We start from the raw sequence: 72089 nt of genomic DNA on the forward strand, positions 1-72089 counted from the left end.
GATGTGGTGCCGAACAAAAGGTGTAATCTGGATCCCTGGGGTGAAGGGTACGCCAAAGATTAGTCAGCCCATGAGCATGTACAAGGTCTTGGATGGCGGCCCTAGCCTTAACTATACGAGACTGAGCCACACAATTAGTAGTATTGATGACATAACTCATAATGACTCCTGGCAGCCCACATCCCTCAGCCCCCCCCCCCCTGCGCTGACCAAGCATGCCCGCAACTTAGGAATCACCCCTGACTCCTCCCTATCTATGACCCACTGGTAAACTCTGTCACCTCCTCCTGCTGGCACACGCTCCATAAACTCTGGAAAATCTTCAGATGGATCCCACCAGACTGTCGCAGGACTGTCACCCACACCTTAGTCACGAGCAAGCTAGACTATGAAACGCCCTCTACGCGGACACCTCAACTAGGAACATTAAAAAACTTAAACTCATCCAGAACGCCGCCGCCATACTCAGTCTGGACCTCCCTTGCCGAGAACACATCTCCCAAAACCTGAGGACCCTCCACTGGCTATCGGTCGAGAAGCGAATTACCTTCAAGCTTCTCACCCACTCGCACAAGGCCATTCATAACGCAGGACCAGCCTACCTCAACCATTGCATCTCCTTCCACACCCCGCCAGATCCCTCCACTCCACCCAGATGGCTTTGGCCACCGTCCCTCCCATCTGCAAAACCACTGCCGGAGGGCTATCTTTTACCTACACTGCAGTGAAGAGCTGGAACAACCTCCCCCTGCACCTCAGACAAAGCCCGTCGCTCACCATCTTCAAGAAGGACCTCAAGACATGACTCTTCGGATAAGGCTCCTCCCTCCCCCCTGCGCATGGAGACCCCTGGGTGAGTAGCCACGCTATATAAATACTGATTGATTAATTGATTGAAGCTAAGAAACAGGTGAGCTATTGCTCCAAGAACTACTTAAGATTAAAATTGATACAAATCTGAAAATCTGATAGATAATCTGATTGATAGGAGTCAGATAGGTATTGGGTGGTATACTGCACTGATTGAGAACTGTTGTCTCTCCTTAAAAATAACTATATTTCCAGTACTAGAGGGGATATTAAATAAGTTGAGATCAAGAAGGGACATTTTATGAACACAACTGTGGCAATTTTCTGGAAGCCTAGGTCAAAGAACAATACTAAACTCTTCTGGTCAGTAGTAAATAGTGATCATGTGATTTCGCACTCAAGTCTTGTGGCTCAAGTGACTAAATGTCAATGGGTGGAATTTATCTCTGATGTATATAATCCTGATTTTAAAAAATGATACACATATTGTCAATGACTGTTTGTGGAGGAATCACTTACATTTATTTCAGGGAGTGGAGATAATCTCTGAAATAATAAGCAATATGAATTTGTCTAGAACTGGTGGTCCCAACAATTTGCCTTCTATACTATTAAAGATCATCCTTTATGGTAGGCTTGTGTTCTTAGCCCATTCTTTAAGTGGGTTTCATTAAAAGGTTTAATTCCTGACTTTTAGAGGAAATTAGTTCTAGAGCCATCCGTAAGAAAGACTAAGGGGATGTGCCAGTGCATTAAAGACTGATTTCTCTCCTGGATATATCTTGTTGAAATATCTAGCATCTTGGACTTGTGGGTATGGAATTGTCCCAAAACAGGAGGAGGGCTTCCAGAAAAATTATTCCACAATCGATCACTGTTTCACCTTACAACGAGCAGCCCGGAGGGCAACACCAACAATGGGCGAGCTTTGCTTCTATATTGTCGACTTTTGAGATGCTTTTGCCCAGGTGGATCGGGTCATCCATTAGGAGAATTTACGTAGCTATGACACTCCACAAGAATTATTATCTATGCTATGTAAATTACACACAAATTAGACATATGAGTGTGTGCGAACCAAGCAGGTGGGCATGCTGTGAACCCCATCCTCATTTGCATCAACCTCAAATTGTGAACGTCAATTTAAGGCATTTAAACTTACTTTAATTTGTATTTCACACATGTACCCTGCAGATTGCTGTTCTTTCTATGGTTTTCCTCAGCGGGATGGAGTTTTGTCAAATGGAGCTCCTGTCAAGTGACTAAGTCAGAGGAAGGCTAGCCTGAGAAGAGGAGAAAAGCTTTGCAACTGCCTTGGTTTCTTAAAAGTGTTGTCCTTTATATGCTTTTGTGGTCCTTAAAGACATATAGGGGGTCATTACGACCCTGGCGGCCGGCGGTAAGTTGGCAGTAACACCGCCAACAGGCTGGCGGTGTTCCGCCAGCAATTATGACCGTGGCGGAAAAGCCACGGCCATACCGCCGGCCCCTCCACTTTCCCGCCAGGATTCCGCCTGGCGGTCAGAATCCCCATCTTAATCCATGCACGCACCGCTGCCCTGGGGATTATGAGTCCCCAACCGCCAGCCTGTCCGTGGCGGTACACACCGCCATTGAAAGGCTGGCGGTAAGGGGACTTGGGGTGCACTTGGCATGGGCAATGCAGGGGCCCCCAAGCATAGCCCCGTTGCGCATTTCACTGCCCGAATTTCGGGCAGTGAAATGCGCGACGGGTGCTACTGCACCCGCTGCACATCAGCATTGCCGCCGGCCCTATTATGAGCCGACAGCAATGTTGATGTGACATTTCCGCTGGGCCAGCGGACAGTAACACTTTTACCGTCCGCTGGCCCAGCGGAAATGTCATAATAGGGAGCCAGGAATACCACCGGCAATGGCGGTATTCTGTCTCCCGCGGCCTCGGCGGTCTTTTGAAAAGACCGCTGAGGTCGTAATGACCCCCATAGTGACGATTCTTACACTGACAAGCATATTAAAGCTCTTTTTTATTAGTGATTTCAGTAGGTTGACTCTTATTTGAAGGAATACTTAGTATTACTGCCTTCAATGTCCAATTTATATATACATCAAGACATTGCTAAAAACCCCTGTTGCATTATGTGAACAGTTGTCTGATCTCTGTCTTCAACTTCGCGAAGCAAGTTACAAATAAACACTTTTCGATCCATCAGTCATGAAAATATAGAAAACGTATATATCAATGTCTTTCTCTTCACCTACAGATCTGGTTGCTTGTTTGAATCTTCATGTTCCAATCATGATGGATTGTCAAGCTTTTGTGCTTGACAAATAATATTTTTGGACATATCAGTTTTGTAATTGTTTTCATTCTTTTCATAAAGTACCACGGTGCCCTATCTCCAGCGTGGATTGTACGTAGGTTGTCTCAATGATTCAATTAGTGTTTTCCTCCCTTAGGGTATATATATATATCTTGTTTGTCTTGTATGCTTTGTTTGTTGTTATATATGGGCCACTTACTCTATTCATTTCTTGTATACAGTTAAAATCATCTAAATTATTTTCTATAATTTCCTACTTCTTTTAATGATGGCAAATAGATATATTTTCAAATGTGCCTCTTTACATATGAAATGTCTTCGTTATCCATTGAAAAGACAAAAAATATTAGACTATTTACATAAACGTAAGTGGATATATGCTTCTTATAAGAAGCTCACATTGATAATCTTCTGGTCTATATATTTTCACCGCCTACAACAAGACATAAAAATGGTGTGGCTAAATTTTTCTTGCAAACATGATTCTGGTGGTCGATATGTGAATGCCCAAACATTCACTGACTGACAAATACCCCATTCATTTCTTTCATTTTTACGCTCCTACACAAGATGGTCCTATTTTAAAAAAAATAATTTCTTCATAACATCCGACTATTGGAAGTGTACCTCTTACTCTAGAAGTCAAATTTCATCCCCAAAAGTCATATGCCCTATTTATCTCATTCATAGCTAACACTAAGTTGATTGATCATTGGAGACCCACTTTTCCCACTGATAAGGATTTTATTTTCAATTCTATTACTCATTCTTCATATTCCCGTATTGACTATTTACTTTCTTCCAGGAACTTATGCCATTCAATTTCAAATCCAAACCCATAACTGTTTCAGACCATGCCTTACTTTCATTTTCTTCTACTCTTGATGATATTACCAAACATATGCCCAGTTGGAGCATGAATGTGCATATCGTACTGTCTGACACAAATTGACACAATTATTATATGCTATTTCTGATTACCTACATAATAATCAACTAGAGGATACCTCTAACATTACTCGTTGGGGCGCTTTTAGGGCTTATATTACAGCTGTTACTATAGCATGGCACAGGAGACTAAAACATTCAATTCAAATCTGAATAGTTTAGAACAACAAATTTCTCAAGCTGAAAAGCTGTTTATCTTCAGATATACAATTCAAAGCACCATTACAAAATCTAACATATGAATATAATACCTTACTTAGTAAAAAAGCAGGCCTTTTTGTTTGCAAGACAAAAATCTATTTCTAATTCAATGTAAACAAGCAGGATTGCACTTTTGCTAATTATTTACAAATCAAAAAAGATAAAAAAACAGATATTTGCTATAAGAAGTCCACATGTACATTTATTTTTCTCTGCTATGGTACTAGCAACACAATTTCAGAAACGTTAATCAAACTTTTGTAATGAACCTCAAGATACCATATTAGAAACATTTCTACTCAGTTTCAACTTACAGTTGTTATCAAATTCTGACAGTATTTTTCTTGATGCCCCTTTTACTAGGGAACAGATTTGCAATGCTAATAGATCCCTAAATGCTAACAAATCCCCAGGTCCTAATGGTATCCCAGCAGAATTGTATAAAGCTTTTACGACCTAAGTTTCTCTTCTCTCCTAGCAATGTTTCAGGAATTTGCAAATAAAGCTTTGGCAGAGGGATCTTCAAAGAAGCAATAATTATTTGTCTTCCTAAACTACATAAAAAAACCTACATTAATCTCTCATCATTGTTCCATCTCCCTCATTAATCAAGACTGCAAAATGTACGCTAAAATTCTAGCAACTAGACATTCTTCATTTCTGAACTCTATTATTCATCCTGATCAGTCTGGTTTTCTGAAAGATAGATTATCCTCACACAATACTAGATTACCATGTCATTCTATCGCCTCCCTGAAGAGGTTTAATTGACCCTTAGGCTTATGAGCTTTAGATGCTGAAAAAGCTTCTAATAAAGTCAACTGGAAACGTTTATTTAGAACTATGCAAAATAACAGTTTTGGTGCTACAGTTATGGTGAATGTATTGCATTGTTCACCCTCAGCAACATTTTTGTTAATGGCATGAATTCTTTCTGTTTTCAAATGTTTAGTGGCACTATACAGGGATGTCCTTTAACCTCCCCTACTTTTTATATTAGTCATTGACCCACTATTGCCTCTTATTAGTACGTCTATGGATACTCCTGCCATTACCATCAACAGTACAGTTCTGAATGTTTCTGTTTACGCAGACAATGTTTTGGTATATGTTGATGACCCTGTGCATACTATGTTGGTAATATTAAGTATTATTGTTTATTATGCATTATTATCTGGATATACTTTAAATATCCATTAAACTATTTTTTTCATTTAAAATTATTTTGTATTGTGCATATGTTACATGACACAGACATTAAATGGCATACCACTGGTCTTAAGTATCTCAGTATTCACTTTGGGGGGAATATGAGGCAATTAAAATGGTGATAGCTCCACAACTGATATATGTACTATCAATTTACTGGCTATATTTCATACATATTTGTTTACCATTATTAATAAACTCCTTTCTATTTGTTTTTTAAATAAGGCCCCACAGATTTAATATAGAACTTTACTAACTTCTATATTAAAAGGGTTTAGGTATTCCAGATGTTTAGAAATATAAGTTTGGCTTTTTAACTGTGCAAAGTGTTTTTGGTCTTCTAATTCAGATCCCCACTTTACACCTTCATGGGTTTTACTCAAGAAAAATATTGTAGTGCCTTTTCCTTTATACACAATCTTCCCTATGGATCTTAAAAAAGCAAAGTGTTCTTCTTCAGTCCTCCAAACTACTAACAATGTTATCTTAAATGTGGATACTAAACTTAGTAACAGAATTATATCTTCTAAGAAGGTATCTTTATGGGATATTCCCATGAATGAGATGAGAACTCTAATAGCTTATTGGGAAAATTTGATCCATGCAGATATTAACCACAGTCTGATTTACAAGTTAAATTACAGATTCCTGTTCTCGAATATCATAAATATGTTATAATATGTTACGATAGTTCTATCTCAGATGCTCAATCTTTGGCCATCAGATTATTCTTTGGTCTGAATAGTTTATTTGGCCTTACTGTTTCCAAAACATATTGTATTGTATTGTATTGTAATCGTATTTATATAGCGCTTACTACCCCTGACGAGGCGTCGAAGCCCTTTTCGGTGAGTAGCACGCTACTCTGGAACCCAACAAGAATTAGTGATGGATTATTATTGGGAAATAATGAGTACAGTTTTAGTATTATTATGAGTTAATTTGAGCAGCGGATATGATAGTTTGTTAGTTAGATTGACTGGAGTAATGGAGGGGTGGAGGAGGAAAGAAATCCAGAAGTGTTAATTGGGAGTATATCCTTAATTTACTCAACCCAAAGGCTTGGGATGAGTAAAGGGGGGTGGAGGAGGGAAGAGTATGTGGAAGGGTTAGGGAGAGCATAGTAGCAGGGTGAGATAAATGCGGGAGAATTTAGTAGGGTTGTGTGGGAGGTCACGGTAGTAGAGTGAGGTTTGGTGAGTTAGATGTGGAAGCAGAGGGAAGAGCTTAGGCAGAGTTATTAAGGAGATGAAAGTAGTAGAAAGGATTTGGGATGAGTCAGAGTGAGAATGGAGGATAGTTTGATAGAGACATGACATATGATGATGGGTAGATAAGTGTGATAAGATGAGAGCAGGAATTCATAGATATCTAGTATAAACAACCCACCCAGGAGCCATGCAATGACCCACGAACATGCCAAGCACAGAAACAACATATACACATACATATATATATATATATATATATATATATATATATATATATACACACACACACACACATGAATACACACACATATGCACATACAATACATAATTAGAACGATGGGTAAAATATACTTAGTCAAACAGGTTTAAAGAGTGTGTGTGTATTTTATATTAATCTAGGCGTTGAAAGTCAGTACCAACGATACTAACAGTATCTTATGTGAAGGTCTTAGAAGTGCAAGAGTTTAATCTGAAAATCCAAATGAATGTATGAAGTACAATCTCCAATTTGGGTGGGCCCAGAAATAAACTAGGGAGGGAACTAATCCTCGTCTCTGTGTCCTTAATGGAATTGAAACTTCCCGTTACCATAGCTAGGACATTTTTCATTCTATGGCAGGACCGGAGGCAAGGATTAGGCTGGTTTAAAGCTTTTACACCACCAGCGTTGCCAGATTTGGGAGTGGTTTAAAAAAAAATCTCTTAAAAGTAGAGTCTGAGGACCAGTCCGCTGCATTGAGGATATTCTCTAATCTGGCACCCAAACAAAAGGCCTTTAAAACCAGGGCCCCTCTCACCGAGTGAGCCCTGAACACTTAACTGTCAATTCAAGCCTCTTGCATGGTCCATCTAATCCACCTTGCAATAGTGGGAGAGGACACCGCCTTGTGAGGTTTAGTGACGGCAGTTAATAGCTGACGGTCCCCCACAGGGCAGCGATCCTCTCTCATATAACTTTGGTACAAAAGGGAACATCAAATGAGAAACGATCCAAGAGTTGCACTTTGTTTTTCTAGAGATGTTGAATGTTACCCTTTCCGGAGTAAATACTCTACCAGTTACGTCCAATGCTCGTACATCCGAAACTCTGCGACAAGACACCAAACACAAAAAGGTAGCCAGTTTTGCTGACAATTGCTTTTGTGACAAGTATTTGTTCGCAGGCCTTGATTTGAAAAAGTGCAGAACTTTATTCATGTCCCAAAGAGTAGCGTATTGGGGACCCGGGGGAAGAGACAGTCTGATACCTCTAAGAAGTTTTCATATGAGAGGGTTTTCCCCCACGGATATAAATAATTGATTTATGCAAAATCTATCAATTTACATAAATTTACAATTTACAAAGTGAATTCTGGAATCCCGTTTTCAATAATAAGATGCAAACCTGGAAAGAAATCTGGTTATGTAATATTTCCAATTGGCTTCCATCCTCTATACATCACACCAACTCTTTCATACTGACTAACTGTTATTGAGCTCCTGTTTTATAATTTAAAATTAATTGACAAACCAGATTGTGGGAATTGTGAATCTGAATTTAGCTTGTTAAAACATATGTTATTCCAATGTGCAGTCCTGTCTAAAGTTTGGTGTAAAATTGTTCATATTGATCATCCCATCACATATGGAATCATTATTTGTAAAGCTTTTCTTATTACATTTCCACTTTCAAATAAGGATGCCACATTTTTATTTATTTATTTCTTCTGCTAGCAAACCCCATTATTATGAATTATAAATCTGCTAATGACATAAAATTGAATGCTTGCTGATATTGGATATTGTAAATGGGAAATAGCATTGAATTCTCTTTTAATAAAAATTTGAAGTCGCTGGCTGTATGATATTGCTTTTTTCTTATGAGGGATGGGTAACACGGACAATGAAAGGATGGGGTGGGAGTGGAAGCAATACGCACAAAGGAGAGGAAGGGGGAAGAAAAAACACAAATAAGGGCGAGGTGGGAATGGGAAGAAGCAACACGGAGAAAAGGGTTGGGGTCAGAGGTGAAAACGCAACACGGACAACAGGGTTTAGAGTGGGAGAAGAAGAGGCAACATGGACAAGGGGAGAAGGAGGGGGATGAAGAAACACAGACAAAGGGGAGTTGGAGGTGGAAGAAGCAACACAGACAACAGGGTGTAGGGTAGGAGGAGAAGAAGCAACAAGGATAGTGGGAGAGTGGGAGTGGAAGAAGCAACACAGACAAGAGGGTGGGAATGAAAAGAAGCAATAAAAAGATGGAGGTGGGGAAAAAAAGCAACACTGACAAGGACGGCAGGGGAAGAAGGAAAAATACTAACAATAGTACCTCAATCAAAGCACAATTAGCTGAAGGACAGCAATCAAGAGGAAGTGAAGCCGGCACATGTTGGCCAATTAAGAGACAGCAAATAAAAGTAACAATGAAGCCAACAGATGGGAAGTTTTTGGTGGACTACAAGCCCCTTTTTGTATACAATATCTCATGCAAGTCAGAGCACATGCAGAGCATGCACTGTTCCAGGTGAGACCTGAAAACAAATGCAAATTTAAATAATCGGAGAGAAATGCACTCTTTTATGTTATGAAAAGTCAGTTGGGGTAATGCAATCATTGCAGAGGACTGTGTGAAATAAAATAGTAAATGAACTGAATCTTAGTAGGTATTCTGAGGAATAGTGATATGTGCATTTATAGTGCTGTGAAATCCCTGACTACCACTAAAAGCATTGTTAATATGCAAGTCATATTCAGAAAGAAATATGCAGTGTAAGAGAGGATGAAGCAAAATGTGCAGAGAGATTTAGGCCCTGATTACGAATTGGTCAGAATTTTCCGAAAGCTGCAATCCACTGTTTGCATAAGGATTGGCAATCTGAGTTGGGTCATATTTACTGCATCTGGTAATACCCAAGTCAGTTAAATATCTCACCCTTGGTTATATTACAGCAGGTCAAACCTGCTGGAATTGAAAAGGAGAAGAGTGTACGTATTTTACATACTATACAGATTTTGATGTAGTAGGCAACAAAATGTGCATGTTACTGCACAACAAACTCACAATAGAAGCTATTTATCACTCCCAATAAATAAAACACCACAAGGTATTGTTCCATGTCCGAACTTCGGGCAATGATTGGGGAAGCATTACATGCTCCCCTCTGCCAACCAACATTCTCCACTTCTTCCTTCACCCTTCCTACCACCTCCCATCATTTTTAACTTAGAACAGCCTTTTTACACTTTTGCAACCTGCTCGGAGCAGGTGGTGCATGTGTTTGTTAAAGCCCATAGAAAAGGGAATACCATGTGGAATCCCACCTGATAAATCAAGGTAATTCCTACTTCTGTGGGATTTAACTTGTAATAGCACAGTACTGGTGGGTTCTGCACAGCGCCATGTAATTAATTACTGGTGCAGAGTTTGCACCCCTCCAGCCCTGTTCAAATTGTAATCAGGTCATGGTGTGCTAGATAAAGTTCCTGTAAGTAGATCAATAGGGATGTAAGGACCTTTTATCAGAACCCTCTACATCTACAAATACACAGCAGGAGCATTTCACCACTCTTTAAGTTCAACAAAAGACAAAGAATTCAAGAATCCATTGGAATGTAATAGAAAGAGACTGTGATATTGTGTTGTATTGTATTATTATTTTGCTAACACTTTTTTAACCTTTGAGAAGCCCAAGGACAGATATTGCAAAAACATTGCTTTGTTTTATTTTCTTAATGCTTTGAACCCATTCATAACATCAGGCACTATTTGAACAGGAGCTGAAGAAAAGATGTATGTATATATTCTGTCATCAGGTTTTTATCATTGATTCTAATTCATGTTCCTACCCTCCAAAGCCTATTCTTTTTCAGGATCACGGATTTTGATCCTGACACATTACATCAAAAAACTCTCCATATAGGCTGAACAACATACACTGTATGATCCACAGCACTCTATGGAGTAGAGTGCTCCCACTCCACAAATACACTATACTGCCTCAAGCAATGTATAAATATAACTACAATACAAATCAATATACTGACACTTTACAGCCCTATGAAGCCATAATATTGCCAAAAGAGAGCTAGACAAATCTCTATTGACATAACCCATCCCTGCATTCTGTGACTTTTCTTACACCCCAAGTAGATGTGCTTTAAATTCTAATCCATGTGTAAATGGATTTTTGCACACGGGTTGGAAATCTGTGGTTGTGCACCAATTACGTCTATCAGGACATTTTTGCAACACATGCAGTAATCAGTGTGGTAAAAACTGAATATTGGTAGTTTAGCACAAAGCTGTTTTATAGTGTTTGTTTCACTTTATAAGTAACAATTCAAGATCATATAGTGCATGTATATGTTTTCATTATATTTAGTGGGTATCGTCAGGCACTAACTCAGGGCTGGTGGTAGAAGCGGAAATGATGGGTTGTGGTTCTTGCCCTTTAGTGATGGGCCATTTTTACATGAGGTATAGATCAGGTGTTTGGCGCCTGGATATATTAAGTAACCAATGCAAATGCATTGGAAAATGAAAACACTATGTTGCACACTTCTTGTTCCAGTGTTACAATGACAAACTGGTAATCAAGTGGTCTGCCTGTTGTCCTCTATTCAAGGCTCTCTCTTTCGCTACCTAGGCCTGGCTAATTGTTATAATTTGTATACACATTGTACATGTATACACTGTAAGGAGATAATTCTATCTTAGTGAATCAAATGCTTTTTCAGCATCTAAAAACTCAGCTATTACCTACAAATCAGACTGTAAATGATGCAGCAATGTGAAAATTGTTCTAAGATAACTCATCATCGAGTAGCCCAAGTGGATCCCGCTTACTCTGGCAGCATCGGCATGCAGAGAAGCAATCCAGCAGAAATGCTTATTAGGAATTGGGTCTTTAAGACTAGCAAATTGATGATGCATATTTAAATGGTTTAAACACTTTTACAACAATGGCTTCTTGAAGAGTTTCAGGGATTATACTTGTCGCCTGCTTTATCATTCATAGCAAGGAAGTGCAGAGCGAGGATCTCACTCTTTTTTTAAATAAAACTCTGATGTCAAGCCATTCACTTCTAGGGCATTGTCATTCGGCTTATGCGTTTTCAGCCAAGAAATAATAGCCCCATCAAGGATGGCCTTTATATCTTATTTAGAGCCTAGAGCCTGCGACTTGGACAGAGTACAGGTTTCAGAAGTATTCCTTAAAAGCCCGTAGGCTATCTAGGTTATAGTTACACATCTGTACTCCATTCATCAATATTTGCAACACCTAAGTAGCCATGCTAATATATGACCTAGCCACATCCGGCAGCAGCTTAGAATGTAAGCATCTGAGTTTGTGGTGCACCCCACCTTAGGTAATGACAGTATACACTTCATTGGTGGGAGGTCTGATATCACCTGTGACAAAATGGTCACCTTGGTCGTCCATGGCACCACAGCCTCAGAAGCTAGCCAGTAGTCAATGCGAGATGCTGCACCATGGAGAGCTGAATAAAAAGTGTAGTCCCTATTGTTGGCATGACATCACTTATAGACATCACTCAGGTTGTGTTTTTGAAGGATTCTAACTAGCGGTATAGCTGCTTATGTCTGCGTTTTCGGCATTGTGGATGATCTGTCTATTCAGATTTCAAGGACCTTGTTAGAGGCCCCCATATATTATCATACTGATGAAAGGTACCGTCAAAAATGGTGGGAGTCCAACTTGGGACCATTGCTTGTTCTCTTTTGTTTGGTACATGCAGTAAAGGGGAGAGGAACATGCTTTTTTTCTCCTCACTCTCTTGTGTTGTTGTGTGGCACATACATGAATATAAACCTAATCGCCGGGACAGAGAGAGTAGCAGGCCTCAGTCAGAAACTCCAGTAAGGTTGCTTGCACCTGAGAACAGAAACTGTAAACATTTAATAAGCTTTCTACAATATTAATATATATTTTTAAGCTTTGTTTAAAGCTTTTATAAATAAAAAGGGTAACAAAAAACAAACAATGAATAGCATAAGCATGATCATGACAATTCAACCATAGTCCATGAGATGCGTCGAAATAAAGAGAAATGAAGGATTGAAATACAAGAAGTGGGGAAAGGGAACCGGTTAGGGGACATTAAAGGAGAGGACAAAACATGACAAAATGGTGAATGAAAGGTACAGCAGGGGGCACAAGCATGTACCGAGAGGCAGGGTCACATACAGTTATGGAGGAGAAAATTCCTCAATATCATCAATTACAGGTGCAAGAGCTTGTGATAGGAGGCTGCCATATATCTTTATGTCGTGAAGATGCAGGTTGCAAGGAAGCATAGAGCTCGCTAGTGGTGTCGCAGTAGGTCAGGTCCCACAGCCCGATGCCACTGTAGGGTGTGTACTAATGCCAAAATGAAGGGCAATCTGTTGTTTGGCCAACAGTAGGGCTAGAGCAGCAAATCGTTGAGTACCCGCAAACAGGGGCTTAACCAACCCTAACAAGGCCAGCAGTGGATCAAGTGTAAGTTCCTGTTCTATCATGCGAGACAGTATAGGGTGAACATCCCCTCAGAATGTAGAAATAGCAGCACAGTTCCAGGCTAAGTGAACAAAGTCAGCATGTTTTGCAGTGCATTTGGGGCCGCAATGTGATCAAGTCGGTCTAGTTTACCAAGGGCATGGGGTATGGTGTAAACATGATGCAGATATTTATAATGCAATAGCGTGTGGCGGTGATCATTTGCAATCAGCTTAGTTTGTGCACAGCAGTTGTACCATGTGTTGTTGGGGAGGGAATGCACCAAGTCTCTCTCCCAGGCAGCCCTTGACTTTTCAGTCCCGCTAGATCTCAATTGGAGAGAGGTGTGTTACACTCAAGATAGTAGATGGGGGCAAGCAGGAGCAGTGATAATTAAAGAAAGAACTCCTCTGGTTCTTCAGGGTATATAGGCAGGGTAGAGGGCAGTGTGCTGTGTAACCAATGCAATATAAACCGGTCAATATGGGAGGTGTTGCATCTATACATTACATTTGAGACTTAGCGCACTGTGGAGTTGACAGACATGTCGCCAGTGATGTGGATTACATGTGTTGCAGGCGTTCGCTGAGTTAATCGCTCACATGTCAGTGGTAGCCAGGAGTTATTGGAGAGTGGGATGTGTGGAGAATATAGGATATCATAGCCCAAGTAGGAGAGTAGCTTGATCCAGGCCCAACATGCTGTTGGGTGTGTCTGAATTTCTGCTGGATTTCTATGTAAGCCTTGAGACCGTAGGGTAGAAAGGGTCGAATGAGAGGCTTTACAATATTAATAATTTAACTGTAAATACAACTTAGCAGTGGAAACTGCAAGTCAAAACTGGGATTTGAGAGGGGCATCATGAGTTAGCCCATGATTATTTAATTCAGACTCAATTTTGTCTTCTGAGAAAATTGTACTGAGAGACCATAATGCTAATGGTAGGGAATAGGACCATTTTAACTGGGTTTCTGAGCATATCTTAGCTATCTAAATGTACCATTGCTCCTTTCTATTTTACTCACAAACTCTGGGAGAAAAGCACAATGAAAATGCTATTATACTTCTAGGACCTCAAACACCACCTGCACTACTTATGTGAATTGTGTCCCGTGGTCACAACTAATTTGGTTTGGTACCCCGAACTCAGAGATAAAGTTTCTGAGTAACTGCTTAGCTACTGTAATGACATGTATACAGGCACGGGGGAACACTTCCACCCATCCTGAAAACATGCAAACAATGGCTAAGACGTATGTATAATTTGCACATCTGGGCATCTGGATGAAGTCCAAATGGATGTGCACAGTTGGGCCTTAAGTGGGAGGGTGTCAGCGGGCTGGGCCTTCATTCTTTTTTGTTTACATTGTGTGCCAGTCAGGTGGCACAGGATTGGCAATTATTCTTGGCAATGGAAGAATTCTATGATGAATATGACATATTACATGCGCTGTTAGAAGTGTTATACAGAGTTCAAAGTATTTATAGGATTCACCAAAAAGCTCCTCCAGTTCGTAGATTGGGGCAAGAGCTTCAACTTCATAATACACATGGCCACTGTAATTATGCAGTTGTGTTTTGCAAAAATGACAAAATAATAAAGTAATACCATCACAAAATGTACAGCATTACACCACATAACTTTATTTTTCTTGCTGCATAATTTACTCAACCCTGCCACATAATTTGGCCCTCCTCTATCATATAATTCCAGTGGCCCTGATAGTGCACTAGGAGTTGATCGTAAACCCTGAAACAGAATCTGGAGTAGACCTGATTTCAAAGAGGATTTATAAAGTCTGTGAATGAACACTGACTGAATACAGTACAAGTTCCAAACTAGTGTTCATGACTGAAGAAGGCTCACAGAAGGTTTTCATTTAGTGCCACCCGATGGCCTGATAAGAGGAGCAGAGAATATCATCTTAGCTTATGTTAAAAAAGACCCTCGAAGTTAACTGAAAAACTGGAAAAAACAAACATTAAAGTGACGTTACATTTTGGTGTTAAAATAAGGTAAAAACTAACGTTTAAAACTGGGAAAGAAACACTGAAACGGTTATAGTTTACTGACCTAAGGGTGGCGAAGCGGCAGTGATCTTATTAGATCTATCCACGGCCTTTGACACCGTGAACCACCTTATTTGAAAAGGCATATAGCGGAAATTGGTGCCGTGGGTACGGCTTAGAATCTTCTAAGCTCTTTCTTAGAGGATAGAGAACAGATTGTCGCCATGGAAAAGTTCTCTTCCAAACCTTTCACACTGACTTGCGGTGTACCACAAGGTTCATCCCTGAGTCCCAGATTATTTAACATATACATAATTCAAGTCCTTAATCTAATTAGATCCTTTGGCTTTTCAACCATACCCCATGCAAGTGACACGCAATTGTGGTACCTATCTCGGAGGATACTGAGGAGATAGCCTCGCGCTTTAGAAGCTGCATGATTGAAATCGTCAATTGGATGAGTACTCATTGCTTGAAATTAAACTCAGATAAAACAGGAATTCTCCTTTTTGGACGAAATACAAATTTTTGGAATGATTCTTGGTGACCTCAGTCATTGGGGGCTTTGCCTACTCCGGTAGCCAGAGCTAGAAAACTGGGAGTTCAAATGGATGTTAAGCTTAATTTTTCTTATCAGGCAAATCAGCTCGCATCCTCCTGCTGCTTCCTATTGAAGACCTTGCTCAAAGTCTTGCCATTTATCCCTCATGATTTAAAAAAAACTGTGGTCACTTTGTTAGTTTTGTCCAAACCAGACTATTGCAATGCCCTTTACATAGGGGCACTGCAGGGCGTCATGAAAAAGCTACAGAGACTACAAAATGCAGCAGTTAGGCTTCTGAAAAATATTAAGAAATTCAACACAGTCTCTAAGGCCAGAGAACTGCACTGGATACAGATTAAAAAAGAGTAGCTTTTAAGGCCCTCTGCATTGTACACAAGACTTTACACCAGGCGGGACCCAAACCCCTAGAAAAAAAGATTGCATGGTACATTCCTACTAAGTCCCTTCGATTCATGACAGCGAAGGTGATCATCCCAAAAATATGTAGTTATTTGGGATGGAAGTCGTTTTTCACATTCTACTTGCTTGCTTTGGAATCAATTACCTGGTTACTTAAGAAATCAGTCTAATCTTCTCATGTTCAGGAAACATCTTAAAACTTGGCTTTTTTTTGCCTAATTGTACTCAGACTAGCTGTAGCCTTTGTATTGTTACGGCAGCACCTAGACGCCCACGGCAATGGCATGCTTTATAAAATTAATAACATAACGTAACAATGGTTTAGCATAATCAGGGAGTCCTAGAGCAGATGCAGAAATCAATGCTTTTTTACATATGCATTTTGGGTTATACTAGACCATTACGTGGATATTGTTTCGAATATACTATTGCAAAGGCTTTGCCATTTTGCCATAGGCCAAAATTCAATACAGTACCCAGTCATTCCCAAAAAGTTATAGGAATGGGCATTTACAGATGGCTTCAACTCGCTCAGAAGACAGGTGTCACTTGTCAACACTGATCTCATGACCAAGATCTCTTACTTGTGGGAAGCAGAATTGTAATTTATCTTTTAAATTTGAATGTCCTTGTGACGGGCCGCTACAGCAACAAGCGGGCCCGTCAGGGTGCGACGACCCGGCTTCTGCTGCCACTTCCAACCCGGAAGTGCAGTATCCTTCAACCAATCCCCATCCACATCCTGGTCACAGTGAACAGAGTAGGAACTTTCGCGCCATGCCCCGGCTTCATAAGAGAGACGGTTTGGAAGAAAAGGGCACGGACGTGTGGCATCGAGGGAGCTGGAGACTCGCCGTGGAAAAAGAAGAAGACCAGGAAGACAGTGCTGCACGTAGGACTGAAGACCCGACAGGAAACCCTCCTGGCAGCGTGGATCCTCGAACCAGCAGCGCGGGAGGCGCCCAGCGCTGACTCCGGCCACACTTGAGGAAAAGCATGGCCTCTTCAGGTGAGTGCCTCTAAAAGGGAAGCGGGAAGGAGGTGGGGGCAGAAGAAAACACTGAAAGGGAAATAAAAAGGGTGAATAGTGAGAAAAGGGGGGGGCAAAGAAAGTATTGTTGAATGAATACTGGTATTATTCCATGACATAATCTTCAGGGTACATTTCTGTATTTGCCGTAATCCTGGTAGCCATATCAAGGGAGAGACAACCAGGAAGGTACATACTCAATACTATATAGACTCCAGTGGGGTTTAAGAGAGACACAGGAGCACAATAAGGTCATCCCATCTCGAATAAAGGGCGGAGACAGCTACAAGGCGAAGGAAACAGACGGAAGCGAAAGGGATAGAGAGATAGAGAGAGAGAGAATAAAAGATAAAGATAAAAAGAAAATGAAAAGGAGAAGAAAGGAGACAGTGAGTACAAGAATCTGAAGCACAGAAAAGAAGACAGGACCAGTGATAGGAGAAACAAAAGGGGGGCAGAAAGGGAAGAAAGGGAACTAAACAGAGAACAATTCACTTACCTGTGCCTTTTCACTCTTTCCCCGCATGTGCCTCCCGGGAGCCCTAAAAGAGAAGAAGAAGGAGAGAGTCTCAGAAGGACCGTCAACCAACCACAGAGGACAAACAAACTTTTGCTTAGCATTATTTTATATCAAAATAAAGGAACTTACCAACTTATCTGACCACGAGCTATCTGTCCTCATTGTGCCACCCTGTCACAAGTGGTGTCGGAAGTGGGATTTATCACCAGCAAAGCCCACAACAAGCAGGGACCACAATGGAAGAGAAACCTACCCTCGCCGACATGATAGCCCAGTTGGAAGAAGGTCAAAGACACCTCCAATTGGTATGGGAGGAGCAATTGAAAGAAGCCAAGGAGGAAAGAGAGGCTCTGCAGACCGCCCTGAAAAGCCAGGCCACAATCATGGCGAACAACCAACTGGTACATGAAACCGCGGTGGGCAAATTAACCGATACCATCGCACATACCAAGGTACACCCTAATGTTCTGAGTAGCGTTCTTCAGAAATATCAGGAAAATGAGGATCCTGACTAATTTTTTTACCAATTTTGAACGAGTGGCGAGTTCTGCTAATTGGCCCATGGACAAATGTGGACAATACATCGCCCCCCTTCTTACAGGCCATCTTCAGGCCACCTACCAGGCGGTGAACCTGGGAGAATAACTTCCTATAATTAAGTAAAGAAGGCTATTTTGGAATGAATTGGTTTAGATCAAGACAGCTACGGAGTAAAGTTTCAATAGACAAAAAGGATGTCGCAAGAAAACCCTCACACTTTATATTATCGTTTCTATCATGCAGGGGGCAAATGGCTCCACCCTACTGAAACAACCAAGGAAGACATGTTCGACGCCATTGTACTAGAACAATACTTGGAAGCCCTCCCAGCCACCACCCATAACTGGGTCAGACAGCATCCGGATCTGACCAAACGCACAGCAATAGATCTTGCATGTGCCTTCCATCGGGCGCCAGATTTCTGAGGGGCTCATGAGAAACCCACTCCCTCGCCCTCCCGGATGTCGGCAGGGAAACCCATACAGCCCCGCCATATGACTGGTCCAGGTCCTGAAAAGTTAGCCCCCATACATCCCTCGTCCACAAGGGAGGCCCTAACCGTGCCACATTGTTTCCATTGTTCGTAATGGGGACATATCGCCCGTCATTGCCCCTTTAAAAGGGAACCTGAAGAACCCATGGAAATAGGTATGACGAGGGGACGCGTCCTGTAGTCTGGATGCAATAAAACGAAGTACACTACAATCCTGAGACTTAATGGTAAAGAACTGAGGGTATTGATAGACTCTGGGTGTAGCCAAAGCGTGGTGAAACTGGATCATGTACGCCCAGAGCAATGGATTCCACACACTCAAGTCCTTATCACTTGTGTTCATAGAGACCAGAAACACTATCCCTTAGCCACAGTCTCCCTAAATTGGAGGGACCAAGAAGAATGCCTAACCGTGGGTGTTATCCCTAACCTGGGCGAAGACATGATTATTGGAACGGACTATGAGGGTTTTGCTCACCTGTTAGCTAATACAACTCGGGATCATGTAGCCGAGACCTGGTGGGAGGAGGCGCCCTTTGGTTCCATCGACATAGAGGAACCCCAGCTCAGGCAAAGACTCAGTAAAAAGAAAAGGAGAGAACAGAGGCAATACCATTGTAGCTACAGAAAAGAACCATTCCATCCTCCTGATGATACACCCACTGCGGTACTGACAGCAGCTGGTAGTTTTCAACAGGCCCAAAGGGAAGATCCAACCCTGAAGCATGCCTGGCAACATGCCTTAGATCCCACAGGGCCCTCGGTAGGTCCAACATTTGCCATGACCAATGACCTGTTGTATCAAATCTGTCTTAATACTCCTGGAAAAGCCCCTCAGTTAATAGTACCGCAATCATTTAGAGAACAAGCCTTCCACTTGGCCCACGGGGATACTGGGGAAGGGCACTTGGGAAGGGAAAAAATAGGGGCCGCAATACTAAAAAGGTTCTATTGGCCAGGAATATACGGGGACATAAGGAAACATTGTAAGGAGTGTCCGAAATGTCAATTCATAAGCCCATCCCCTCACCGATCGGTTCCCCTACCACCCCTGCCCATAATAGAAACACCGTTTACCCAGGTGGGACTAGATCTCGTCGGACCTTTGGCCCCTTCCAGCAAAGGCCACCAATATTTGTTGGTGTTAGTCGATTATGCTACAAGATATCCGGAGGCTATTCCTATCACCAGCATGAACAGCTAGTTCATTCCAACCTGGACGTGTTCTCTAAAATACCCAGCCGAACTTCATTAATTCAACACCCCATTCGAACGATAGGCGATAAAGTAGTTCGACAACGGCCATATAGGATTCCCGAAGCCAAATGACAGGTGGTAGAACAAGTGGTGAAAACCATGTTAGATGCAGGTATAATTGAGCCATCATCCAGTCCCTGGTGTTCTCCTGTCGTCTTAGTGCCAAAACCGGATGGGAGCACCAGATTCTGTATTGACTTTAGGCAAGTCAATGCAGTGTCCCACTTTGACTCCTATCCTATGCCTCGCATAGATGAACTCTTGGAACGGTTAGGCCAGGCCACATATATGTCCACCCTTGATTTGACAAAAGGGTATTGGCAAATTCCACTCAGAATGGAAGACCGGGAGAAGACAGCATTTTCCACTCCCTCTGGTCTTTATCAGTTTACCGTATTACCTTTTGGACTTCATGGGGCACCTGCCACCTTCCAGCGCCTCATTGATATGATCCTTAGGCCATTCCAAAATTATGCAGCTGCATATCTGGACGATATCGTGGTCTATAGCGCCTCTTGGGAGGAACATCTTGCGCACTTACATCACATGATACACGCATTACGGCACGCCAATCTCACTGCAAACCCCGAAAAATGTAAATTGGGTCATACTACCATCAAATATCTGGGCTATGTTATAGGGGAAGGGCGAGTTCGACCCCAAGTGGAGAAGCTCCAAGCTATCACCCACCTACCTCTTCCCCGTCATAAGAAAGACGTCCGAGCCTTCTTAGGCATGGTAGGGTATTACTGCAGATTTATTCCCCGGTTTTCCACACTCGCTGGACCCCTCACTGACTTATTAGGGAAATCCAAGCAAAACCGCTTGTCTAATCTCTCTCCTCAAGAAAAGCAGAGTTTCGAATTGCTCAAATCCCTCCTAATCTCAGAACCCGTGCTCTGTTGTCCGGACTTCAATAAACCTTTTTTGGTTCAAACTGATGCCTCTGATGTAGCCCTGGGGGCTGTGCTGTCGCAGGCAGATGAGGAGGGGTCCCTACATCCCATTGTGTACATCAGTCGTAAGCTATTACCCAGGGAACGCCACTATCCCACACTTGAGAAGGAGTGTTTGGCGATCAAGTGGGCTGTGGAGGCCCTGCGTTATTATTTGGATGGACAGCCTTTTATGTTAATCACGGACCATGCTCCTTTGACCTGGCTGGCCCATCATAAAGACACTAATGCAAGGGTCCTTCGGTGGTTCCTCTCACTGCAGTCTTTCTCCTTTCAGGTTCTTTATTCCCCGGGATCGCGCCTACTCAATGCTGATTACCTGTCCAGGTATACTGGTGACGCGTTGCTCCATCAGCCACTTCCTAGGGGGAGTGACTGTGACGGGCCACTACAGCAACAAGCGGGCCCATCAGGGTGCAACGACCCGGCTTCTGCTGCCACTTCTGACCCGGAGGTGCAGCGTCCTTCAACCAATCCCCATCCACATCTGGGTCACAGTGAACAGAGTAAGATTTTTTGCGCCATGCTCCGGCTTCATAAGAGGGACGGTTTGGAAGAAAAGGGCACGGACGTGTGGCATCGAGGGAGCTGGAGACTCGCGGTGGAGAAGAAGAAGACCAGGAAGACAGCGCTGCAAGTAGGACCAAAGACCCGACAGGAAACCCTCCCGGCAGCGTGGATCCTTGAACCAGCAGCGCGGGAGGCACCCAGCGCTGACTCCGGCCACGCTTGAAGAAAAGCGTGGCCTCTTCAGGTGCGTGCCTCTAAAAGGGAAGCGGGAAGGAGGGGGGGCGGAAGAAAACACCGAAAGGGAAATAAAAAGGGTGAATAGTGAGAAAAGGGAGGGGCGAGGAAAGTATTGGTGAATGAATACTGGTATTATTCCATGACATAATCTTCAGGGTACATTTCTGTATTTGCCGTAATCCTGGTAGCCTTGTCAGGGAAGAGACAACCACGAAGGTACATACTCAATACTATACAGACTCTGGTGGGATTTAAGAGAGACGCAGGAGCACAATAAGGTCATCCCATCCCGAGTAAAGGGCGGAGGCAGCTACAAGGCGAAGGAAACAGATGGAAGCGAAAGGGATGGAGAGATAGAGAGAGAGAATAAAAGATAAAGATAAAAAGAAAACGAAAAGGAGAAGGAGAAGAAAGGAGACAGCGAGTACAAGAATCTGAAGCACAGAAAAGAAGACAGGACCAGGGAGAGGAGAAAGAAAAGGGGGGGCAGAAAGGGAAGAAAGGAAACTAAACAGAGAACAATTCACTTGCCTGTGCCTTTTCACTCTTTCCCCGCATGTGCCTCCAGGGAGACCTAATTAGAAGACGAAGGAGAGAGTCTCTGACGGACCATCAACCAACCACAGAAGACAAATTTACTTTTGCTTAGCATTATTTCATACCAAAATAAAGGAACTTACCAACTTATCTGACCACTGGCTATCTGTCCTCATTGTGCAACCCTGTCACAGTCCCTAATTAGCCAATTGGGTGTGGAGATAGAGTGAGTCCTTCTTGCACGGATCTAGGGCAACAGACGGCAAGAATAGGTACATATTGTATTAGAGTAGAATCTTGAGGAAATACCATAGTGGCCAGATCCTACTTCAGGGCCTTTGAAATTATTGAGTGGGACTCTGTAAATGGGATGGAATCAAGTCTACAAAAGTGGAGGCCCTCAAAATGTGAATCTTCTCATGTACGGTGGTGGAGAAGAAACAGAACAAAGGACAGCCACAGTGAACCACTGGCCATTTTGCAGGGATAGAAGAAAGGATAGTGGCAGGCTTGGGGACGGGAACCATGGGGAAGCTTGGGAAAACCACATTATTAATAACTCCATGGCAAATATCTTGTTTTCTTGTGGTTGAGGTATACTTAAGAACACCTCTTCCTGGGTACAAAACACAGTGAAATTGAGCTGGCGGAAAACATCCCAGCCTAGAAACTTTATTAGGAAGGTTGGGAAAGCAAAAAGGTATGGTTATCACCGATAGATCCACAGACATAGGGGATCAGTAATATAGTGAGGAATTCATTTGTTGGGAATTACAATTGCTTCCATGGACATGCTCGAGAATAATAAAGAAGGAATTCAGAGGTTTTCAGAGCCGAGCGACTATCACCCAAGTCAATAAGACAAGTAGTATGTTTACCATCAAAGACAAAATTTACATAGGGGCGCTTCTGATGTACTGGAATTGGGGTATACATAAAGAACGTCTGAGGCTGTCCTAAAATTCAGGATAAGGATGTTGGACAACTCGATAGAAGCCAGACTGATCAGAGAGGCCTGGAGCGTTAAGAACAGTATTGGGACAGTCTAGGTTCCAATGCCCCAGCTGACCACAAACAAAACAAGAAACTCCTATTTTGGGGCATATCCTCATCCCACTCCTAACTTTCTCATCTCTCTGTCCCACCTTTCTGTTCCCCGTTGAGGTGCTCCAGCCCCATTTCCTTGCCAGACATCTGCGTATTTGTCAATTTTAAGGACATTAGTTCAAATTCCGTTTTTTTTTTCTTTTTCTCTTGTGAGCCATGCAATGATTGGTGACTGTTACTGGTTCAGCCAACTTTTTAGTTTGCCATCCAATAAAAATTGTCGTTAGCTAACTTCTCACATTTGTTAATAATCTCTGTACAAATGCAGCACATTCAGGTTTCTGAGTCAACTCGATTGCACGGGCTACGTGAATACCTTTCACACACATCCTTAAGCTTTTCTAAATATTCAGCTGGTGCCTCACCCATTTTGTTCACTCTCCAAGATCTTAGTCCAATCAGTTTTCACTGGGCACACATCTGCAACGGAATGCAACAACATATCCTCCACTGCGCTCAATTCTCCATAATTTTCAGGGGCCACGCTTGGCCAAAATGCTTCCTCCACCAGTCTCTCTCTCACTTCACTCTGCACCACCACTTGCATTAACTGATTCACGTCCTCCCAATTGGGTCTGAACACCTCATACACACTTTGTAGTTCTATTCAGAATGGAGTGGAGTGGAAAATTCCCATACATTGGGGAACTGTTTCTTGATACTAATCAAATTGGTCCATGGGACATGGACCATAATTCTACCCCCATCTGAAATGGTCCCTCTAAGGGAGAAGGGTAAAACAGAAAGGACCCTCATCTTTTGCATCACTTGTAAGAAGAGAAGGGGGATTCCTTCTAGACAGTCATTCTGCAGTCTGTCTCAAGCTTTCCAGTGTAATAGTGGGACTTCATCCTCGTCAGTCTCTACCTCTCAGGATGGAACATGTGAGCACTCTAGACCAATCCACAGTAGTTGTATCAGCCTCCCACCTCATCTCTGTACTGCTGGCCAATTGGATCACATTGCTGACTTGCACATTACCACCTTGTGCTCCAGCTGCCGTCAGTATCAAAGGAGCTGCTTCGTTTCTAGGTGCATCAATAGCAGCACCTCTACCCCCTTCGATGATAGAGGGAATATGTCCTACAGATCCTCCTCTTTTATGTCTCCGCTCTCTTTCTTCTTCTCTTGAGGTTCAGTGTTCAAAGTAAGTGGTCTAGTTGGGACACATTCCCTAACTCTGTACCTAAGGTGGCTAATTTGGTAAACCAATTTCTCCTGGGTATCTATCATAATTGGGACTTGGGATTCATGCCTACATTTGTGTACCTCCTCCTACCAGTGTATGAAGAGGGGTTAATGTTCAGCAGCTATCTTATATTTAGTATCCTATATTTAGTATATTTAGCTGTTTTTGTAAATTAGCTAATCTTTCTACATCCAAGGTACCATGCTAAGAAAAGTTCTTCTTGCCTTCCTCATTAGTCAGTCCCACTCACTCCTAAATATGTCTCAATGCATTTACCATATTGTTGGGACACAGTGTGGGCAGCAGTCCCTTTCTGTAGGGGCTCACTATATTTAGATTGTATAGCCTACATAACTGCTACTTAAAGTTCAATTACACCTGGATAACAGGGAAGGAGTCTGCAGTCCTTGTGCAGCTCATCCCGTGAAATGAGGTAGGGAAGTAAATGGAAAACTGGATAGGGTTTCCTTAGTTATGCTTCTTCTAACTGATTTCGTAGACGGGGTGGAAAAGGTATTGTGCACTCACGACCAAAGACCTCTTTGTGTTCGACAGACTTTCAGTCATAAACTGGAGGAGCTTAAGAAAAGGCCAGGGTGGCAAGATCAGAAGTTCTCTTTCCCTCACATGTTCATCCATCAAGGGTCTGTACTTCAGGTCCTGGCACTCTTGCCTATTTCCTCCCTTACTACAACATTTCTAGAACTCGTCCACTCTAGAGCATTCATTCATACTCATACTTAAATTATTTTCTCTGGACTTCTCCCTTTCTTACTTACACAACCAATTTATTTTTATTCTGAGTTGTCCCCTACGCGGATGATATTTAAGTGCACTGTTTTAAAAAAACATTAACCACAAAACACCATAGTCCATGCAAGCAAGTAACAAAAAAACAATAAGCACAGTTCACCAGGTCCAGCGCTGGGCTGTTCTCCACCCCAGTTTCCATGGAGAAACTTCTCCCTTACCTCTGGTGCCCGGAGTCACCATGTGGAGCTCAGTCCAGTACTTCGCTGTCTTCTTTCTGTTGAGGTGAATCACCACCTGTTAAAGCTAAAGCATGGCACATCTCAAAAGTCCAAAGCCTAACATGAGCTCAATGCACAATAGCCATCAGCTCAGCACAATAATTAAAAGATAACTGACACTTCAGCTGACAAGAGCTCTCACTAGTAAATGGTAAATAGTAAAAGGTCAGTAAATGGTCAGCTGGAGCATAATGTTAAAATACATATATTTTAGGACAGTTTATATGGGTTTTTTCTCATTACAAGTCTATGGAACACAATATTGTGACAGAAACGCATTACTTCCATAGAAAATGTACCTGATGAGCAGTTGCCTGGACTGGAAACATGGCTACACTATTGCAGAAATGTGCCACTGTACAATTATAAATACACTGCTTATGGGCCTATTTGAGCCATGAAATTTAGCGGGGATATTGGACATTAATTGATACGTCATCCCAATAAGAAGCATCATCTATATTTGTTTATAAAATGCATTGCTGCATACTTCATCATACATATATGTAAAACAACAATACTGTAATACATGAGAATATATATTTATGGTTTCATGCCTTCAACAGAGAAAGGAACCCCCAAATAAGGTATGTAGATGGAAGGGTACCACATATTTCATACTTACCTTTTGCACAGGAGGGAAAGGGCTTCAAATGGTTAGAGTAAGCTGCTCACCAACCCAGGAATAACGCCATGAATAGAGAGGCTAGCTGCACAGAAGTATCTCTACATTAATAAACACAAGCGAATACAGAGACAGCAGGACTCAAAAAATAAAAATAAAATATTCTTACCTTTCCCTGGGGCAGGCATCTAAGCATCCAGGAGCCTGTACTCTCTAGACGACAGAAACAAAATACCGTAAGTCTGCTTGAACTTTCTTAACCATCCCCTGGAGGGGTGGAACTAACATTTTTTATGTTTTGCAGTTTGGTCATTTTCACCGGCTTGGGAGAAGGACACCTTCAAAACTTTGGATTGGGACAATGAAGAAACACGAAGTGACAATGTTTTGGTACACCCTCTTTTTCCTCTGTTTCCAAATCCAGCAACTGTCATGTTCTGTATTGTACTGATACATATTTCACTGTTATTGATTTGTGCTTTGCTTTCTTCTCTAACTGCATGCACCTTGACAGTCAATTTGTATTTGTGTTCACATTTAAGAACTCCCAACTAATCTGGACAAGGATTTCTCAAGGATACACTGAGACATCTTCCATATTTTCGATGCCCTGAATCAAGACCTCAACTCTATCACCCATTTTCTAATATGTAGATGACCTGTTGATTGATCTGACACCTGGGGCCAAAGCAAACATGATTCTGTATATCTGCTTAATGAATTTTGTCTCCAAGCATGCACATTACCTAGGTCAAGCAGGTAAAAATAAATCTGTCCAATGAGTGAATTCAGGCATGTTTTAAGGTTCTATTACAGTTGCACAGATGTACACCCTCCTGTGTATGGCTGGTTATTGTTGGCAATGGATTTTATGATGTACAGATTTAGTCAAGCCCATGTAAGAGCTGACAAAAAGGATACCCCTAAACCTTTACCTTTATCCAAGAAAACATAGCAACCCCCTCCCATTTTTCAAGGCTTCTATGTCTTCTGCCCCTGTGCTGACATTGCCATACTATTTTAAGCATGTCTAATTATTCTAACATGAAGGGTGATCTGTGTTCTTTGGGTCCCAACCCAAGTACAGGATGATAAGGAGAAACAAAGTGCCTATTACTCCTCTCACCCCATCACAGCCAGACTTCACATATGTTCATGTTCTGTGGCTACTGACGTTTACTTGGTTCAAGTCTCTTAAAACAGTTTGTTGGGTTCACCTCTTATGGTGTCTTTCCTCAATCTGTGAACACAGTTTAACATGCAGGGTTCATGTTTAGGTTGTCTAACGTTCAAATCCGGTTGAAATTTGCCTTTCACATTACTATAACACAATGTCCAGTGTAAACTCTTGTTAGACCTAGCATCCTTGGTGTGGTTTCCCCTAACTTTTTGCCTTCAGACCTCTTGTTTCTGCTGACTTCGTGTTTGCTGGCATTAGAATTCTGTGCACTTTACCACTGGTGACCAGTGCTAAAGTGCTTGTGCTCTTTCCTTACAAAGGAATAACATTGGCTCATTCCCAACTGGTGTATTTATTTTACTTAAAGGTCCCTAGTAAAGTCCACAAAATGTGCCCAGGGCCTATACATTAAATGCTAGTAGTGGCCCTGCAGCACTGACTGTGCCACCCAATCAAGTAGCCCTTTAAACATTTCCCAGGCCTGTCATTGCAGAGCGTGTGTGTGCAGTCTTAAACTGCCATTTCAACCTGGCAAAGTAAATCTTTTTCCAGACCCAAACCTTCCTTTTAATACATATAAATCCCTAAGGTAGGCCCTGGGCATTCCTAAGGGCAGGGTGCAGTGTTTTTAAAATGTTGGACATGTACTTTTAAGTTTTCCATGTCCTGGTGGTGAAAAACTAATGCAAACTCTTAAATTCATTTTCACCACCACAAGGCCTATCTCTCCCATAGGTTAACACTGGGATTACCTTTTTACATTTTATAAGTGTAAATCACAATCTGGAAGAGATAGACTTTTCATGTTTGGTGTCCCTGGAATTTAAAATCCTAACTTATGGTGAAGTCGGATTTTAAATTGCAATTCTGAAAATGCCACTTTAAGAAAGTTGGCATTTTCTTACTTTAGCCATTTAGGCGGTCATTCTGACCCTGGCGGTCAAAGACCGCCAGGGCGGAGGACCGCGGGAGCACCGCCGACAGGCCGGCGGTGCTCCAATGGGGATTCCGACCGCGGCGGTAAAGCCGCGGTCGGACCGGCAACACTGGCGGTCTCCCGCCAGTGTACCGCCGCCCCATTGAATCCTCCAAGGCGGCGCAGCTTGCTGCGCCGCCGAGGGGATTCCGACCCCCCCTACCGCCATCCAGATCCCGGCGGTCCGACCGCCGGGAACCGGATGGCGGTAGGGGGGGTCGCGGGGCCCCTGGGGGCCCCTGCAGTGCCCATGCCACTGGCATGGGCATTGCAGGGGCCCCCGTAAGAGGGCCCCTACAAGTATTTCACTGTCTGCTTGGCAGACAGTGAAATACGCGACGGGTGCAACTGCACCCGTCGCACAGCTTCCACTCCGCCGGCTCGATTCCGAGCCGGCTTCATAGTGGAAGCCTCTTTCCCGCTGGGCTGGCGGGCGGCCTGAAGGCGGCCACCCGCCAGCCCAGCGGGAATGTCAGAATTACCGCCGCGGTCTTTCGACCGCGGAACGGTAACCTGACGGCGGGACTTTGGCGGGCGGCCTCCGCCGCCCGCCAAGGTCAGAATGAGGGCCTTAGTGCCTACTGCCTGTGTCTGATCATGTCTGGAGTGGGGTGACAGCTGGGCTTTGTGTGTACCTGTTAGACAGCCACACACAATGAGAGCTTAGGTGTGACCTGATAGGCCTTCATGAGCCATCCCTGGCAGGATGGGAGGGAGGAGCAGGGCACAGCCTCACTTAAACCTGAATAGAATGTGTCCTGTCCACACAAAAAGGGCTGCATAACCCCCTGTAGTAAGTCTGGAGCAAGGGCAGGAAGGGCGGAAGGCATGTCTTTGAAATCTCCCCCACTTCAAAGGTTCAACTGGGTATACGTACTGGACCTCTAACACAACCACAGCAGTATACTTCTGAACCCTTGGATAACCTGCCAGGAAAAAGGCCTGCTGTGCTGCTGAAGGCCTGCCACTGTGCTGGACGGCTGTTTGCTAAACTCCTACTTTGCTGTGCTGACTTATGCCTGCTGCCTACTTGCCTTGGAGCGACAAGGACTGAAGCTGAATATCTCCAACCCAGAGTGACTTCAAGGGCTAGTTGGCTGGCCTCCTGATCTGAAGTCTTACTGCCCTTCTCCTGCACCTGGACTGACACATTGCCTCGTCTGTCCAACACATCCTCGACTTAGATGAATTAGGAACTCGCACGGCAGCGTCACTGCATCTCGGAACCAATGTATTGCTGTTGTTGTGGAGAGAAAAGTGATGCATGCCCTCTACAGCGTGGTTCGGAACCAACGCATCGCTCTGTAACCCGGATTTAAGGTATTTTGGTTCAGCGGGCCCAACTGGGTCCCTGTTGCCGGCCTGCACTCCATCATGGTCAACTTGAACTTTTGACTTTGTCCTGATCCAACGCTACTAGATATCCCCGGTTGGCGCTTTTGACTTCCAATCGCTATTTTACAGTTTATTCTTTAAAATTCATAACTCAAGTTCTGCCTATTAGAATTATGTTGTTTTGGTCTTGTTTAATTTATTAAATTAAGTTATATTTTCCTAACATGGTGTGGGATCCTTTTTGTGTGGTGTTTTCTCTGTTTGAATTGCTGCACAAATACTTTACACATTGCCTTCAATCTAAGCCTGACGTCTATGTGCCAAGCTACCAGGGGGTGGGCACAGGTTAATTTGGGGTTTTCTTGTAACTTACTCTGACAAGAATGGTGGTTGCTGCTTGACCAGGGCTCACACCCCAGTCAACCAACAACCCAATATCTCACAACCCTGCTTCTTTATTCCCCAATCCAAGGGAGAAAAAAAAACGTAATTACTTGATAACTGCTGGTATCCTCACCAAGCCATGCGTTAATATAGTCCAATAGTAAACTTTTAACTGGTTTACTAAGCAGATGGGTTCTACATCAGTAATTGTGAAGGGAAACTGGTCGTAGTGTATACTGTTTGCTCTCAAACTAAGATGATGGGAAGCTCATATCTCTCCAAACATACTCTGTACAGGCAGTAGAACGTGTTGCACTCACTAGATCTAAAATTCTTGCCTTTATTGTCACCCATGATTTTGGCCAGTTGCTGCTTCAAGGAGGGTTCTCACATCAATAAGCACACCTATCAAAAATGGGTGCAATGTTAATAACCTGAATGCCTTTCAGCTTCCTGAAGTGGTTGCACTGGTCAATGCAACGTATCATACATTACTGGATAAGGTTCCAAAGGGTAACGCTTTAGCTGGATATGCAGAATTATGCTGCTCTATCCCGCACTTTCAGTGCTATCATGTATGTGTTCATTTCATCTGAATCCCTACATCTACACTATATGACTTGGCCATAATGCATGAACAACCTTATGAACTGGAGAAAGAAGCATAGAAAATGAAAGGATGCTCCTGTAGCAGGATAAACTGTGGCAGTCTGCACATCTGCCTGCCGTTTGATGGATCTTCACAAAACTTTCCTAACAAAGTCATACCTGCCTAAGCTCCTTCCTGGAAAGCTTGGGGGGATCAATCAAGCCTGGGAAAAACAGGGGAATCCAAAAACGCATTTTTCCCTTTCATTTTTCCACAAGAAAATTTGACAGCGATGCCGCAAAAACTGATGAACAGAATTACACCAAATTTGTCAGAAATCTAGATTTTGGTCGAGAAAGTGTGCTTTTGTGATGTTGTATAAATCTGTTCAGTAGTTTTTGATAAATGAAGGTTCAAAATGCATGTATATATAACATTGTGGAAGATCCGCAGATCAAACAGATCTAAAGATTTGCTATTGATTGGCTGCCACCACACAAACAACATATGGTGCCAGACATTTTAGGACCTAGGGACTCAGTCTTCTGTCCTGTCAAAAAAGGTTGTGGGAAGAGAATAGACACTTTATTCCATACCCACACTCTCCAGGCAGAGAACACACTTGCCTGGGTGGGAATACAAAACAAAATGTTGCTCACCTACGGGTAGGAGAAAAGTGAAAGAGCCGGCCCCGCCAGCACCACAATGGGTTTTGTCTTGGGAGCCGGCTAGGGCTGTGGTGGCCATGTGGGTTCCCCGAGGCCCCTAACAATTTACAACACCCTCACCATGCACTGCCTCACATACTAGGTCACTTTTGACATGTTCTAATTGATAACAGAACTGCAACATCTAAAATGACATAATTAATTACAACTTTGTGCCTGGAGGGAATGTGAGTTATATTTCCTTTAGGGTATGTTTTGCAATCACTTGAGATAAGTACAACTGGTCAGTGGTTTTGTTAGTTTAAAATGGTATGCTTAACTGAAATTTTCACCTATGACTTCCCTTTAACGTTTTTTTTTTTGTATGTATAAATATACATATAAATAAATATATATATATATATTTATTTTTTTTGCCAAACAAACTCATTTGGAAATGATAACTCGGAGTGCGAGCTTTTTGTGTCATAGCAAAGAGACATATTAACATTTGGATTTGTGTATGAACACTTGGACCCGTGGCCCTGCACCGACCCCGCTTTGGTGGACGTGACCAGAATCTGCAAGTATCACACTTATAAATATGTGTGTATATATATATAAAACCAAAGGTTAAAGGCATGAAATTTATTTCGAGACAGAGCCCACAAAAGTGTAGGCAGTAAAATACTCCCCAACACCCCTTCCCCCAATAAAAACGTAAAAAGAATAGAAAATAAAAAATAAATTATGTTATAATAAACAGTTCTGAACGAAGGTGATAACAAAACCCCACCAGTGACCCCTATATATAAAATCACAAATAAAAAAAACTATCCATGAGCATTACTCATCAAACTCTTATATAAGACTTAGTAGGAGGGAAAAAGTATAATTTAATTTTTATAAAACATCTCTTTGAAATCTATGTGGACAACAAAACGCAAGAACGGGTAAACACCATTTGTCTTGTAGTATCAGTTTCAAATAACTTCATAACACAGGGCTTTTCATAGCTTTTGTGATCCTAACCGTTTAAGCCATTATTTGAACCATTTTGACGTAGGTTTAGCATAAACTGGACAAAAACACAAAAATTGCAATGTGATTTCCTACCTGTTCTTGACAATTATTGCAGTATTTTGATTGTAGAAAGAAACTCTTCTATTTGTACGTAAAATTATTAATTGGTATAAGTCCTAAGTTAAGTTTAAGGTATACATTTTTGACTGCAAGTGATACGATATCATATAGATAATATTCGTAGTTTAGTATGCAGGTCCCCCATTGGCACACCCAGTACAAGGCACTATAACCATCAAGTATTGATTAGCGGAATAGCGGGACCAGGGGACTAGATTCAACATTTTCCTACTTGAGTCTCCTGTAGTTATTGGCTACCAAGGGCAAACCTAACGTGTAAGCTTTTTAGGCTACTAATTTGCTGAAGGAAGACAATCAAAGGTTCATGGTCACTTTCCCTCCGACACTCCGACTTTCACAACTAGTACACTACCCCAAATGCTGAACATCAAAAAGTATAAAATCAACCATTCTCTTGTACAAACCATCGTTAAATGTAAAATGCCATGGACCAAGATTCCAGGACAGTAACAAATCTTTCCTTCATAGCAGCTGCCAGATTGTGTTTGCACTGATGAGTCCCATGAGGTTCCTTTATCCTTGACATATTTTCATGTCACTTCCCCTTCAGGCCCTTAACTTCACTTCTCCTGCTAGTTCAGAAACCTCTTTGCCGGGAAAAAATTTGAATGATTCATGAGTAGTCAGCATGATTTTACAGGACTGCTGATCATGAGGTATCTGTGTAGAACTTGTTGGTCTTTTGTGTCACATTACAGAAAAGTCTTTGTTTGAGTGTACCTATAAAAATCCCATCAGAAGCCCCAGGTAAATCAGTGTTGGTGCCCTTGGCGAGTTCACAAGACTGCTTTGATTGGCAGGATGTGATACCCTTGCGCAGGCTTAGTTTTAAATACGTTGGTGTCTGGGTATCCCTTCTTCCTGAGCTTGCGTGGGCCAAGAACCTGGCCCCGCTCTTGGCCTGCAGCAGGGCTGACTTGCAAAAGTGGCAATCATTGCCGATGAGCGTGATGGGCCGTGTAACCCCTGTACAAGATGATGGTTCTACCACAACTTTTATATGTATTTCAGAACTTTCCACTCGCATCCTGTGTTCGTGGTTCAGGGCTCGGGAGAACGCCACCACTTCATTCCTTTTGAGGGGGGCAAGACATCAGGTGGCAGTACAGCACTGCCGGAGGGGAGTATACAACAGAGGTTTGGGAGCGACGGATCCCTATTTATATTACCTGCCGACCCAGCTCCTGGTGATTCATGATTGGTTTACTGGGGGGTGGGCTGACCCAGCCTATCAGGTGGAATTGGAGATGTTGGGTTTCCCCCATATCCTTGATTTGCTTTATGGCGCGCCTCTCCCCCAAGACATGGAGTCAGTAACCAAAGTGGTCTTCCTGGCGTGGTGCGCTGCAGCATACCCAATGGAATGCTGTTGTCACCCATCAGACTCTGCTGTGGCAGGGGAGGTGGCTGAGTGAAATGGTGGCATTGGACGGGTTCGCTGAGTGGGATCTGCTGGGTATTTCACTAGTGGGAGAGGTATGGAAAGGTGATGCAATTAAATAATTTCAGGAATTACAGACTGATTTTCAACTGTCCCGGACGCAGTTCTTTAAGTACCTCCAGCTCTGGCATGCCCTGGGTGCTCACTTGACCACCGCTGGCCCTATGCCAGAATTCAGTCCACTTGAGGCCAAGCTGCTCATGGGCAATCTAGGGGGGAAGTGCATTTCCCAGATTGATAAAATGTTAGTTAACAATGCCCCGGGCAGCTTAGACTTGAATAGAAATAAATGGGAGTCATGGGTGGGAGCGTTTGAGGAGACAGAATGGAGGGAGGCACTGATGGCGCCTAAAGTGGTGGCGGTGTCGGTGAGGCTTCACGCGGTGCAATTTTTCTATTTCTATAGGGCATATCTAATGCCTAACAGGTTGAATCAGACGGGGCTCCCCCCACGGCTCAGTGTCCACGATGTGCAGGGGGACCGGCTGATTTTTTTTCATACGGTGTGGTCCTGTCCGATATTGCAGGTTTATTGGGGTAAGGTAATACGCAAACTGAATACGGTGCTGGAGCAGGAGCAGCAAATGTCCACCAAACTAGTGTTATTGGGTGTGATGGAAGAAATGAGGGGCTCGCGAGCGAGCCATGCCTTTGTGAGTACGGCCCTGTTGGTTGCATAAAGAGACATTGCAGCCGCTTGGAACTCATCTACGGGCCCGTCCCTCAAAAAATGGAGACAGGGAGTGGACTGGTGTGCAAACCAAGAAAAATCGGTGTATGAATCTAGGGGTTGTCCCCAGAAACATGAAAAGGTATGGGGAGGGTGGCTGGGGCTGCTGCTGTAGACCGGCAGGGGGGGTCGTGGCTCCCACTGTTATGTCAAGAAATGGATTGAAGTCTGTTGCATGGATTAGTTTATGTCAATTGTCAATGTAATTTGGACTTGGACCTCATCGTACTCACCTGTGCAAGCTGTTTTGAGCTTTCTTTCTCCACTTGTTTTCCCCTTCCCTTTTCTCTTTCAAAACAATAAACAATTGTTTATAAAAAAAAAATCACATCAGAAGCAAGTTGTCCCAGCTCATCTTACTCTACCTGCCCAGACCTCCTTCTCCCTCTGACAGCCTCCACACAAGCAACATTCCACATTTATATAATATGATTGCAAGTGCAGGAAATTGGGGTAATCCATCAGGATCCCTAATCCAGCAGCTATTACTGATCTGGAACCGGGGCACCCTGTTGAAATATGATGACCTTGACACAATGTAATTTGCCGACACCAGGATACGTTCAGCAGTGCCCGCATTTTGGAGGCTTTGCTTTCAGAGCAGCAACCTGCAAGGGATAAGAGGTTTCTTGTTTTCACCTACAGGTGGATCCAACATAAATGACTAACTTAAAGGGTCATCAACACTTATTTTGTTTGAACCTCATCCTGGCTGGGAGCTGTAGCTTCACACATTGATGCTAATGCCATGGATGGAAACAAATACACTCAGCTTATTATCACTCCACAAGTGCATAAGAGACAAACTATGATTTGGAGGTGGGGTTTCGACATTCCAACTCCCTGAAAGAGATATTTATGTCTGCACTGTATAAATGTCCCAAGTATCTGTCTGAGTTATTACACTAATAATTATTCTATAGCACTTACTTATTTACTTTTATTTAATTTCATTTGTAGTTCTACCCATCCCAATGTAGGCTCCAGAGGGCTTCACATCAGACAGATAATAAACAGGGGCAATGAATCATACATGTGTGCATGTCAATATACAAGACGTTATATAAGACAATGATGGTTATATGATGCTATGTAACATGATGATGGTGTGGAAATCACATATCATCTGGTAGGCATTATTTGTTAAGAATGTGTGGTCTGGACTCGCATGAATCTCCAACCTTTTCTGCAGTAACAGCTACTAAAGTTAAAAAATATCGTTCCAAGCTATTGTGATTTCATTGAGAACATTAAACAATTAACACTACTAGTCCAATAATCACAATATAATCAGTACAAATTTAAGAAGCATTTTAAAAAAGTTAAAAAATGTGATAGCAAAACAATTTGTTAGGGGGATCAATTAATAACTGTAAGGCTTACGAAGACAATCAAACTGACAATTTCAGGAAAATAGGCCTCAGCCATTTACAACGGTGCAATATAAGAGGAGGACAGATGAATAAGACATGATTTAAGTCCTGAACACCAATTTGGCAGTAATGGCAGACGTCAGAGTTTCCATACCATTTAGATGTTACACAGTTTAAAGACAACATATCCAGTCGCAGCAATGTCCAAAAACATCGAACCCCATGGCGCATATTCTATGTTATGCATGGTTGTGGTTTTCTCCTTATAATGGTGCCTTTTACGTTTTGATCGCCCCTTTTCTTACCACAAACCTTGCTGTCTAGATGAAAACTTGGGGCCTGCAAGGCTTGTTTTAACCAGACCTTTAAATGAGCGGGGGGGGCAGGGAGAAAAGGACTAGACTTTGGCATAGACCAAGTTGGTCTATGGCATGGTTGAAATGCCTATAAAATAAAGCCTTATCGTTCTCATCCATAAAGATTTTCTTTCTCATGTAATATTTGAGGGTATCCCTTTCATTCTTCTCTGGGTTAACACCCCACTGGACAATCCTTGCCAAGCCTTCAGCATATGCACTTTAATTCCCAATTCCAGCCTCATGCTACCACCAATATTGAGGTATTACAAGACGTCAGTCTTCTCAAACCAGCCCCTCAGTTTTTTTCAAAAAGCCCCATCTAGCGATGTCTATAAACTCCACTGCATTTAGCAGGGTAGCAGGAATACTGGCCATGTAAACAGCTAAAAGATGAGAGAAGTGTCTTCTACCTATGGCCCTATAAAATGCACCTGGACCCTTAGCCTGGGACTGAGCTTTAAATGTTTTCTTTAAAATATGATCACTGTCGCTAAAGTTACTGCACATTATCTTTCCCAAAAAAATAAAGGGAAACAGGCATTACAACCCTGGCGGTCGGTGTTAAAGAGGCGGTAAGACTGCCAACAGGCCGGCGGTAAACATTTTGCAATTACGACCGTGGCGGAAACCACCAACAAAGACAGCTACTTTGACACTCCGACCGCACGGCGGTACAAACAAACAGCGCACGGGGCAAAGGCTGAGGTGCTGCTGGGAGGGCGGTGATGGAAGGGGGGGTGGCGGCTGTACCTGTAGATGGGGGGGGGCTAAGATGTTGCCGCCGCCACAAGGGAGCTCCCATCAGAGGACGAGTCTGTGTCGCTGGTCTCAGCTCCTGTCCCCGCCGTGGAGCTCCCCTCGCCCTCCGTCCCACTGGTGAAGTCCGATTCCATAGTGTGGCCCTCCATGGCCATGTGGGATGCAGCCCCCTCGTGCTCCGGAGCCACTGCTCCTCTGCCTGATGATGCTAATGCACACATGAACAGGGACACCACAAAAAGGGGGGGGGACGACAGAAGAAAGACATGTTGAGTGCATGCATTACCGCTACGGACATGACAGACACACAAGCCCCCTGCACTACGCAGCGCTCTTGGCCTCCACTGTTCAATTCCTGGGAAATGGCCTAATGGACGACATCTGCACACATGTATGACACAGGGGCATGACTAGGTGTACTTGGCACTCTACAGAGGTGCGGTGGGGTGCCACATGGCCTGCATTACGGAGGGACCTTGCCTACGGAACACGCCCTGGCCTAGGGAAACCCACAGCCCACCTCCCCCACCCAGACCCCTCCATTGCGCGCAAAATCAGCAGAATGAGAGTGTACTCACCCCCTTGTGGCTCCTGTGATGCCCTCAAACGCCCATCCAACTCCAGGTACGCCACCGCCAGGATCCTGAACATCAGGGGGGTCATGGTGCGACGGGCACCCCCCCACGTTGGGAGGCCAGCCCCAGCTGAGCCTCCCCCGTCTTCTTGCTCCAGCGGCAAATGTCCTCCCATCTTTTCCGGCAGTGGGTGCTCCGTCTGTGGTAGACCCCCAGGGTCCGGACGTCCTTGGCGATGGCACGCCAAATATATTTTTTCTGGTGGGTGCTGACCTACATGATTTGTACAGGGGGAAGAGAAACTTATTACCAACTGCACCGTCACAGTCATTGGCCCCCATCCCTTCCCTTGCCATGTGGCACATGCACTCACCATCAGTTCATGCACGCCACACTCTCCCCCCTTCCTTCTTGCATCCACCCCTCTCCACACAGGCATATAGCCCATACAGCATTCTCCCAGTGTACTGACCTGTTTGTCTGGAGGACCGTAGAGTAGCGTGTACTGGGGGAGGACCCCATCCACGAGTTTCTCCAACTCCTCCGATGTGAAGGCAGGGGCCCTTTCCCCAGACACTCGAGCCATTGTCTCTTCCAGACCGAGGTCACAGCAGCACTTGCAGTGTAGGTCCTCTCCTGTCGAAGATCAGGTATCGAGTGATTGAACAGATAGAAAATGGCGGTCACGTCCGCGGCGGTGCGTACCGTCACCGCCGGCGTACAACGTCATTGGCTCCTGGGACCCATAGGGTCCAATGTTAACCAATGCAGCATTGCGCTGCGGTCTTCGACCGCCTACCGGGACGGTGTACGCCAGCGCAGTTACCGCACATCCCAATGTCCCACTTTGGAGGTCAGACAGCCGCCATTTCAGGGGCCCACATGGCTTCATTTTCAACTGCTTCACACATACCCAGGCCTAGACTCAACACACATACAGGCCACTTTTTAGATTATGATTGGTGTTCTGTGTAAGCTGTGGGTACATACCTCTGAGTTGTTTGACTCTGTGCTCGCTGTTGTCCTTCATAGGCACCGTCCGCTGGGACATGTGAGGAGATGGCGGCATCCTCCGGTGTACCGACCGTTGATGGACCTGTCGACAATGGAGGAAAGACATGTGATCATCACATACAAGCTTGACCGTGCCACAATCCAGGAACTGTGTACCCAGTTGGAGCCAGACCTGATGTCAGCTATCCGCCATCCCATAGGAATCCCCCCTCAAGTGAAGGTGCTGTCAGTGCTCCATTTCCTAGCATAGTGGGTCATTTCAAACAACAGTGGCCATAGCATCAGGGATGTCCCAGCCTATGTTTTCCAACGTGTTGTCCAGAGTGTTGTCTGCCCTTCTGAAACACATGCGGAGCTACATTGTTTTCCCTCAGGTGGAGGATTTGCCTACAGTGAAAGGTGATTTCTATGCCCTGGGACATATCCCCAACATCATAGGTGTCATTGATGGGACATATGTGGCTTTGGTCCCCCCCCACAGGAGTGAACAGGTGTACAGAAACCAGAAGAGTTATCATTCTATGAATGTACAGATGGTATGTTTGGCAGACCAGTACATCTCCCATGTGAATGCCAAGTTCCCTGGCTCTGTGCATGACGCCTACATCCTGCGGAATAGCAGCATCCCTTATGTGATGGGTCAACTCCAGGGGCACTGTGTGTGGCTATTAGGTGAGCACCTGGAAGCAAGTCAGTGGGAATGGTTGTGTGGGTCTCGGGATATCCCTACAAGTTAGTGTGTGTCTAACAGTTGTCCCTCGCCATTTGCAGGTGACTCTGGTTACCCCAACCTGTCATGGCTACTGACCCCAGTGAGTATTCCCAGGACAAGGGCAGAGGAACTCTACAATGAGGCCCATGGGCGAACTAGAAGGGTGATCGAGCGGACCTTCAGCCTCCTGAAGGCCAGGTTCAGGTGCCTCCACATGACAGGTGGATCCCTATTCTACTCACCAAAGAAGGTGTGCCAGATCATCGTGGCCTGCTGTATGCTTCACAACTTGGCTTTGCGATGACAGGTGCCTTTTCTGCAGGAGGATGGTCCAGATGGCGGTGTTGTTGCAGCTGTGAGCCTGTGGACAGTGAAGACGAGGAAGCAGATGAAGAAGACATGGACAACAGGGACTCAGTGATCCAGCAATATTTCCAGTAAAACACAGGTAAGAAGACAAACCTGCCTACTACATGTATTTAAACACTACTACCTCTCTACTGTCTGTCGTTTTCACCCAGTGTATGGTCACTGAGTTGTCACTTTCCCTTACGATTTCACAGATGTGGGTCCCACAGTGTGACATCTGCTTTGATTCCTCATGGACTATAGCTGTGTGACATAGGTATGTTGACATTACAATTGAAAGAGCTTTTTGCCACAGTGACTGCTAATACAGTATTCCGAAATCACAGACTGGCTCCAGATTGTTTTGTGCTTTAAGGGTGTTTATTTAAGTGCTCAATATTGGAGGGGGCAGTTGATGGTGGAGGAATGTCCATGGCAGAGTCCAGTCTATTAGTCACACAGGTGCATTGCCCTAATGGGCATAGGAAGTGGAGCTGGGGCAGTTTAAGGATGGACAGGGTGACAAAGTGGGACAGAAGGATGACAATCAGGGTGGTCTCATTTCTTGGCGGGGGTCTTGGCATCGTTCTCTGTCTTTGTCCTGGATCTCAGGGACTGTTTGCGAGGTGGTTCTCCCTCTGCAGGGGGTGGGGTGCTGGTGTGGTGGTCCTGTGGCGGTGCCTCCTGTCCACTAGCGCCAGCGGAGGTGGTGGGCAGTTCATCGTCCATGCTAGTGTCATGGGCCCCTTGTGTCCCTCCTAGTTTTGAGTACTTCCTTCAGCACCCCTACGATGGTGCCCAGGGTTGAATTGATGGCTCTGAGTTCCTCCCTGAAGCCCTAATACTGTTCCTCCTGCATGTGCTGGGTCTCCTGAAACTTGTCCAGTACCGTTGCCATCGTCTCCTGGGAGTGGTGGTAGGCTCCCATGATGTTGGAGAGGGCCTCGTGGAGAGTGGGTTCCCTGGGCCGGTCCGCCCCCTGTCACACAGCAGCCCTCTCAGTTCCCCTGTGTTCCTGGGCCTCTGTCCCCTGGACCGTGTGCCCACTACCACTGCCCCCAGGTCCCTGTTGTTATTGGGGTGGTGGATTATCATGGGTTCCCTGTAGTGGTGGACACACTGCTGATTGACGTATCCTGGGGAAGGAGGTATGGGCCCGCTGGGTGGGTGCTGTGCTGGTGTTTCCAGAGGGGGGAAGGTCTGTGGTGGCCTGTGACTGGGTGAGGGGAACCGACTGTCCCGAGATCCCCGATGGGCCGGGCTGGTCATCTAGATCCAGTTGGACAGAGGTGCTGTCATCACTGTGGGCCTCTTCTGTTGGTGGTGTGGACACGTGTGGACCCTCCTGTCCGCTGACGTTGGGTAGGGGTCCTGCAGGGGTATAAAAGTATGTTTATTACATCTGTGTGTGCTATGGTGTGCAATAGGTAGGTGACTGTGTACCCCAGTGCTTGCATTCCTGTGTGGGACCTTGTGTGATGGTGGTTTAGGGGGGTATGGGTATGTGCAGTGGCCATGCTTTGGTGATGGGTGTCCATGCTAAGAATCTAAAGCTATCTCTAGAACTTAATTCAAACTTTCACAAAACGTTTAAACTCTAAAAGAAATTCTAACAGGGACTAACACAAGGCCCTAGCAGGACTTTAAAAAATTTAGAAAAATAGCTCAAATTTAAAAAATCAGTTTCTAATGACAATTTTTGGAATTTAGTCATGTGATCAGATATTGGCTGAGTAGTCCAGCAAATGCAAAGTCTTGTACCCCACCACTGATCCACCAATGTAGGAAGTTGGCTCTGTATGCACTATTTCAAAGTAAGGAATAGTATGCACAGAGTCCAAGGGTTCCCCTTAGAGGTAAGATAGTGGCAAAAAGAGATAATACTAATGTTCTATTTTGTGGTAGTGTGGTCGAGCAGAAGGCTTATCAAAGGAGTAGTGTTAAGCGTTTGTTGTACATACACAAGCAATAATGAGGAACACACACTCAGAGACAATTCCAGGCCAATAGGTTTTTGTATAGAAAAATATATTTTCTTAGTTTATTTTAAGAACCACAGGTTCAAGATTTACATGTAATACTTCAAATGAAAGGTATTGCAGGTAGGTACTTTAGGAACTTTGAATTAGCAAAATAGCATATACACTTTTCACATAAATCACATATAGCTATTTTAAAACTAGACACTGCAATTTTCAACAGTTCCTGGGGGGAGTAAGAGTTTGTTAGTTTTTTCAGGTAAGTAAACCACCTACGGGGTTCAAGTTTGGGTCCAAGGTAGCCCACCGTTGGGGGTTCAGAGCAACCCCAAAGTTACCACACCAGCAGCTCAGGGCCGGTCAGGTGCAGTGGTCAAAGTGGTGCCCAAAACGCAGAGGCTTCAATAGAGAATCATGTATATGTGATATAATTTGATTTTTTATTCTAATTAATCTTACTTTAGAACAACGGGTGCCACAATTATTATTTTTTAGGGGTGTGTTTAGGTCTGGGAGGGCAGTAGCCAATGGCTACTAGCCCTGAGGGTGGCTATACCCTCTTTGTGCCTCCTCCCAAGGGGAGGGGGTCACATTCCTATCCCTATTGGGGGAATCCTCCATCTGCAAGATGGAGGATTTCTAAAAGTCAGAGTCACCTCAGCTCAGGTTGCCTTAGGGGCTGTCCTGACTGGCCAGTGACTCCTCCTTGTTTTTCTCATTATCTCCTCCGGCCTTGCCGCCAAAAGTGGGGCTGTGGCCGGAGGGGGCGGGCAACTCCACTAGCTGGAATGCCCTGGGGTGCTGTAACAAAGGGGTGAGCCTTTGAGGCTCACCGCCAGGTGTTACAGTTCCTGCAAGGGGGAGGTGATAAGCATCTCCACCCAGTACAGGCTTTGTTACCAGCCACAGAGTGACAAAGGCACTCTCCCCATGTGGCCAGCAACATGTCTCGAGTGTGGCAGGCTGCTAAAACCAGTCAGCCTACACGGGTAGTTGGTTAAGTTTTCAGGGGGCACCTCTAAGGTGCCCTCTGGGGTGTATGTTACAATAAAATGTACACTGGCATCAGTGTGCATTTATTGTGCTGAGAAGTTTGATACCAAACTTCACAGTTTTCAGTGTAGCCATTATGGTGCTGTGGAGTTCGTGCATGACAGACTCCCAGACCATATACTCTTATGGCTACCCTGCACTTACAATGTCTAAGGTTTTGCTTAGACACTGTAGGGGCACAGTGCTCATGCACTTGTGCCCTCACCTTTGGTATAGTGCACCCTGCCTTAGGGCTGTAAGGCCTGCTAGAGGGGTGACTTATCTATACTGCATAGGCAGTGTGAGGTTGGCATGGCACCCTGAGGGGAGTGCCATGTCGACTTACTCGTTTTGTCCTCACCATCACACACAAGCTGGCAAGCAGTGTGTCTGTGCTGAGTGAGGGGTCCCCAGGGTGGCATAAGACATGCTGCAGCCCTTAGAGACCTTCCCTGGCATCAGGGCCCTTGGTACCAGGGGTACCAGTTACAAGGGACTTACCTGGATGCCAGGGAGTGCCAATTGTGAAAGCAAAAGTACAGGTTAGGGAAAGAACACTGGTGCTGGGGCCTGGTTAGCAGGCCTCAGCACACTTTCAAATCAAAACTTAGCATCAGCAAAGGCAAAATGTCAGGTGGTAACCATGCCGAGGAGGCATTTCCTTACACCTGGCATGCCAAGGTCCAACAGCTTTTTCCACGGCATGGAACAGTCCGTCTTGTCAAAAGCCGCCGAGAAGTTTATAAACGTGGCAAATATCGAACAACCTCTGTCAACTACTTACTTTTCATTGATTAGTTGTAGAGCAGCTATATTATCTAGGGTTCCAGTGTTTTTCCTAAAATCTGTCTGCTCCAGCAGTATGATTTTATTGTCCTCCGTCCATGTGTTTAGCTGTGCCAACAGGCATTTGGCAAACACTTTACACACTGAATCTATTAAGGCAATCTGATGGTAGTTTTCAGGAGTATTAAGATCCCCCTTTTTATAAAGGGGGACGATAATGCTTCCAGTCCAGGGAATAGGGACTGTCCTATTTGCAGAGCAAAATTTTTAAACTGGGAACAGAAATGTGGCCCAAAGGGTAGCCTCCTGTTTTACTACAGAGATTGGGACTTCATCTGGAAACATAGCCATTGAGGATCGCATTCTTAAAACAACAGACTCAGGGGGTCATTCTAAGCAACCGCCAGGGCTAAAATGACGGAAGCACCGCCAACAGGCTGGCGGTGCTTCCTTGGCCATTCTGACCGCGGCGGTAAAGCTGCGGTCAGAAAAGGGCAACCGGCACTGCAGGGGCCCCCTAGCAGGGCCCCACTAAGATTTTCAGTGTCTGCAAAGCAGACACTGAAAATCGCGACGGGTGCCACTGCACCTGTCGCACCCCTTCGACTCCGCCGGCTCCATTCGGAGCCGGCATCCTCGTAGAAGGGGGTTTCCCGCTGGGCCGGTGAGCGTCCTTCTGGCGGTCGCCCGCCGACCCAGCGGGAAAGCCAGAATGGCCGCCGCGGTCTTTTGACCGCGGTGCGGTCATTCGGCGGTCGCCGCCCGCCAATGTAGGAATGACCCCCTCAGTCTCCTTTATAGAAGGTGGATTATAGAAAGATATACAAGGTTCTAGAGAGAGGAGCCTCTCTAACTCACCATTAGCCCCATATAATGTGGATATGAAATCAACTCAGCTGTCTTCTCCAATTTTGGGGAAGAGGTGGACCTAACCCTAGTCCCACAACCCTCTGCAACTATTTCCCAAACATTTCTCATGTGGTTCTTAGGGTGTGCCTTTCTTAGATCCACTTAAATACGATCAACAGCTTGCTTTTTTAGCATTACATTTATACAGCTTCTCATTTTTAAAAGAGAGATGTGATTATGTCTCTCATTAGAAAACAAAATAAATTGTTTCCTAACCAGTCTATTTATTTCCTTATTTAATTTGAGAACAGGGAGGGGTGATGAATTTAGTGGGACCTCAGGTAGTCTTAGGGTACAATTTCCTACAATTTATTTCATAAACTGATTGAAGGAATGCAGGACATCGACCTCCCAGAGAGCTGGGTCAGTAATCACCTTTTCTAATGTGTCGTTTAGGATTGTTATCATCTTCGAGTCCCACTGGGTTCTACCTGATTTCTAAACTTTTGTAGTAGCCACATCGAGTTTCGAGGAGTCAACAGGAGTTGTATATGCCTCTAGAGTAATGACCAAAAGTCGATGATCACTATGAATGTAATCAATTATGTTTGAATCACATAGTACATGGAAAGAAGTATGCCCAATAATAAGAAAGTCCAAAATAGCCTGACTCCATGGGGACTTATGAGTATATTGCGCGGGGGAGTCAGAGGTAAATCTCCTGTTGGCTATTAAACAATCATTTCTTCTCAGTTTGTCAAGGAGGATCTTCCCTCTCCGATCGGTTCTAGTTTTAGAGGGAAAGGATATGAGGAGAATAAGCAAGGCTTCCTCTTTTTCGGTCACTCTGAAAAAATTAAGAGCATGATTGGTGATTTTGAAGTTTAAATATCCAACCAGAATTACATGGCCACTCTCCTTATCTAGGGCATTTTAATAAAGGTAAAGAAGGCAACAGGTTGGATATAAGCATTCATCAATACAATAGGGGCTGGTGCATTCCCACCTCCAGGGACAGTGTTGTAGCTAAAAAGAAATTGGAAGTCTCCTTAAACAACACATATTTCCAATTAATTTTATTGGTAAAAAGGATTGCTAACGCCCCTTTTGTATGGTCCTGCTTAATTGGAACAGCTTTAGAATCTATACAGGAAAAGTCATCATACCGGAGCACACTAGTGCACCAGGCCTCTAAGTGGCAGATTAAATCAGCATCAAGGTTCCTCAAAAAGTGCAACTTCTCTTGGCTTTTCAATATTCCTGCCACATTTCAGGAGACCATGTTTAATTAATTGTTAATTGTAACTTTATATTGTGGGTTACATTAACAAGCACTTTTTAAAGGACTCGCCCAGTTCCATTTTTGAATTTCTTCATTTACACAATCAGCGTGAGCACTAATTGAATTCCCATAGGTCACACTTCTCCCATGAGTTCCTATATGAACTTACAACCCTCTCGGATACACCACAGATCCCACCTTAGGAGAACGAAGCTGCCCATCCCCAGAATGATTATACAATAAATCAGACCCCTTATCGTGACAATTAACTTCCTCAAACACAGGAATCACTTCAGTATCTCTACATTGGAGGTATTCACTCTTTTGAAGCACCATGTTCACAAAAAATTTAGACTAGAAAGTTATCCTTGTTTGAATCCCTGGCCCAATATGTAACAAGGCAACCAATGAGATATCACTGCTTTGGATTAAATTCAAGTTCTTCATGTCTGCAAAACATATAAGTAAAACTGCGCGATTCAGGATCAAATCAAAATTAAAAAGGGGAAGAAAGTTGAGCATGTGGGTATTAATAGAAGAGATGGAAGTGGGGGGACTTTTGGGTCAGAAGATATCAAAGTTGCTTTAACCTTACAAGGTTATACAAATGGAGCAGACGCTGGGTTGAGGGACGAGGAGCAAACAGTAGGGAAATGAGAGGGGTGCATGTTCACTGTGCCAAGATCGTTCCTTGCTACAAGAGGAGTAATAGTAGGGGTTGATGGGCCTTTATTAAACCTCTCCTGCTGAACACCTTCGTTGGATGCTTCAGACCTTTGCAAATTTTCTCCTCTTCTTGAAAGTGGAGTTTGTTAGGGTCTTTTTTTAGGTACGCCAATTGGATTTTTTCTTCCCTCTCCGTTTTTTTGTTTTGCCTTTGCTATTAGGCTGTATATTCACTAATTGGGCGACTACACTTAACTGGCTGAGTTTTAGTCTTAAAGATGGGAAAGACTTCAAAATCAAGTTTTGGAGAAGTCACATTTGATCTAGGAGCCACATAGTCCACCGAACAGGGATCAAAGATGTATCTTATCACAAGTGTAGTGCTTTCCACCTTACTCCCTGTTTTAAAGAAATTCCCAGGAGCCTTGACAAAGGGCTTTCCTGCTTGCAAGCATAAATCAAGTCTGGAAGCACGAGGGGCAGGAGTGTTAATCTCAACTACAGGGTTTGCCCTAAGTGGTACTCTTTGACAATGAACTCTCAGTTTGCCTTGATGAGCCTTTTCCCTATTTTCCTTGGTACTGGTTAGTACCTTCACAATCATTGTAACTGCGACTTGAATAGAATCCAATCCCACTACAACTTTTTTTGTGAGAGCTGAAATAGAGGATAAAATTCTCTCTAAACAGAGTAGTGGATATGAAACTTGTACCTCTTGGCCTAGAAGATCACATGATAGATCAGGCATCGCCTATATTTTAGGCATTACTGTAGAGTGCTCTGAAAGCATACTACTGGAAAGTTGCAGGACAGTTGTCAATGGAGGTGTAAATGGCATTTTTGGATTGCTATCCTTCTCTTGTGCCCTGCACCTGGTTAAGCTTCGGGTCTATGTCTGGAAGAGTACTATCCCCTTTCAAAGAGTAGGGCATTTCCTCTTGGATTACAGTCCCATACTCCCCTGCGTAGTGTTTGGAGGTCTAGAGGGAATAGAAAGATTTTCAACTGTTTGACCAGGTGGAGTACTCAAATTTACATTTTGATCATCTTGGGTTTGTTTTTCTTTGCCCCAAACAGAGAAGATCTAATTCTTACCCTTTAACACATTAATATGAGTCAATCTATTCCTCAAAGAGTTAGATTTGGTTTTAACACAGGCCCTTTATATAATCAGGCAGCCAGAGCGGTTTCCTTGCAGTCATTTTAGTCCTTCTTCCCCTAAGACCAAAAGGGGAACAATCAATCCTAATCATTCAACGATCCTTTGTTGTGCTTTCAGAATAGCACTCATGGGTAGCTCCCCTTGTAGTTTCCTTCACTTTTCCCAGCAGAGTGAAAATCGCAGTGCTCCTGCAAGGTTGCCTACCATCTCTGTAAAAGTCCATGCAAGGAAAAAAGAGGATGTGATGACTGGGGGACACAGGGCTGCAAACCTCACTGAGTCCTAGCTCTGCCTCCTCCGCTTCCCACACGCTCACCCCTCTTGACTGATGCTCACCCAGCGGAAGGCTCACGCTAAATAGAAAGATCTCCTCTCCTCCTCTCTTCTTTGCCGAGGGTTCCTCACCGCCGCAACCCATGAAGGCTTCAGTTGCTGAAAGAGTGCAGGAACAGGGCAGGACAGCCAATCTCGTGGGTACACAAACACTCCAATCGCTCCAGCCACAGGTCCAGGTAGTAGCATTAAAGCGGGTAGCAAGTGGGTGACAAGAAACAAGAGGTGGGGAGCAGGAGCAGAAGCCACTGCTTAGTCCGTTCAACCTGCCCCTGCACACCACGAACCTCGTTCAACAGAGTAAAAGCTTCTAATTTAGTGTGCTGGGTTGCTACTCCAGGGGTCACCAGGAGTAGCAGCTGTGACCCCTGGCTTGCCCCTCGCAATTTCTGGCACTGATTTCGCGACCCCTGGCCTCAGAGGTAGCATAATCGGTGTCAAGAAAGCAGAGACATCTTGACCTTTTGAGCATTGTGCTCCATCATCATTTATGTCTATTTTTTATTACAATTTTAGTGAATAAAAGCTTGTTATTTACTATTAGTGTGTGACGAAGACAACAGTATTGATGGGCTTTACCCTGGCCCTTCCCTTTCAGTACCCCAAGATGCACCAGTGCTTTTTTAGCAGACTACCTGGGACACCTGTTCCTTTAACCCCATTAGTGCACGTGTTGGCCAATGGACGTCACACCCACACACCCTCCCTGGTGCGTGCCACGACCACTGGCCGACAACAGAGAGGGGTTTTAAAAATACTCCTCCCCACCCCCACCCGCTCATCTGTGACTTCAGTAAACCGCAAGGCAGGCTGACGTCACAGTTTCTTTTCCTCACCAAGCAGGAAGCAGCAGGTAAGGCTGCTATCTACTCCAGTGGGGAAAACGGGCCCAAAAGGGCCTCCCCATCTTCCAGGAAGGCCTCGTTTGAAGGGGAGATTCTCCCCTTGCAAACAAGGCCTTCCCAGCCGTGGATCGCAACAGCACTGCACACTAGTGGGGTAGAGTTTTTATCGGGACAAGTTAAGGAACGCTGGGTGGTAAGCAGTTTGTGGATCCCTGCATATTCCTGTATTTTACATCACAGAAATGATAGTGCTTCTATTCAGCATTTTACCTTAGCAGGGCATTTTGGGGAAAAATCTTTGGGGAATCCTCACAAGTGATACCTCCCTGGACTCCCCTTGATGTCTACTTTTCAGAAATGTTTGATAGGTTTCCCTAAATGGTTCTCTATCCCAGAACTAATTAGTACACTCACTTTAGTTATCATCATTGCCACAGTACGTTTTGGGACCTTCCCTGTTGCGGGAACTTGACCTACTGTCAGCGATTGCCCAATCGCCGGGAGAACGAGCTCTCAATACGTCCCTCTTCTCCCCTGTAGGATGAATACCATCCCTTTAAGGGACGTTTACATTCCAAAGAGAAGGAGACGCTAGAGAATAACTTTCGGGTACTGACCCTGGCGTCAGGAAGAAAAGAGGGGCCAGACTTGGAGACAGCGTCTTCACAGTGGCAACCAGAGGCGGAGCCAGGAGAGAACAGTGCTAAGCGACCAGAAGAAGACCAGATGCTTGTACGTCTTCGCTGTGACCCAGAGGAGGAGACGACAGAAGGGAAGCAACCAGAAGCATACCAGTAGATGACTTAGGAGGCTGTTTGCCGTGGAGCTGCATCTTCCCAGCATGCTTCAGGAGGAGTGTAGGTCCGTCAGGTGTGTGGCTGGGTGCGGGGACTGGGAAAGACACTTGCCACTATCCGACCGCCCCAGTAGTTCTAACAAAGAGAAATCACGAGGTGGAGTGGGGGGGCTCTGTCTTGCATGTTGGGGAAGGGGGTGAGTATAAGTCTTGCTTCCCTATGGGGCAACATATACGTTTCTTTATATTCTTTTTTTCCTCCCATACCTAAAAGGGAAAGAAACCTTTATTTTCCCTCCATGCCACCCCTTTGAGTTTTCAGTGCACATTCATGATGGTATTAAACTAAGAAGGAGAATCAAATACTCATTAATACTTACTGTGCTCCTCTCGAGGTAACGAAGGACGGACCTCCTCCTTGGAACCTAGAAGAGAGAAGAAGAGGAACAAGTATTAATCTTCATATGATGTTTATGTTAAAATACCTTGATAAGAATAAATATAAAAAGTGCAATCCCTAATTAGAATGTGACTAATTCCTAAGAAGTGCTGCCAAAGCATCACAAGTGGTGGAGAATGCGGGCGTTTGCCATCTGATACAGGATAGAAAACATTGTACAACAGCTAAAGGAAGGATAGAGACGGGTGGAATGGGTGCTATAAAAGCACATGGCCCAAGCAGAAATAGACAGAATGGTCTTCACATATGCTATTCGTCCCCAAGGAGGAGAATATGACCAAGATTGCTGAGAGCCAAGGACAAATGATGTCGGGACTATCACAGGCTAGTGCAGGAACCATCCCTGATTCTATGGTGCCATTACACAAATTCATGTTCGGGGAAGACCCTATTGCTTTCTTCCTGAATTTCGAATGGGCTGCTAGGGTCAGTGCTTGGCCTATGGAGAAATTGCAGTTTTATCTGGCTCCATTCTTGACTTCCGATGCACAAGCAACTTATCAGGTCACCAATGCAGACGGGACATCTACTTATGCCGATATCAAGAAGGTTATATCTGACCGATTAGGTATGGACGATGAGACTTATAGATTAAAGTTCAGGAGAGAACGGGGACTACCAGGTGATTCCCCAAAAGTCCTTTTTTTTAAACTAAAGGATGCTGCCAACAGATGGCTTAAGCCCTATGAAGCTACTAAAGAGGAGATCATGAGAAAGATAAGCCTTACCCTATCCAACCCAAAAGTGGCTTAAACAACATCCTTGTCTCACGGCAGAACAAGCCGTGGATATGGCCACAACCTCTGTGCGGGTTCATTTCCGGGGTCCACCAACTGAATGGGAGAAAACAAACAAACTCGTGAGCTCCCTACAATCAAAAGCTATCCGAAAGACCTCAACCAAACCTATACCCGAAGTCCCAAAAATAAGAAGTACCAAGTTGGAACCACATAGCTAGAGTCTGTAAGAAGATGCTGGAAAAGAAAGAAGAAGAAGAACTAATGGATGTCAGTTATGCTCCCCGTTCCATCTTATATACCCAAGAAACCGGACATATGTACTATGTGAGTCTACTAGTCAATTATAAGTGGATTCCTTCCCTTTTAGACTCAGGGTGAAGGCAGTCTGTGATTAGAACAGACCTGGTCCTTCCCTCACAAATTCTTCCTACCCGAACAGTAGCCATACGCTGTATACATGGGGATACCAAAGCTTATCCAATGGCACGCCTAGACCTGACCAGCCCTACCAGGCAAACCCATAGGGTCGAGGTGGGGGTTATAGCCTCCCTACTTGAAGTCCTGATCCTAGGGACTGATAAAACTTGTTTCCTAGAACTATTGGAGCAAAGACTTGACCAGGCCAGAGAAAATCCAGAATGTATAGAAAGGAAACAGGCAGCCTATCTTCAACCAGAACCATGCGTCTTAGACGGTTCCACTTTATCCAATTAAACAACAATACATTACAAAAGGCGTGGCAAGCTGCAGAGGAGACCCAAGTATAGACAGATCCACCTTTTCCCCATCTTGTTATCGAGAAAGGGCTACTATATAGAATAACAGGACCTGAGGATGAGCCACAACTCCTAGTACCTTTGGACTTCTGAGAACAGATTCATTTTTTTTGCTCATTCACACTTGCTGGCTGGACACAAAGGGAAGAGAAGACTAGCAATTCTATCCTAAAATGCTTTTATTGGACTGGTGTTTTAAGCTGACATCAAACCCCTTTGTCAACAGAGTGAGATCTGCCAGAAAAAGAACCAATATCGATCCCACCAGTGTCGTTACAACTAATGCCCATAATAGTGAAACCCTTTGAAAGATTTGTAATAGACCTGATCGGTCCCCTTCCTTGTACACCCCGTGGGTATCAATATGTATTAGACTTGGCTGATTATATGACCAGATACCCAGAAGCCATTCCCTTACGAACTGTTAATACAAAAACCATTGTCCAACATTTGTTGGAAACATTCTCCCAGATGGGGTTGCCTGGGGAAATACTTACGGACCAGGGTAACCCTTTGTCTCCAACCTAATGAGACAAGTTTGTTGGCAACTGGGTATAAAACAATTGAGGACATCAGTTTATCATCCACAAACAGATGGTCTGGTGGAGAGATATAACGGCTTCCTGAAGTTAACCCTAATAAAACTTTTGTCTGAGGATAGGAAAAAACAACGGACTCAAAAACAAAGCAGTCTGGGGTTCTCGTTCTTTGAGTTACTCTTCAGATGACAGCCACACACCCTTTTGGAAATCACAAAAGAGGTATGGGAGAAAGATGATGCAGAGCATGCTGAGTCTCTTCTAGAATATGCGACCCAGTTAAAGTCCCGCCTTGGAAAGCTATGGGAATTGGCCAAAGAGAACTAAGAGAAAAGCCAAAAAATACACAAATGTATACATGACAAAGGAAAGAAGTGGAGGACCTATGATGTTGGGGAATGGGTCCTGGTACTCTTACCTTCACCTGCTAACAAAGTCAAATGCGATTGGCAAGGTCCTTTTAGAATAGTCTGAAAGGTTGGGAAGGTGACCTACTACTTGCAACTGTCTCTAAAAAAATGAACAAATATACCATATCAACCTCTTTAAAAAATGGTTAGGACCACCCGCTAAAATGTATGTAGCTTACCTGCCTCCAACAGTCTTGGGGAAACCTACATCAATGAAGACTTAACCCCCAAAATGAGAACACACCTAATTGAAACCTTTAAAGTCTTGCCAAACATATTTTCTGACCTTCCTGGAAAAACTCACCTAACCGAACATACCAACCCAACCCCAGATGGAGTGATTATCAAACAAAAACCCTATAGAATCCCAGAAGCACGCTGTAAACCACTCCAAAGAGAAATCGACAACATGTAATGAATGGGAGTTAAAGTACCATCTACGAGTAACTGGTGTTCTCCCATCTTTCTCATTCCAAAACCTAATAGCAGTATGAGAATCTGCATTGACTTTCGAGCCATCAACAAGGTAGCTAAAATTGATGGGTACCCTTTGCTGAGGGTGGACGAGCTAATCGTGAAACTTAGGGAAGCTAAGTTCATAACCACCATTGATTTAACCAAAGGGTATTGGCAGGTGCCATTGAGCCCTCAGGACCAAGATAAAAATGCCTTTGCCACTCCAGCTGGTCTGTACCAGTTTACTGTCCTTTCCTTTGGCCTACACGGTGCTCCTGCAACCCTGCAGAACGAATACCATCTCTTTAAAGGAAGTTTATATTCTGAAAAGGAGGAGCGGCTAAATTATAACTTCCAGGTACTGACCCTGGCGTCAGGAAGAAAAGAGCGGCCAAACTTGGAGATGGGTGTCTTTGCAGTGGCAACCGGAGTTAGAGCCAGGAGGGAACAGTGCCGAGCAACCGGAAGAAGAACAGATGCTCAGACATCTTCAAGGGTTGACTGGAGTTGAAGACGATGGTGGGAACCGCCCCCTTCGCTGTGACCCAGAAGAGGAGACGACAGAAGGGAAGCAACCTGAAGCAGACCAGAAGATGACTCAGGAGGTCGTTTGCCGTGGAGCTGCATCTCCCCACCATGCTTCAGGAGGAGCGTGGCTCCATCAGGTGTGTGGCTGGGTGCAGGGACTGGGAAAGACCTCCCCAGTAGTTCTAACAAGAGAAATCACGAGGTGGGGGGGAGGGGTCTGCCTTGCATGTCGGGGAAGAGGCTGAGTATAAGCCTAGCTACACTATTGGGGCAACATATACGTTTCTTCATATTCTTTTTCCTCCCATACCTAAAAGGGGGAGAAACCTTTCTTTTTCCCTCGTTCTACCTCTTTGAGTTTTCAGTGCACATTCATGGTGTTTACGGTGATGGCATCAAACTAAGAAGAGGAATCAAATAGTTATAAATACTTACTATGCTTCTCTTGAGGGAATGGTGGACAGACTTTCTCCTTGGAACCTAGAAGAGAGAAGAAAAAGAACAAGCATTAATCTTCATCTGATTATTATGTTGAAATATCTTGAGAGTGCAACTAATTCCTAAGGAGAGCTGCCAAAGCATCACACAAACAAGTCAGGTAACATTCTAGTTTTAAACAATGCATAGGTTTGCTACGTTTCCCTATGTGCCGCCTGGGCTAGAGCCCAAAATCCACAGCTAGGCACTTTGCATAAATCACATCAATTTTCATTGGAAAACCCCCACTCTCCTGTCGGAGCACCCGACTTACCTGTTGTCAGGGGGTCCTCTGGCAGGAGCCGGGACAGGGCGCTGCTGCCAGCAGCAGCGACCGCCAGCAGAACACCGCAAGACCGTATCATGTGTCATGACACGGTGTGCAGCGGTCTTCTGGTGTGGCGCTGCTACTGGCAGCAGCACCACCTTACCGCCATCTGCCGGCATGGCCACAACCATCCTTCTGGTGGAAATCTGGCTGTGGTCATAATCAGGCTGACAGCTGGTAGCCACGTGGACGGACGTTTGGCAGCTGTCGCTGTGGCGGTAGGCAGTTTTTTCCACCGGGGTCAAAATGACGCCCTTAATCTCCCCAGCCCCTCAGGGATGAGCAGCACAGTTGCCTCCCGGAATATCGCATTTTGGGTACAGGCTATACCTACTTCCTTGATTTGTTCTTTTTTTTTTTTTGACAAGGTTTTATTAAAGTTTTGAGCATAGCGATAACATTAACATAATGGTTACTTTACTTGAACTGCTTCTCCCTCCACCCTCCCCTCATGCATCCATTTTTATCTAATGTACTTCACAGTTGTCAGGTCTCAATAGGGTTAGTTGCTGAATTCCTCACTCGCGAAGCATTAGGATTCAGGTGCAGTGTTTGAGTCTGAGTCGGATTCCGAGGTGGTTATACTTGCTTCTATGGAGGGTGCATTTGGTGATTTTAGTTTTTCCAGAATTGAGTCCCATTGAGAGGTGTCGTCTCTGGGCCTGAGCTCTCATAGTGCCTCACGTAGCAATACTGTTCCTTCTGCGTCTGCCCACTTCTCTAATGAGTTCCACCATCTGGTTATTTGTGGGCCTGTTGTTGACTTCCAGTTTGTGGTTATTTCACGTCTAGCCAGGATCAGGGCCAGGTCTATAAACTTGTTAGCTATTTTAAGGGCTGTCGGGCGTGGGAAGTCCCCTAGTAGAGCCACTTCCAGAGATTTATTCAATGACCTATCAGTACAAGCTGAGATTTTTGCTAAAGCTTCTCCCCAGAATGTGTTAAGTTGGGGGCAGCTCCAGAGCATATGTACGAAGTCTGCTGCCGGTTCCGCACATCTGGGGCAACCTGTGGTGTTTGTGCCGTAGATTTTGGTGGTCATTCGTGGGGTCATGTAGGCCCTGTGGAAGATGTATAGGTTTATTAATTTGAATCTGGCATTTCTGGATACCGAGTAGACATGAGAGGTGATCTGGTCCCATTGCGTTTCTTCCCATGTGATGTCTAAGTCTGATTGCCACTTGGATTCAAGATTTGCTAGAGGCAAGCGTGTGCTGGCTTGTAGTGTTTTGTATATTCCTGACACCACTCCTTTCTGATCTCCTATTGAGAAAATAATGTTGCAGCTACTATGAGTGGGGGGGTTCAAGGTTCCCAGTCCTCCAAGTTTTTTGGGCAACTCTAATGATGGCATTGTGGGTGATGAATAAACTGGGGGGGAGGTTGTATTGTGTTTGTAGTTCAGTGTAGGTGTGAAGTTTCCCTCCCCCGTATAGGTCTCCTAGTTTAGTAATATTATGTGCTATCAGTTTGTTGAGACCTGGGATATTTTGCTTCCCTGAGATATGGGTCAGGCAGGACAGTGGAACTTCTGGGGTATATGGAGTGTTAATGCAAGAGCGTTTTAAATTTTGGGACCAACAGTGTCTAGCCGATTCCCACTCCATCTGGAGCAGTTGTTTGGGTTTCCGGGGGTTCAGTATTATGCCCAGTATCCTGTCTATGGAGCAGTTTAAGGGAAGGCATAGTTCAGCGTTAGCTGGAGGGCTGCATGGTAGTTTTGCGATCTATTGCAGTTGCCCTGCCCAGTAATATATTTCCATGTCAGGGGCGGCTAGGCCTCTCTCAGCTGTAGGTCTCTGGAGAGATCGTATTGCCATTCTGTGTCTACTTGGACCCCAAATGAAATTTGTTGACATGGACTCTATTTCTTTGAACATTGCTTTCGGGATTATGAGTGGGATGGTTGAAAAATAGTACAGCAATCTGAGCAGCACTATCATTTTAAGAAGAGCAATTCTGCCTGTGACTGTTAGAGGCAGCGTTTCCCAGAAGCGCATACTGGCTCTAATCCCTCTGAGTGCTCCTTGTATGTTTCCTTCTTGTAGATCACTTTCTGAGTGGTAAATCTTTACTCCTAAGTATTTGAATGTGTTAGGTGACCAGGGAAGACCCTTTTGTATCGTTAGGTTCTGGGGTATCTTTATGCAGTGGGAAAATGGCAGACTTCTTCCAGTTAATCTGGAGTCCAGAGGCAGCTCTGTAGTTCTTCATCATTCTCATGGCCCCTGGTAGTTCTGTTTCTAAGTTTTTTAGGAAGAGCAGCATGTCATCCTCATATAGGGCAATGTGATGGGACCAGTTATTAATTGGGATGCCCTTATAGTAGAGGCCGGACCTTGCCATTTGGGCTAGAGGTTCTATTGCGATTGCAAAAAGAAGGGGGATAATGAACATCCTTGTCTGGTGCCCCTTCCGACCCGAAATGGAGGGGATATGCAATTGCCTGTTTTTACTCTTGCGGCAGGGTTAGCATACAATAGTTTGGTCCACCTTACAAACCCTTCCGCCAACCCCAACTTTAGCATAGCTTGTTCCAGGTAGTCCCATCTTAATCTGTCAAATGCCTTCTCCATGTCGACCGAGATGATCGCCGCTTGTGGTAAATTCGGGGGCAAGGAGTGGAGTACTGATATGAGGCGTCTAATATTTTGGGATGTGCTGCATTTGGGTATGAAACCTGATTGGTCTTGATGTATCAAAGAAGGCATATGGGGAAGTAGTCTGTCAGCTAGGATCCGGCTTAGTATTTTATAGTCTATGTTGAGCATGGACAGGGGGCGGTTAGAGCGGACATCTGTGGCTGGTATATCAGGATTCAGCAAGGGGATCATGATGGCTACATTGGTCGATTGGGGGAGGGTATTACTATTCCATGCTTCTGCATATAATGTGCAAAGGTAGGGGGCTAGCAAGTCTTGGTACTGGTGGTAAAATTCTAATGGGAGCCCGTCCACACCTGGGACTTTACCCCTGGCCATACTTTGGATTGCAGATTTTATTTCAGCGATCGATATAGGCGTCGCTAGGGTTGAGCTTTCTTCTGTTGTCAGGTTGGGGGTGGTGAGGGCTTCTAATTCGCATAACTGGGTGGAGGTCAGTGTTACGGTGGGGGATGCATATAAAAGTGCATAGTACTCGTGGAAGACTGAATTCATTTCTTTTTGGGTGTATACATGTGCGCCCTGTGAGTTTTCGACTTCGACTATAACGGTTTGTTTTTTGGGGGGTTGCGCGAGCCAGGCTAATAAAGCGCTAGCTTTGTCCCCTTCTGAGTGTTGTCTGGTTAAGAGTTGTTTATAATCGAAGCGAGCGAGTGTTGCCACATGGATTTTTGTCCAGGTAGCCGCTAGCGTGGGGTGCAAGTCAGGTTGCGTAGGGCGCCTTCTTTCTAAGTCTCTAAAAGAGTCTTCCAATTGTAGAAGTTCTGCTTCTATTGATTTTCGGGCACCTATATTTTCGGCAATGCACTTTCCACAGATTACTGTTTTAAAAGTCTCCCATTCAATGGACCTGGTAGACGCTGTTCCATCACTGTGTTAAAAAAATTCCCCTATAGCTGTATGTAGTGTATGTTTGAACGCTTGATCTTCAAGCATTTCTGCTCTAAGGCGCCAGGTTGGGATTGTTGGTCTCTCTCTGCCCCAGGATAGTGAAGATATCAGGGGGTTATGATCAGAAATCGTTCAGCTAAGATATTCCGCTGCCACCATGTCACTCTGTAGTTCGGGAGACGCCAAAATGGTATTGAGTCTAACGTGTAGATCGTGTACAGGTGAGTAATATGAGTAGTCCCTAGAGTGTGGGTTGAGTGTTCTCCAGCAATCTATTAGTTGCCAGTGTTTTTGCCATTCCGTGAATAGTTTCGCAGTTTTCAGCTATTGGGATTGTGACACTTGTGGGTGTGATCTATCTAGGGTGTTGTTAGCTATGCAGTTAAAGTCCCCCCGATTATATTTATGCCTGCCAAAAGAGGGCCAATTTCTAGTGACAATCTTCCGAGGAATTTGCCTTGGTCGTGGTTTGGGGTGTATACACCTCCTATTGTCAGTTCTCTTCCTCCTAGCCTTCCGTTAATCATCACATATCTTCCCTCTTTATCAATGATCTTGTAGAGTATTTGGAAAGGGACCCTGGGGCGGATCCACTTTAGTACCCCCCTAGCATAGGCTGAGTAGTTAGTGGCAATTATTTGGCCTCTCCATCTTTTGCTGAGGGCTTTAACTTCCTGCTCTATCAGATGAGTTTCCTGCAATAGGGCTATGTGAATCCCCCTTCGTTTGAGATAGTTGTGCACTTTGTATCGTTTGGACATATTATTTAAGCCTCTCACATTCCAGGTTATTATTTTATACTGTGTAGTCATTATCTTCATTTTGGCTGTGACCACAGGATTGATCGTGAGCTTTGCGATGCGTGAAGTCAGGCTTATTGACCTATATTTAGTTTGAGTACCACCAACTAAGGTGATAGTGCGTGCATGAATTGTCCCATTCCCAACTTTAACGAGAACTTTCCCCAACTCCCTCTCCCCAGGACCAGATAACATAACTTTCCCCGTCCAAACCATTTAACTTATCTTAAATACTATTGGAGGTGGGTGGTGTGTCAGGGCCGAGAGCATACACCCGGGGCCGATCCGGGGTCCCGGCTGAGGTATATCTGCTGCCCGTGAAGTAGTGAAGAGTGAAGAGTTTTCTATTCCCTTGTAGTTGTCTGGTGGGTTCACCTCTGCCAGAATTGTGCCTGGGAAAAGTTCGCTGAGTAAGTTGGGTGACCGCTATGTGGCTCTAGGGGGCTTAGATGATTTCTTCTGCAGTTCTGGGAGTCGCTTTTGGTAGATTAGTGCAGGTATCTTGCGATGAAACCGAGAGACTCCCGCAGCTCGAGTCATGGTCTGAGGCATCTCCTGCGGTTTGCGAGTGAAGCGAGGCTCCTCTGCTCAAGGCTGCTGCTGCGTCTACTGCCTCGCGCATTTCTTGTAGAGACTGGTGTCTGGGGGGTGCTATTTCTAATGCCCTTTTAGAGGATATACCCCGCTTCCTGCCGGGTGCGCGGGAGGATCTGCTCGGAGTGTCTAGAGATGTAAAGTTTTGAGATTCTAGCCAGTCTCCTACCAGCTGAGGGGTTGAGAAAAAGTGCATCTTGCCCTCGTGTTCAACTCTAAGTTTGGCTGGGAAGAGCACTGCATATTTGATGCCTTTCTCACGTAGTGTACGTTTATAGTCATTGTAAGAGGCTCTCTGAGTTTGAGTTTCTTTGGTAAAATCAGGGAATATCATGATACACTGGTTGTTTAGTATGATTTCCCCTTTAATACGAGTTTGTGAGAGGATGTAGTCCCTGTCCTTAAAGTGCAATAATTTTGCCACTATCGGGCGTCGTCTGGCTCCCGGTGGAGGGGGTCTGCCGGGGACTCGGTGGGCTCTTTCGATCGCAAAGAATGCTGAGAGGCCTTCAGGTGGGACTGTGTCTTTGAGCCAGTTTTCTAGGAATGTTTCCATGTTTGCCGCCGAGGATTCCACACCCTCCGATACTCCAATTAGTCTCAGGTTGCTCCTGCGGGAGCGGTTTTCCGCATCCTCAGCTCTGGCTTCCAGTGTTTTGATTCAGGACTTTATCTCAGATGTCTCTATGGTCATTGTCTTTTGAGTGGACGTCAGCATACTTAATGTTTTTTCTGTGGTCCCAACCCTTTCTGTGAGTTTACGATGGTCGTCTCGCAGCAGTGATAAGTCCACAGTTATATTATCTATTTTCTGTTCAAGAACTTCGCAAGATTCTCTTATGGCTTGTAGGACTGTATCCAGGATTGTTTCTTGTTAGGTTGATGCACTCTGGGAGGCCAGATGTGGAGGTTGTCCAGGCATCTTGTTTGTCGCCAATTCTTTTTGGTCTTGACCATCACGCTTTTTTTTGGTATGTTTGCCGTAGGTAGGTGGAGGCAAAGGACCCTAGTTGTAACAATCTGATGTTCGGGAGTCCGGGTATTGTCGTCGTGGGGCTCACCTTGGGTATGATGTTACCTGTCAGGTAGTAGATCGATGATTTCGGTTTTATGCGGTGGGGTTAGTTCTCAATGAAACTTTCAGCATGGCGGGGCCTTCCGCCAGGGCGCCAGGGGACGAAGTAATTTGCCGTTGGCGCGCAATTCTCCGGCGGCAGCGAGCGCAGCGTGGCCGAGGACCGCGTCTATGTTCCCGGCTCGGCGGGGATGGTCAGGCCGGTGCGTGGCTGGGTTCGGCTTGTGCTTCTTATTCTATTTCTGGGGCACATCCCCATCTGTATGTTCTAAAAGTAGTGTCTCTCGGGAGGCCCTCTGTAGGGGTTTGACACTAGTTAGTGGCTGGACCAGTTGTTACTCACTGCGTTGGTTGAATGCCCTTCTTGACTCCTGATTATAAGATCATTGTGCCCCCATCTCCACCGCCATCCCTCCGATCCCGGGGGGGTCGGTCGCCCAGGTTCTCCACATCCTCATGGCCAGGTAGTGATTCCGCTCTCATAAGCGGGGGAGTCCCCGCCTTTCTCCACCTGCACCTGCCAGGGGTCCCTCGTTGCGACCGTGATCTCCCAGCCGAGCCGAGCGAGCGGTTCCAAGAAGGAGCTGTCGTCCCCGGGCGTACGGCACCCCCGAGCCAGCGGTTCGTAGTGCGCTTCGCCGCCCAGGTGTCTTTTCTGCCTCGGACCTTCAGACCGCCGGCATCCGCATCCTCACCTGACACGTTTGTGCTGCTGTTCCGCGCTTCCCGCTCAGTTAGGCTGTTGGGTCGCTGTTCCTTCCCCGCTTCAGTTTGGTGAGAGGGGCCGTGTTCTCGAGAACACGTCTCCGAGTCGGGGAGCTTTGTCGTTTCAACTTAAGCAGAGCCGGTTTCCCGATGCGGCCGGCATCTTGGATTTTGGGAGTTACGGAGCTCGTTCGCATTTTCTTCCTTCACACTCGATCGGGGGCATTGCCACTGCTCTGATTTCTGCTCGGGGGTCCGCTGGTGTTGGGACCGCCTTTGGTTGCAGTATCTGGGCTTGTTTAGAGCTAGGTTTTGTTCGGGTCCCGTTCTCTGCCCCGGAGAGACGCTCTACACGCGCAGCTTCATCGGCTGCTGTCCACGCCCCCCTCCTTGATTTGTTCTTATGAAACCTTTTACAGAAAAAAAAAACAGACCCACCAAGTCACAAAGGAGTCTTTTGTCCATGATTCTCTTCGTATTCCAGTAACCCTGGGTATTTGACAAATGGTTTGCACTTGCACAGCTTAACGATAGCACACTCCGGAATGCTTGGTAAAGCGCCAAGAATAATCCGGGCTCCTCCACTCCTACATGTCCATGTTTCATCTAACAAAATAACCTCCACATTTCATCAAACAAAATAACCTCCTATTCTGATTAGGTAAGGCCAATGATACCCCTCAGTTGTTAGTCCCTTTGGAATATCGTGATAAAGTTTTGTTTTTTGCACATTCACATCTGTTGGCCAGTCACTCCGGAAGAGAAAAGACCAGCCAAGTCATTCTACTAAATTACTATTGGCCTGGGATATTATGTGCAGGTCAAGCAATATTGCCATATGCCAAAAAAAAGAACCCCTATCAACAACCCCAGGTACCCTTACAACCGTTACCAGTAATATGAAAGCCATTTGACCGTATCGGTATGGATTTGATAGGACACAAAAGGTTCCCAATACGTGTTGGTTGATTATTCTACAAGGTACCCCGAGGCTGTTCCCTTACGAGTGACCATGTCAAGGGTCATCACCCAACATCTCATTGAGGTATTTTCTGTGAGACCCTCACAGATCAGGGAACTCCCTTTGTTTATAAAATAATGAAACAAGTTTGCAAACACTTAAACATAAAATATCTAACCACTTCTGTTTACCATCCCTAGACAGACTGTCTTGTTGAGAGGTACAATGGAAGTCTCAAATTGACCCTAAAGAAGATGTTATCTAGTGATGGGAGACCTTGGGACCAGTTACTTCCGCTTGCCTTGTTTGTCATAAGAAGCCAAGCCCAATGTAGTTTGGGGGTCTCCTCTTTTGAGTTGCCCTTTTGGTAACCTCTGCGTACACTTTATCTGTCTACCGAGCTGATGACAGAACATGTGACATAGTTTAATAAAAAAACGGTGCGCAAGGAGCTAGAATAAAAACTTCAGTACCAGATGTTTTAAGCAAAAAAAAAATTTTAATGTATGTAGTGTGTGTGTGTGTGTTTGTGTTTGTGGGAGCATGTGGATGAGTCAGTGGTAGGTGGTGAGTGACAGTCAGTGATAGGTAGTGAGTGAGAATAAGTAAAATTGAGTATCAGTGAGTTTGAGTGAGTCAGGATGAGTGAGAAAGATTACAGGTGAGTCAGAAAGTATGAGTGAGTGAGAGTGGAAATGTGAGAGTGAGTATGAATAAAGGAGAGAGAACGAGTTCGGGAGTCTGAGAATAAGTGAGCGTAAGGGAGAACAACAGAGTTAGTGCAAGTGTGTATGAGTAAGCATGATTCATTCATAGTAAGAATGAGTGAGAGAGGGAGTTAGAGTGAGTGTTAGATGGAGTGAGAATAAATGAGGGCAGGTGACAATGGATGATGGAGTGTGAGTAAAGAATGAGTGTGAGTGAGTGATAGTGAGTGAGTGTGAATGAGAATGTGGTGTTGTGCTTGCTAGTTTGCCATTGGCTCTACCAGACTGAAGGTAATTATTGTCTTATAGAGGCACCAACTGGAAAATACTGCAGCTGGCATACTGGAGGCAATTGTTAAATGACAGGCACCTGTGAAAAATACTGGTACTGTCATGCTGGAAGTATTTTTTGGCATGATGGGCACCCATGGATCAATGCTGGCACTGGCACACTTAGGAAAATTGTTGGCATAGGGGGCACCAATGCAGGGGCGTAGCTTCGGAGGGGCGCTTGGGGTGTTACACCCCCTCATAAATATATTATCTAACAATTAGTTGGGTACAGGCGCTTTCAGTTGGACATGGTAAGTGTCTGTTGGATTTCACCTGGCATTTTTAAATACTCACTCAGACAAACACACACACACTTGTCTCTGTTTTGAAGGTCTTAAAACATGGTTATTTTGCAAAACACTGTTTCACAATCTGCACTCCTTTCTCTTTTCACTGGCCCTTATGACCCCCCTCATGCTTGCATGATTGTCTGAATATCTGAAACTCACAATCCCTGCAATCCTACTGACCATGCTGTGGCCCTACACCCATGACAAAATGCTGGTGCTAGCTCGTTGGAGATACTTATTGGTATAAGGAAGAAAAACCATGGCACATGAAGGGGAGTTAACCATGGCAAAATACTGGCCTTGATATATTAGAGGTAATTTGAGTTAAGGGAAACCTAATGTATACAATGACATTAACTGTAAAATTCTGACCCAGGGAAATTGTAGGTAATTGTTGGCATGAGTGGGCATCCATGGCATGTGAGGGGAACCCCAGACAAGATTCTGGCACAATGGGGGTGATTTCTGACATAAGGGGGCATCCATGGCATATTCAAATCAAAGGGGTGAACTCCTCGAAAGAGTCTTCATTTTTTTAAAAAAATACTCAGTGGGAGAACCCACCCCCAAGCCTACCTAGAAGAGGTCTGGCTCACAATTCTGGGTAAGTATTACATTTGACCACTTTCAAAGATCATGTCAGCACCCTAATATAGATGTTTTGTAAAATGGTAATTTGTCTGTATTGTGTTACACTAATCATGAAGTTATTACAGAATATTAGTGGTGTCACTTATTCTGATGGTATCACTGTTGAAATGTGACACCACTTCCTGTTGACATTTAAAGTCAAAGGTCATATAATGTCAATACCTGTGATGTCATCAAGGTCAAAGGGTGTGTGATGTCACCTCGCTACCCCTGGCATTTCGGTGAAACAATGTCCATGCAGATGGCTGGAGAGTTACTATTAGCTCATGAGCTACTTGTTGAAGAAACTTGATCTGGAATAACAGAGTCAAGATGTGTGGGGTCTACGGAACGCAGTGGTTGCAGTTGTCTGTACTAGTAAGTCTATATTACTACCCAAATGTATTATATGTAAGCTCAACATGGCAGAAGATTGAGAAAAGGTACAATAAGGTTCTAAACCTAAGCTTTGAAGTTTGCATGCAGCTCCTTCATATCAGTTCATAACTCACTGGGCTGTATTACAAGGATTGTAATTTACGACCCAGGGATAACACAAGGATGTTTGTGTAAAAAACAGTAACCCACTGAGCCGTGTGACCTGCATGTTACACATTGTGCTTTGCAACAGGTACATTAGCCAGCTATGCTATTTTATGGTGAGTCACACATGTGACTAATCCGCACACAGTTCTCTTCAAGAAGGACGTTAATCACCAGAGTATTCATACTAATATTATCTTGTAGAAATTGCTGGGCACAAAAATATCTCCGCAACAGGTACTTTAACTCTGTAACCTGTTTTAAAAAGGCTGCCTTTTATGAGCAATTGTTCTAGCCAGAACACTTAACTGCCACATTTGTCACTGTTGCCAATTTCTTCGGGGGAGAAATAAAAAAATATATATATGTATAATTTGACTGTTAAACACTGCTACTTATGACTCTGCCCCTTGTGTTGCCAGCTCCTTCTGCTGCCACACCTTGACCCCTAATTTGTGGGCTCCTGAAATAACTGTTTTCCATTTTAAGCACTGATGGTAGTGCACTTCCTAAGGCTCGCATTACAAGTTAGGCGGAATAGGGTGAGGTATTTATCACAATTGATAAATATCATTACCTTGAGGTGAGGCATTTACAATGATTAGTAAATATCTCTTAATCCTACTTTTAACTTGAAAATAGGGCATAGCATGCAGAATCCATATTTTAATACACGGAATTTCATGTTTTGGCCTTTTCAGAGGCCTATCCCCCAATACATTTCAGCAGGTTTGATATGCCAGAATCCATTAAGTGAAAACTGAAAGGGTGTGATAATTATCACACAACTCATAATTCCAGTCCCTGTGCAAACAAGGGGTTTAGAGACTACTTAGGGTCTATGTTGAGTATAAACTGGCAAAGGTCCTTCATTATTTGTGGGCTGGTAAATAATGTATTGCATTTGATCAAATCCAACTTCACTGAGTTGGCATTTATCAGATGTGATAAAAGTCACCCAATTACATGTTTCTGGGAGATAAAATGCTGACTTTGGTTCTTAGTGAATCAAAGTCAGCATGTTTTGGTGAATACCGGGCATTTTCCCCAAAACAAAATATTGGCATGTTTGACCTGCTGATATTTAATAACAAAACTCATAACTGTGATATGTGCATATTGCAATTCACTGCGCCGACCGTAATGATGGCCTAAAGCATGGCAGCAACACAGCAAATTAAACACTGCTAATAGTCAGGTACAAATTAAGCCCTCATTACGAGTGGCCTGATAAACGATATGATATTTATAATATGACTCAATTGAATTGGATATTATCAGGTTCGATAAATACCACTTAATTACAAGTTTTCAGTGAATAGCATACGGATTTTGGTACAGTAAGCACCAAAATATGCATGTTCTGGTAAATTATAGGCATTGTTCCCTAATAAATATCAGATTTGACCTACTGATATTTTTCACTTAACTCATTATTGTGAGATGTGCTGTAACAGCAGTTGATGCGCATATCACAATTACTGGGCAGCTAGCAATGATGGTATAAACCTGGGCAAAGAAACAGCAAATAAGACACTATCAGTCAAGTAAATATTAGGCCCACATTGCAAGTGACAAGACCATGTCCACTCACCTGAATTCCAGGCTCTGTGGGAGCAAAGAGAATAAAACCCTCACCCCTAAACATTATTCTCTCGTATCTGAAATGAACAGGGAATGAATGAATAGCTTCCGGGGGAAAGGGATAGGGAACAGGGATTTGGGATTTGGGAATGGAAGAGAAACAAAACACTGGTTCACGAAGGAGCGTCACTGTTGTTCTAAGAAAGTTGCCTCAGGGCTTGGTGCAGGAATTCTAAGACCAAAAACAAATAAAAAACAAAAGAACTACAAATATCACAGAGTCTTTCAGGAAAATAACAATAATTATTATCATTTGATTGGGCAATCACCGAGCGCTCGATTGCTCAACTATTAGGCACGCTTTTGCAACTCACAACATAATCGTTAAAAAATCAAACTTATGAATTTGTCTTTTGTTATTTGTTTTCACACAATAGACTCGCTCCAAAACAATCAGAATAAACGCTTAAGTTTGCATAGATATCGAGCAATGCTTTTATGAGTTCACAACACCTAACTTCAATGCTGTTTTAAAAATACTTCTCAAGCTGTCTTTGGAAAATAGTCTTGTATCATGGTTTCTCAGCATCGACGAATGTCTTATTATTATTTTTTAAATCTCTTTATTAGGTTTAGTTCTACCCAGTACTGGGATACAATAATAAACAATAATGAAATAAAATATTACAAAAATCACAACATTTAACTGTGCCACTTGTCAATAAAATTACACCAAGAGGGTTATCAGGAACAATGAGCTGTTGCGTGTGTGCATGGCCTGAAGCCCAGGAGGAGGGTAGGGTGCCCCTCGATTGCACCCCAGAAGTCATGGAGACGCCATGCAATGGGAGGGGGTGAGGCAGGGGAGAGTGCTGTTTGTCTAACAATTCCTAAGGGGTGCTTCCTTCAACATCATGCCTATATGGGTTCTTTGCAGCAGTGGACACCCCCATTAGTGGGCAATAGGGGGACACCGGTCAGGGGTACCCAATTACCCGGTCGCCCAGGTGACATGTCATTACCAGGAGGTGGTTTAAGTACGCGTGAATGATCATGGGGGTCGCGTGTCATTTTTTGCTTCTATATTTACAATGAAAGCGTCCCACACTTCACTGCTGCCCCCGCTAAGCCTTTGGCCTGCAGGTGGCGCAGTGTCTGAGCTTCCGAGTGAGAACACTGTAGTAAGCCCTGCAGCCATTTGACACAGCTTGGCGCATGTGGTGCCTTCCAATGCGTGGCTATAAGGCATTTGAATGTTATAAAAGCAAGATCAATAAACCTGTGGAGCTGTTTGTCGCCTTTAGCTCACTGGCGCAAACCCAATAGGCAGGACTCTGGGTTTATTACTAAGGCATGGTTAGGTATTTCTGCCGTAGTCTCAGTAATTTGCCGCCAAGCTGCTATCAACAGTGGGCAGTCCCATACCGTATGGTAAAAATTTGCTTCCGGTGGCACACATCAAGGACACACAGGTTCCGACGTGGGGAACATGCGCTTAATTTGGGTTGGGGATAAACAGGAATGGTGTAAATAACTGAATTGGGTATAGCGAAGCCTGGGGTTGCGCGAGACGCTTTTAACAGTGGAAAGCGCTGCTGCCCAGGCCTTCTGCAACAAGGGGATAGTGAGTACTTTGTCCCAGCGAGCGCAGACAGCCTCCAAGCTTGGGCAGGTCGCAACCAACAGGATATTATACAGCCTAGAATTCACTTTTTTGGTGTTGGTTATTGATAGCATCAGTGTGAGTATCTGTGATGTCTGTGGTTCCTCATCTCACATATCCCAGGTGTTACGTAGCAGATTCCTTATTGTACAGTAGGTCAGGAAAGTGCCAGCTTGTATGCCTGTATTGTCCCTCAGTTCGTCAAACGTTAGTAGCGTGGCTGCAGAGTAGAAGTCTCCCCCCCTCACAAGATCTGCCTCCCGCCACGGAGCCATATTGTGGTCTTCGAGCATGACACAAGCCTTAGGTAAGTGTGAGATTGGTATCAGCAGCGAATATGGTATGTTGGGCTGTTTGCCGTGAATGTATCTCAGCCAGCATGTTTTGACAGCATCCAGCATGATGTTGCCTCAGTGAAAGGGACGGGCTCCATCAGACAACCACGTGTATGTTGGTATCTGGGTCATTATGTTAAATATTACCGTTTGCTCCACCGTGCAGTGTTTCCCCATCCAACAGAGCGGCCATTGCAATTGGGCAGCAGCGTAGTAGAGTTCAAAATTGGGCATACCTAGGCCACCATTGTCCTGTGGGCATTGCGCTGTGGTCAGTGCCATGCAGCGTCTGTCTTTTCCCCACAACAAATCGGTTAGCAAGCTCTGCAAAGATTTAAAAAATGAGCAAGGGAGAATAATTGGCAGTGCTGCGAAGTTATATAATAGTTTAGGAAGAATGAGCATTTTAGCTATGGCCACTCTGCCCATGGGTGATAATGGATGTGAGCCCAAGAAGGGGAGTGATCCCCGAATGGAGCGGATAGCCCAATCAATGTTGCCCTCCTTCAGGTCATTAATGAAGTGGTACACTTGTATTCCCAAGTATTCAAAGGTGGTGTGGAACCATGGTAGATAATAGCTCGGGAGGGCTGGCTGCATGTCTAAGGGAACAGGTGATAATGGAAATATACAGGACTTAGTCCAATTAATTCGCAACCCCAAGATTTCGGCGATGGAATCTAGTATGGACATAACCCCAGGCATGGAGATGGCATGGTCTCGTAAATATATTAAGGTGTCATCCGCATATAGGGAGATGATGTGATGCATGTGAAGTTCTGGTATGCCCCACAGACGTGCATTCTGACGCAATTAGATGGCCAAGAGCTCCATAGCTATAGCGAACAACAGAGGGGAGAGCGGGCATCCCTGTCTGGTGCCCTGGTGTATGGAGAGTCTGTCTAAAATAATTTGCCATGTCTTGACTCGAGCTGTCGGGTTAGAGTATAAAGTAGTGATCCAGGATATCTATCCATGTCCAAAGCCCATTGTGCCTAATGTTGTAATAAGAAAGTCACAGTTTAGGGTATTGAACGCTTTTTCGATATCTAGGGATACGGCTACACTATGGTGGTTCGACTCTGTGGTGCCGCGGAGAAGACAAAGTAGTCTCCTGAAATTCAGGAAGGTGTTCCGACCAGGGATAAATCCGGACTGGTCCTCGTGTATCAAATGAGGAATGAGGGGGAGGAGTCTGTTCGCCAGTATTTTCCCTAAGACTTTGCAGTCTGTGTTTAGCAGTGAGAGCGGGCGGTAGGAGCGCACATCTAAGGGATCGCGGCCAGCCTTCGGAAGGACTACTATGAGGGCCTCACATAGTGATTCCAGTAGTTGCACCACTGTATGTGCCTCACTGATCATGGTAAGCATGGGCTGCAAAAGGTGGTTTGCATGTGTTACATACTATTCTACAGGTAAACTGTCCGTGCCAGGAGCCTTATTGCGGGCCATTTGGGTTAGAGCGATACGGATCTCCTCCATACTAATGGGACCATCTAGTGCAGTGGTTTGATCCGGATGTTTGTGCTGCAAAGGTAGAGTATCCAGAAAGATAGTCATTCGCCCAGGAAGGGGTGCGGGGTGGCCGCATATAGTGATTGATAGTAGGAGTAAAATGCAGCGTTTATAGCCCCTTTTGTGTTAACTATTGTGCCTGAATCTAGTCTGATTGTCCCAATAGGCGAAGGCAGGGGGTTGCGGGGGTGGCCGCATACAGTGATTAATAGTAGGAGTAAAAGGCAGCGTTTATACCCCCTTTTCTGTTAACTATTGTGCCTGAATCTAGTCTGATTGCCCCAATAGGTGAACGCTGTGGGGTGTCCCGGACCAGCCAAGCGAGTAAGCAGCCCGATCTGACACCCTCCGCGTCCTGTCTCGTCATGTAATGTCTGTAGTCATATTTGCCTAGCCTGGCATCTGCTTCCTTATAGTTTGCTTGTAGTGCACGAAGATCTCAGGGTGCGTCTCCCTGTTGGCCACAGCCACCTCCGCTACTTGCATTTTAGCCTCCACTGTGGCCACCTCGCAGAGCAACACCCGTCAAACACCTAGAGAGGCGGCCATGCAATGGCTACGCACCACTACTTTGTGTGCATCCCATTCAATAGCGCAGTGTGATGTAGTGTTGTTGTTTTGTGTAAATTATGCTGAGATGCATGCGGTTAGCTCCTCGCGAAAAGGGGCGGGGGTCAGACAATGTTTCTACTCGCAAGCGCCAAGTTGATATCTTTGTGATTGGGCGGCCGAACCCCAAGACCACCCTTAAGGGGCAGTGTTCAGACATGGTTCGAGCCAGGTTTGCAGAGCTATGCACCCTTTGGATCATGGACGCTGGCGCCAGCATCAAGTCTATTCTGGTGTGCAGGTTGTGGACCAGGGAATAAAAGAAGTATTCTCTCTCTGGTGGGTGCTCCGTCACCATAAATCATGTAATCTGCTCCCGGATCTCTAGGCTGCAAACTCAAGGGAGGTGTGCCTACTTGGCACGTTCAGCAGCTGGGGAAGTGAACGACCAAGTACAACATCGGGTGCACAATTAAAGTCGCCACCCCACGAACTGTCCCTCGCTGGATCCCGAAACAAACCGGGTGTCAATGTGTTCAAAAAGCTCCCCTAGTTAGTATTGGGTGCATATATACCTACAAGTATCAATGGTGTACCATCAAGGTGGCCTTCAGTTACAACGTACCAACCACTGGAGTCTATTTGTGTGCGGTCTGCCACGAAGAGCACTCCGGGTGCGACCCTTATTGCCACACATCGTGCAATGGAAGATGATGTGGTACCGAATACTTGTCTGTTCCAGCTAGAGCACAGCTTCCCGAGGGTGGCCTCTGATAAATGTGTTTCCTGTATCATAGCTATATGCACCCGAGGGCATCAAATATGCATGAATACGATGTCTCTTGAGTGGTGTTGCCATGCCCTGCACATTCCATGTGATCACATTACAGCGTGTTATAAAAGATTGCGTCTGTGCAGCTAACATATGTAGGAGTCCAGACCTGCCCTAGGCTCACATCAACCCACCCTGTTTCTATGTTGGTGAGGTTCATTTGCTCCCTGCTTGAGATGCATCTTCTGTTCCTCCCCGCTCCCATCTTGCAAGTATTGAATGGTGGCAATAACAAAACAATTAAAAAAACATACTGAAATCGGGACAAAATTAGGTCTAACAGGAGACCAACACTGTGCTTCACGAACAACACTAAGGCAAAACAACATAACCTGAGAACATGCATGAGGGTCAACTGGTCCATATGGAATAGATCACGGGGGTGAGTGCCTTGTGTGTCGGCTCGAGCGCTCGGCACACCGGATGTTGAACTGGATCCACCAGCCACTCCAAGCTGTGAGGGGGCCGACGTTCCCTCAGAAGGTATTTTAATGTTGACCCCTTGGCATTCCAATTGGCATAAGCTTGTCTCCCCTGAGGCTGTACAGATGGTCCCCAGGGAACGTTGGACTTTTTAACGAGGGATATTGGTCTCAAATATCATCAGCTGAGCAAGGAGTGAGTAACGGCCCATGGGTAGAATTTTCAGAGTCACTGCGATCTTCCCGTTCAGGATCCGAGTCCAGGGACTCCTGTAGCGTTGCGAATGGGTTCGCCACAAACTGCGTGGCCTCAAACAGTGCACAGGATCGTTCCTTGACAGCCTGTGCTGGCGCGGGTTTAGCCCTCAGTACTGTGCGATGTTTGCGTTTCTTCCTGGGGGTCAACCACTGCTCCTCTGTGTCTTCCTTATGTGTCGGTTGGGCCAAGCCCTTGGCATGGAGCCAGGTCCAGGTCTTCTCAGGTGACATGACTATGTGAGTTTTTGCGCCATCCTGCACCCTCAATTTTGCAGGGAACAATAGGGCATACTTGAGGTTATGTTCCTGAAGACGTTGTTTCACCAGAAAGAAGGAGTTGCACTTCTTTTGAACCTCTGCCGTGAAGTATGGATAGGCAGTAATGTTTGCATCTTCGAATTTCCACAGCCCATGTGTATGGAAGAGTTGGAGCACGAGGTCTCTATTGCGATAATTGAGAAGGCGAGTGATCAAAGGTCTTGGATAAGCCCCTGGTGGCAGAGGTCTGCCCGGCACTCTGTGAGCCCGCTCCACTGGGA

The 72089-nt window shown here is 44.7% G+C and overlaps 1 long non-coding RNA gene across 1 annotated transcript; it reads right to left on the minus strand.

Annotated features, from left to right (window-relative positions):
• Positions 1 to 26339: 26339 nt before the first annotated feature.
• LOC138284655 (uncharacterized) lies at positions 26340 to 53881 on the minus strand. The gene is made up of 3 exons (XR_011201438.1): positions 53831 to 53881; positions 49867 to 49911; positions 26340 to 26383 (listed from the first exon to the last, which is right to left on the minus strand). It is a non-coding gene; the product is annotated as an uncharacterized lncRNA (long non-coding RNA).
• Positions 53882 to 72089: the final 18208 nt, after the last annotated feature.

This window comes from Pleurodeles waltl, chromosome 3_1, assembly GCF_031143425.1.
Source record: "Pleurodeles waltl isolate 20211129_DDA chromosome 3_1, aPleWal1.hap1.20221129, whole genome shotgun sequence".
NCBI lineage: Eukaryota > Metazoa > Chordata > Amphibia > Caudata > Salamandridae > Pleurodeles > Pleurodeles waltl.